We start from the raw sequence: 72,089 nt of genomic DNA, 5'->3' as shown, positions 1-72,089 counted from the left end.
AATCTATCCATTTAATGAGATACTGTTTAATTATGTATATTACTATAAGATAGAATTGGGAGGAGGGGTATCTTTACCACCACCCTCATTTCAGAGCTTACTACTTCTCCTGACAATTCGTATTCATTAGGTCTTAGAGAAAGGTTGGTATTAAATGATAATGGCAATTATAATCCTTAAACCCATGGCTCTCTTTTCCTAGGATTTATCTATTCAATCCAAGAAAAGAATAAGGAATGAGGTAAATAAATATACTCACATAAATTCAAATTTATAAACTTTTTTTGAGTGTTTACTATCAGCACTGAATTAGGGCCTGGATATGAAGAGGTGAATAAATCATCTTTTCTGTTCTTATGGATCTCAGAGTTTAATAGGAGGAAAAGACCATTTGTCACAGAAATCACTGCGCACTGTCTCAGGTCAGATTTCCTAAAAGCATAGTCTGACATGGGGATTTTTGTGTGAGTGATTAGCTGATGAGGTGTTTCCAGGAGAAGCCTGGAAGGAAATGAAGGAAGCAGATCTGAAAGGGGAGAAAGCTAGGCAGGCATGTGGGTTCAGCAGTCTCTAGCCCTGATCTCCACGGGAACTGCAGGGCATGAAAAATACCACAGACTCCTCCCACCTTGAATCAAGAGGTTGGCCCGTGTATCCTTCAATCATCCAGTCCTTTGATGAGGGCTCTCCTCTTGGGCATTTCTGGGCTCCTATTGGCCAAAGAGAACCGTCTGGAGAAAGATTGCTATGGGCTATCAGCAGCTGAGACTGCCAGCAGCTGAGAGATAGGTGCATTGGCTCAGTAATGGCAGCCTGGTTCAGGCAGTATCTGCCACTGGATACAAAAATGAGTAGAATGTGGCTTTATGCCCAGGTAAGTCAGAGTCCCACTGTGTAGACTGGCATTAAATAAACAACTACAGTGCAATGTGACAAGTGTAATCATAAGAATTTGTACAAGATGGCTGGCGCAAGACTGCAATTATCTGTATGTTCATTGGCATTTTACTTCGTTGTGCAAAATATTGGTGGAATTTTTTAAAGTAGCTCTATCTTTCTGGTGGTAAGAGTATGGGCATGGAAGTGTCTTCAGAGAAGATGATAACTGAGGTAGATTTATAAGCAATAGGCTTTGTGAATGAGATACTGGTGATTGGGGAATTACTAAAACTGCGATGTCTTAATCCATGACCCCACTGAATTACATCTCAGTGGGAACTCTTTTTCAACCCTATTTCCAGTCCATCCCATAATGGTATAATTAAGCATGTATATATAGATACTTATATAATATATGTTTTAATATATTATAACTACATATTAGGTAAGTAATATAGATTATATTATGTTATATATTTCATAAATTATATTATTATAAGATATAAGTATTATCTGTTAAATAAATATATAAATAACAGTAAACATAATCTAAATAATATAAATATAAACATGTTACATTGTATTATGTAATAGGTACATATTATATTATATTATATTATATTCATTATATTACATTCTATTACATTATTATATTAAGTTAGACTTTAAGAAAGGAATAAGATCAAATTTTAAGGAAGCAGGCCACTTATAATACAATGATAAGAGCCTTTCTACTATAGTAAACACATGGTGATAGTATTCTCTTTTGGAACTAGGAAGGAAGCTACCGATATGAATCAAGATTTGTTGAAAGATAGATACACTTTTAATAATGGAGTTGCCCTGTCAAGTAAAATGATTGAGATATGTTTTCATAAGACCCTTTTCCAAAGGTAGTCTACAATATTCAGTGATCTTTTCATTTTGTGAAACCATTGTTTTATTTGATAAAAGTAATGTTGGCTGTAGGCTTGTAGAACCTCCAGGGAAAACAGGCTCGACCCAGAACTGGGAACATCTCTAATTGGTTCCAGGTTTTCATTTCTTGTGCTGTACTCCTCCAAAATTGGTGGTACTAAATAAAAGTGATGTTTCAGTGTATGCACTACCCACACAAATATCCATGTTTTAAGAACACAATAGAATTCAGTGAGATTTCTTTGTATGTGTGGCTCAGTATCATTTTCTATGACCTCTTTATTCATTTTAGATCCCAGACTATAATGCTTGGCTTCGAGGTTGACAAACTGGCAGACTATCTATTTGTGTTCGTTATTTATTACTTGAGATTTTCATATTTCGTATCCTGTTTTAATGGTCATCCCAATATATTCCCAGAATTTTCTTGTACTTTGTAACCAGAAAATGAACGTTTCATTTAAAAACAAAAGGAGAAAAGAAACTTTCTATGACCTCCATAATTACCTTCTACATTTACTTATTTCTCTTTTCACGTGAACATATTAAAAAATTGCTTGTATGTCTGATATTCTATTCAAGAAACAAAGTTACATTTTCTAAGTATTGTGTTCATTCCACCATGATTGATGGCTTGAGTGGTATAGGATCATAGAGAGAAGAAATTTCTTGTAAGGAGAAATGTGAGGGGAGAGAATAAGGGAAACACAAATACAGGTGCACTGACACACTTACACAACACCACCACCACTACCACTCATGGGTAAATGACTCTCAGACTGTTAAATGGCCTGATTTAAGTACTATGGAGCTTGGCATCAATATGACTTTTACTTTTGTAACAACTTCTAGAACAAAGCTACATTAGGATGTATTGGCAATTTATGTCTCTCTGAATTTTGTTACTTATTCTTTACTCCAACAAGGGAATACATGTGGTCATATTGAAATATAATAAGAACAGACACATAGAGAAGGAAATTGATCCTTTTATTTGCATACTTCCTGTAGGGGCAAGTGATTAGCGTGAATTTGGGGAGCGATGCCTTTCAAGGCTGTGTGACTCTATAGGCAAAGTGGAAATTTGAAGTAAGCATCTAGGTAGTTTATGGGAGATGGTAGAAAGAGTCCTTACAAGGAAATTCTTTCTTAGCTAAATTGGCAATTAAAGAAAAGCCTTATTAACCTACTTGGATATCTGGATATGTCCGTTGCAGTAACAGTGCTTAGACCCAACTCTGTAACCTCTACGGCAATAATTCCTTTGTGGGGCCATTAAATTAAATCAGAACAGGCCTTGAATTGGATTGTCTCTCTTTTTTATCTTAATATTTTGGTTTTAAATATGAGAAAACAGGTATTTGAAGGTTTCATCATCTTGTGTTGGTTGTTCCTGGTTAGCTTAGTCCTGTAGGGGTGCAGAGCAGCTTTTAAGGCTCTTTCTGGTCTGGTTTTCCCTTAGTGAGTGCCTCCATGTGGTTTGGGTAAGACAGCACTCCCCTCTCCACCCTCTTACCCACCCCAGACCCTTGAGGAGGTCCCAACACCTACATCACCAACCAAAGCACTCAGCCTCAGTGTCAGGATGGGCACAGGATTTAAAGGTGGGCCAAACCATAGGTATTCCTGTCCTTGCAACCAGACTACACAATTAATACTTTTTTTTGGAAGATAAAGGGGATTTCTCTTTTCTCTTGGTTTTAATTCCTAAGTACCTATAAACCAGACAGCCAAAGAAAAAAGACACTTTCGTATTCTCATTCTGTTTATTAAAACATTAATATGTCAGGAGCCATGCTCACTGCATTTGGTTCATCATCTCATATAATTTCTACAGTAATCCTTGGAGGTAGGTACTCGTATTATCCCCCTCTACTCATGAGAAGCGGAAACTTAGATATACTGCTTTTTGAAGGTCACATGCTAATAAATAAATGATAGTTAGTCTTGAACCTGTTTAGTCTGACCTGACATGCTCTTAACCTCTACCCCATTTCCTGTAGGCATTGTATTAAGCAAAAGGAAAGCCTACGTTTAACATTTTTGCAAACATCAAAACAAAATTATGTATTTGGAATAGAGGAATGAGGAGAAGTTGGAGAAGTATGCCCTAGAGAACCATAGAGTCAGAGGGACTATAGTCTCTCAGCGACTGAGAACGGAGCATCTTGAATGGTGCTGGGACAGAGGTGGGTACTACTCAAGTAAGCTGAATCCTGCCTAAGTACTTGCCAGGCTAAATCTACAACTTGAAGCAGCCTGGAGGTATCACATCACCTGCAATGGGAGTGCCATATTGTAGACTATTCCAAAGCTTAGTAGAGCTACGTAATGAGTTTGGCTTGGTATCCTGTTGTTTCTTGTTTGTTTATTAATTAATTCATCTGTTTATTCAGTCATTGCTAGTATTAGATGTCTAAGATATACCAAGGTACCTGACTCCAAGGATCTCTTAATCTAGAGCAGGAGATGGGTGAGTTAAAAACAAATTATAATGAAGGAATAAATGTTCAACAATTTTAGTAGGAAGAAAAAAGAAGGCAAAGAAATTATAATAGAGTAGATTTGGGGACTGTACCTGTACTGGAATGTACAATTGAGCCAAGAAAGATGCTTCTAATATTTACTCTTATTAATTTTATTTATTTAATTATGGATGAATTTAATTCTGGAAATGTTCCCAGATGCCTTTCCCTGGTGGGAAACACAACAGTTTTATAAATAGCAACCTTTCCCTCATAAGCTAGGAGGAAGCCATCTAAATTTTTCAGTGCCTCTGCTAGCGGCTACATTTAAAGGATTTTATGCTGGAGTATTTTGATATAATTGGGAAAAATATGAGGAATCAGATCCACTCAAGTTCTAGTTCAACTTAATTGCTTACTATGTGTATGATATTGTGTAAATTATTAAACAACTCTGAGCCCAGGTTTTCTTAACCATAACATGGGTATGCATATGGAAAATTTAAATGAGTGTATAAATATAGAGTGCACCTCATGGTAGTATTCACTTGCTCAACAAATGTTCATTTTCTTCCTTCTGTGTCTTCTCAGCTTCTGTTTTCTCATTTATCGTGTTGGGATAACAGTACTTCCTCGTAGGACTGATCATTCAATGAAAGGATATACATCAAAAAATGGTTGGCACATACTAGGTGCTCAATAAATGTCAAATCCCCTTGCCTTTTACATTTTTGAAAATGTAAATGGTTTCTTATCTTCATTGGCAAAGATAACTTCTCTGATAAATTCTAAGAAGAAAAGAAATCTTACGTATATGAATAATTACATTCTGGATTCAGGGTCACTTTTAGCTCTCCACTTTGCCTGGAAGGACACAATAAAAACATAAAGACAAAGTTGGAGACAGGTCACAAAGACATATAATATACAATGGTACTAGTTAAAACTTTCAGTAAGATGATCTGTCTCTATAGATATACATATACATATAGATGTATACTCAATGGCTTGATAATTTTTATTCTTTTTTCTCTTTTTTAGTGTTTATTTAATTTTGAGAGAGAGAGCAAGCCAGGGAGGGGCAGAGAGAGAGAGAGAGGGAGACACAGAATCTGAAGTGGGCTCCAGGCTCTGAGCTGTCAGCATAGAGACTGATGTGGGGCTCAAACTCAGGTCAGATCATGACCTGAGCTGAAGTCGACACTTAACTGACTGAACCACCCAAGCACTCCTGACAATTTTTATTCCAAACTTATAAAAATAAAAGGAGGGGTGCCTGAGTGGCTCAATCAGTTAAGCATCAGACTCTTGGTTTCAGCTCAGGTCATGATCTCACTGTCATGAGATTCAGCCCCATTTTGGGCTCTGAGCTGAGCATGGAACCTGCTTAGGATTCTCTCCCTCTTTCCCTCTGTCCCTCCCCAACTTGTGTTTGCACATGTGCTCACTCTCTCTTTCTAAAGAAATTAAAAAATAAAAAGATAAAAGCAATGTTTTGGAATCATAGATAGTACAAAGAAAAAGCAGTTGCCTTATTTGTGCTATGGAAAAAGTGATTTAGAAATAACATTTTTAGGGAAGCCTGTGTGGCTCAGTTGGTTGAGCATCAGGCTTCCATTTGAGTCATGATCTCAGGATTTGTGAGTTTGAACCCTGTATTGGGCTCTGCACTGATGGTGCAGAGCCTGCTTGAGATTCTCTCTCTCTCCCTCTCTCTCTGCCCCTCCCACGCTCTCTCTCTCTCTCTCACACACAATAAATAAATAAACTTAAAAAAAAAAAGTCAACAACTCCTCAAAAAGCCTACAGATATCTGAGTGCAGTTGTTAGAAAAACAGAAAAGAAATAACATTTTTATTCATTTGTCACATATATTTTTGTAATATTGGGCCCAATCCTTGTAGTTGATAGTCTGGTTACTTAGAAGCCCTCTCCTTGCTGAAAAGTAGTTTTTTACTCTAAATCCATTCTATTTTCATTTATGCTGGAAAGATGAATAATGCAGCATTCAATTGTTTTTTTTCCTGATTTAATACTAGCATAGGAATTCTTCTCTAGAATAATATCAATTAAAATTCTCTGTGGCAAATGTGGGCTGTGGACCTGGTCAAAAGGCATAAACTCCCAACCCACCTTGTGATTGTTTTAGTAGAGATTTCCAGGCGTTACTTCAAATGATTTCAGCCATGCATTGCAGGTAATGAGGGAGACACAATCTCATACCCAGCTTCTTAACTCCTTGGCTGCTGTTGAAGGTAGCTTTATTTTTCATTTGGTGGGCTGGAACATCCCCTCAGATTAGAGAGAAGGCAGCCCTTTGTACTCTGTAAGCACACCTCTGTCAGGAGTGAGTAATAATAGCATGGACTCTGATTTTTATAGTCATTTTTATTTCTACTTTAAGGAACAAGTTCTTCTTCATCACATTTGTAAGCAGAAGCATAATGGCTCTTGCTAAAAGTGAAAGCATGAACAATATCAGCAAAGATGACTGAAATATATACATTTAAGTCTAATTCTATTTGATTTCTTTCCGAATACATTTCAAGTTTCTACTTTTGTATACAAAAGAGTATGTTCAATGCAGATATGTTGATTTAAGTTTGTCAACATCCAGTATCCATATTGGTCCACCAATATTGAATGTACTCTCCCAGTTTTCTGCAATTCAGCTATTCATGAATAACTTTGATTTCCTTCTGGCTTCTTATTGTTACCCATAACATGTTAGAATGTTAGAGCTATATCACATTCTTGGAATATATTTGCTTAAGTAAAAGCTAATTTCATGAGGGAAATCTCCTGTTAAGATTGCAAGAATACCTCAAAGAAACAGAAAAAGAATGTTTTGTGAAAGAGCTAGGCTCTTTCCTTCCTATCAGAATGATCTAAAATTGACTGGTGTGACAGGTATATTGCAGTATGTCTTCCAATGGTCCCTGCCCCCTGGCAGTCACACCCTCTTTCTATCCCTTCCCATTGAATGTAGGCTTGCCTAGTGACTTCTAACCATTAGAATAAGAAAAAAAAATTATAGGATGTCACTTCTTTAATTGGGTGACATAAAATTTTGACTTCCATCTTGCTAGCAGATTCTCTCTATTGCCTTCTCAATTTGCATACTGCCAAGTAGGAAGGCGCATGTGGCAAGGAATTCAGGAATGTTTCTAGCCAATAGCCAGCTGTAAACAGGCCCTCAGTCCAATAAGTGCTGGAAAATTGAATTTTTCCAAGACTGTGAGTGTGGAAGTGGATCTTTCCCAGTCAAGTCTTCAGATGAGACCACAGTGCTGATCAAACCTTGATTGAAGTCATGTTCACTGCAGCACTAGTCAGAATAGTCAAGATGTGGAAACAACCCAAATGTCCACTGACAGATGAATAAAGAATATGTGGTATAATGTACAATGGAATATTATTCAGCCTTAACTTAAAAAAGAAGAAAATCCTGAAATATGCTATAACACAGATGTTACCTACAGGTTGTTATGCTAAGTGAAATGAGCCAGTCCTAGAAGGACAAATACTTTATCATTCTACTTATATGAGATATCTAAAATAGCCAAGCCCATGGAAAACAGAGAGTAGAATGGTGATTGCTAAGGCTTTAGAGAAGGGGGAAATGGGGAGTTGTTTAATGGGTATAAAGTTTCAGTTATGGAAGGTGAATAAATTCTAGAAATCTGCTGTACAACATCATGCCTATAGTTAATAATACTGTACTGTACAGTCAAACACTTGTTAAAAGGGTAGATCTCATGTTAAATATTCTTTCTACAAGAAAGAGAAAGAAAGAAAGAAAGAAAGAAAGAAAGAAAGAAAGAAAGAAAGAAAGAAAGAAAAGGGAAGAAAAGGGAAGAAAGGGGAAAGAAAGAAAGAAAGAAAGAAAGAAAGAAAGAAAGAAAGAAAGAAAGAAAGAAAGAGAAAGAAAGAAAGAAAAAGTATATTGTCAAGGGATTACTCTGGGGGTAAGTAGAACAATGGGAAATTGAATAGAACAAGCACTTCAGTCATTTTGCCCAGGGGCTGAGGTAGCTCAGGGACTATGTATGCACTCCACAGTTATTCGTTGATTAAGAGCTGTTGGAGGAAGGTAGAAGGCTTCTAGACTTTCCCACATGGGAATAGAAGGGGTTTCCTGGTCAGAGGAAAACCTCAGGTAAAAAGTTATAGGTGCTGCCAGTTGGAAGCTAACTAAGCATGCATGGGTGTGGTTAAGTGCTGAGAGGATACAGGCAGGGTATTAATGGTATCTGGCTCATTTTAGTTACGACTCTTATGACTCTTGCTCCATTTTATAAAGGAGGAAACTGAGCGAGGAGGGGTGGAATCCTTGCCAAGTCCCTCAGTTTTTCTGGAGCAGAGCTGCAATTAAAAACCCAGTGACACTATGAAATAATACTTATCGTATAGGATTGTCATGAGGGTTAACTGCACATAAACGTACCTAGCAAGTAGTGAGCACACAGGAAATAACAGGCATTCCATAATTGTCATAGTCCCGTATGCCTGGAGTTTTCCAGCAAGAGACCGGACAACATAGCACATGAGGACCCAGAGTTGGGGACCTATGTCCTAATCTCAGCAATACCAGCAAATAGCAATGATCTGGTACACTGCAATAAATCTACTCTTTTTTGTGTGTGCAGTGGTAAAAACAGACTGAAAAAGTTACTGTTCTTCCTTTTAAATACAATTTTAATGATAGAAGAAAATAATAACCTTACTTAAAAATCTCAAAAATAATGATAAATTAAGTGACACAAATTCTTTTGTGTGACTATTAACATTTTTGTACACTCCCTTTTATTTCTCTTTCACACACACACACACACACCTATTTTTACCTGGTTGTTATCATAGTTTATGTATATTTCTGTATACAATATTTTAATACAAGTTAGAATAATGTAAGAAAGCAATGGTCTCCATATACCATTTCCAATTGAATGTGTTACCAAATTTTTAAAACTTTTTGTCTGACTGATAAAAAGTGTACTTCAGTGTAATTTCTCTTACTAGTAAGATTGAATATCTTTGCATATGTTTAAGACTCATCGTTCTTTTCTTTCTTTAATAATAATGCATTTTCCATTGAGGTAGGCAGAGTTCTAGGATGAGAATTCAGCTCACCTGACAACTCGATTTGAACCTTGTGAAGCCTTGAGCAGAGAACCCAGCTTTATCGGGAGAGACTTCTGATCTCTACAACTATGAGAGAATAAATGATGTCTCATGCCACTTAGTTTGTGTTCATCTATCACACAGCAGTAGAAAAGTAGTGTATCCAGGCTTCTCCATAACTTCCCTATTTATTTTTAATATCATCACAGAAGATGCCATCAGTGGCACCCGACATAACTATTTTCTTACAGTTGAACGTTTAGTTTGCCTTAATTTTTTGCTATTGTAAGTACTGTGGTGATAAACAGGTTCTGCACATAGCTTTACCCATTTTTTATCATTTAATGTTTATTTTATCTTTTATATCAAACAGATAATATATTACCGGTGTCAAAATTCAAATGTAGGGGCGCCTGGGTGGCGCAGTCGGTTAAGCGTCTAACTTCAGCCAGGTCACGATCTCGCGGTCCGGGAGTTCGAGCCCCGCGTCAGGCTCTGGGCTGATGGCTCAGAGCCTGGAGCCTGTTTCCGATTCTGTGTCTCCCTCTCTCTCTGCCCCTCCCCCATTCATGCTCTGTCTCTCTCTGTCCCAAAAATAAATAAACGTTGAAAAAAAAAATTCAAATGTATAAAATGATAAAAACAATGAAGAATTTTCTTCTCACTTCCATGCCTTGGCTATACATTTTTCTAGGCCCCAAAAATCTAAGTATTCAATTATTTTGACTCCTTCTAGAGGTATAGCATACCTCTAGCATATGATGTGGTATGATAGCATACCACATCCACTGCTCTGTACCTTGCTTTTTCACTAAGCAATGTATTTTGAAGATTCGTCTATATCAGCACCTAAAAGTCTCTGTAGCCAAATAGCATTGTATTTGTGTAAATGTACCGTAATTGACTTAACATTTTTGTTATTTAACCATAATGTTATTTACCCATAAATATGCAATAATTTATTCTGTTGTATAAATGTACCATAATTTATTGATTGATGAACACCTATGGGTTTTTTTTGGAATTTTGTCCCTGGTCATCATGAAAGATAATGTGGAATAAATAACCATTAGGACAACCAGAAAAGCTAGCTAAATGTTAAAAAAAAAAAAAAAAAAATGTCTACCTGAAGATAGTAGAGAGTTAAAAAGAGAGTAAGGAATTACTTGGTTAGGAGCTGAGGGGAATGGAAATCCAGGACTGTGAGTGAGCCCAGCCTCTGAGGGTGCTTTCTACCTGAATGAAAAAAATGCTGAGGACTTCATGACAACCTCATGGGACGAGAAGGAGTTATGGACACTCCAAGGTGACCTCTCAACTTTGGGCTGAGACTGCAAAGGGATGAACCTGAGGAATGAATGAACCCCAAGTGACAAGCCCTCATGGGGACTGATCACATCTTCCTAATTCTGAAATTGGATTGAGATGATTCAAGATTGCTAATAGCTCTTGGCGGAAGCAAAGGTAAATGTTCTCTGTTGGAATAGAACCGCAGATGGCTTCCCATTATTTTTAGAAACAGTTTTACAAATAGAAAGTCCCAGCCACCCAAACCAACCAAGAAAGCCAAAGAAAGCCAAAGAAAAATTAATAGAAACAATAGGAAATAAACACAGATCCAGAGGGGTCCCAGAAATTTAGAGACTAACTTGAAAATCAACATTGTTATCATGCCAAAGGCAATAAAGAGAAAAAATTTTCAGTGGAGTATTGGAAAAAACATTGTTTTCAATCTTTTGCTCTTATAAATACGGCAACAGTGAATATACTTGTGCAAGTATATTTGTAGAGGAATATGTAGATGTGGTATTTCTGTGTCAAAAATACTTGGCAGTTGTAATTTTGATAGCTACTGATGAATTGTCCTCCCTAGAGGTGCCACCAGTTTACATTCCCGCCATCAGTGTAGGAAAGTGGCTGTTCCCACATTCTTCACAACCCATGTAGTAACACATTTTTAATGTATTTCCTAATATGATGAGTGGGAACGGTATCTCACTGTAATTTGTATTTGTCTTTATCGTCTTAAAAGTTTGAACATAATTACATATGTTTAAGGGCTATTATTTTTTCTTGAAACATCCCTTTAATTTTTCTATTGGATTGTTGATCTTTTTCTTAATGTTTATGGGAGTTTGTTTTTTTTTTTTACTATATATTAGGGAAGTGGGTCCTCATTTCCTAAGATATAAATTGCAAATATTTTCTCACTTTGCCCTTGAGAATTCTGATTTTGGCTACTGTGGGCTTTGCTATGCCAAAATTTTTCATTGTCAATTTTTCACATTTTTTTTTGTTTCATTACATCTGGTGTGGGTTTTTTTGGTTTGTTTTTTTGTTTGTTTGTTTGGTTTTTTGGTCATATTTAGGAAGACCTTTTCCACTTAGAGACTATTTATCAAAAATCACTACAATGTTTTCTTGTACTCTTAAATTTCATTTTTAAATTATACTGTTGATCCAACTAGTCTTTTCTTTCAGACAGCCATCTGGTTATTCTGTACCATTTGTTGAATAATCTTTCTATTCCTTACTGATTTGAAGCCACTTTTATCTTATACTTAATCCCTGTGTACATCTGGGACCATTTATTTGAGTTGTTTTCTGTTTCCCGGGTGTGTCTATTCATGTAGCTATGATCTATGATCTATGATCTTTCCAAATCATTTTGCTTTATACAGTATTTTAACATTAAGGGTTGTCCCTTCTCAATATTCTTCCTTTTTAGAATTTACTTGGATGTTATTATTTATTCATTTGTATTGGCTTTGAAATCAGCTCTTTGTTTCTCAAATAAATCTGTTGGTGTATTCAGTAAAATGACACTACACATATAGATTGATTTAGAAAGAATTGACACAGGTTTTCTCCATCCAGGATCATGGCATGCCTTGTCATTTGAACACGTTTTCTCTTTGTCTCTCAGAAGAATGTTACTGTTTTCTTTATCTAGATCTTAAACACTAATGGTAAGTTTGTTTTTGTCATTCCATTGTGGATGGAGTCTTTTTTCTTTAGACCACAAACTAGTGTTGATTCTAACTGAAGGGCTACTAATTTATAGATTTGAAATGTGCACCCTGTTTTCTTGGCAGATTTGTTTGTTCTTTGTAATAAAAAAAATTACTGGGGCACCTGGGTGGCTCAGTCTGTTGAGTGTCCCAACTCTTGATTTCAGCTCAAGTCATCCCAGGGTCATGGGACTGAGCCCCATGTTTGGCTCTGGGCTGAGCATGGAGTCTACTTAAAATTCTCTCTCTCTCTCTCTCTCTCTCTCTCTCTCTCTCTCTCTCTCTCTCTCCCTCCCTCCCTCTGCCCCTCTCCTCTGTTCATGCTCTTGTGCTCTCTAAAATAAATATATTTTTTTTAATTATCCCCAAAAAAACCTACAAAAAATGAAAAAAACTTTTTCAGTTTCTCTTTGGTTTTTCAAATATACAATAAAATAATAAATACTACATTTTTAATTTTTACACCTTTAATTTTTCTTTTGCTTAATTATATTGGATTATACTTACAGAATTAAAGTTAAATAGCTGTGCTTATCATTATTTATCCTGAATAATGACAGAAATGGAGCTGCTGGTTCAAGTGAAATACATCTTTTATTATTTTGGTTTTAATTTACCTTAATTTTATTACTAGCAAGTTCTAACATTTTCTTTTCATTTGATTTTTTCTGTTGGACCTCCTGTATTGGGCTTGAGTTGATCACATTGCTTAGTTCATGGAACTTAGTCATCTATGGGCCATGTGGGCTCCCTCTTATTTTAAATTTATTTGTTCCCAGTTATCACTATTGTTATTCCATATTCCTAACCCCTTCCCATGATAGGTTGCCATCATCATGTATTTAAAGTGGGTTGCTTTGTTTTTTATTGTGTATGTTATTGAAAAAGATCATTTGTTTCAGGTACATATATGATTCATTTACATAAGTGGTTTTGTATCATGTGTCTCAATAAGTACTGTTGCTGTGTGAACATCTGATTTGTAGCTTGTACTGCAATACGAAATTTCCTAGGGTCTGTGTATCATATTTTACCTATTCATGCTCCAACAGATGGATGTTCAGATTGCCTCTGACTCGCTGCTAAATTCTCTTCGTTTCTCCTATGTTATGGAAGAACTTCTTTGGGGTATTCATTCAGGATCTTGGGTTATATGCCTATAAAGCCATTAATGCCATTTGGGTCTTTAGAGTGGCAGCACCAGCCTGTCCTCCTATGAACAGGGCCTGAAAGCTCTTTTACCCCTCGTCCACTCCCTACCAACACCCATACGAAAGGTTTTCTATATGCTTATCCCTTGTGTGTTCATTTCTCCTGTGTAATGATTGTTCATATGTTTTTGTAAGTATTCATTTTTAATGTATCTCACATATTCTTTCTAAAAAAGCTATACCAATTTCACCTTATTGCTAGGGAAGTTTCTTGATATTTATGTTTGAAAGATTTGTTGTTTTTTTAAAAATTTTTTAACGTGTATTTATTTTTGAGAGGGAGAGACAGTGCAAGCTGGAGAAGGGCAGAGAGAGAGGGAGACACAGAATCTGAAGCAGCCTCCAGGCTCTAAGCCGTCAGCACAGAGCCCAATGTGGGACTCAAACTCACAAATGGTGAGATCGTCAGCTGAGCTGAAGTCAGCCACTTAACTGACTGAGCCACCCAGGCACCCCTATGTTTGAAAGATTTGTGATATTCCTTCAAGCCTTACAATTTTGTGATTTAAAAAAGGCATTTAAAAATTATTTCTATCAGGAGTTTCTACTTTTTGTAAGAGGGGTTTAATTTTCCCACAAGCTGCTTGTCTAAATATAACAGAGAAGTAGCTGAGAATTCTAAAAAAAAAAATACTAGAACAGGGATGAGGAGGGGCCAGGAAGTCACTGGAGGCACAGCAATCATTTTAGAAATATATTTACTCACTCATTTAACAAACAATTACTAAACTTATTATGAGCTGGGCACTGTAATAAATGTTGATGATACAGAGATGAGTAAGACAGTCACCTCCCTTAAAAAACACATGTCCAGTGGAGGAGAGAGCTGTGTAAAAACAGATTAATTGCAAGAATTACTACAGAAACATTAGCAAAGCCCTGGGGACACAGGTTTCTTCCATTATGTGACTCAGGTTTTCCAGTATTAAATTAATGTGTTTATTATATTGATGACACATTTTCAGAGTCATATTAGGGGAGAGAAAATAAAAGAAATAGAGATGAATCCATTGATTGTTGTATTTAGTCAACAAATATTTACTGAATGACTCGTTTTGTCATTGGGCCATGTATCAGGGATATAGAAGTAAGCAAATGTTAAATGATAACAAAAAATTATTGTCTGATTTTAAAGTTCTCAGGAGCTTTGTGCACTATGATTCATATAGCACGTTGAGCCAGAATATTTAACATATTACTTAGTCATCTATGTTGAATGTCAGAGATCATAATACACGTGTGTACATGGGAGTAAGCACTTCAGTTTTGTTGGTTGTAGGTACGTAATGCTACGTCCATCTTGTTTTACTGAGAATGAACAAAGGGGCATTAAAAGGAAGAAATGTTTCCATAAGGCAGGCGATTCTGCTTGCACGGATAGTGACCTGACCTCTTCAGGACGTCCTCAGGCAGAGATGTAATGCATGAAGTCAGTCTTCTTCAGGAATTTTCCACCACTACCCCAGGCAGAGGGATGCCTTCCATGTAAGGAAGCCAGGTGCGTGCAAGTTCAATGGTATGTGACGACAGAGGTTGGTTGTGAAAAGTCCGTGAAGAATTCTAAAAGCTACAGGTGATATAAATTTTAAAAGTAGATATAGTCATTTTATTTCTAAGGCAATAGTGGGGTTCTTTGAAGCCCAGAGAGTCTAGAGAAGAATAATTTTCAACTATTCTTTCTTTAAATCCCCTTGAGGAAATATATCGGACCCTGAGGTAGCCTCCCATCATCGTTCCCTGACTGTGGAATAGCCCAAGGTTTAGATGTGACTGACTCCATCCCCAGATTAACTGTGATAATCCCATCCTCCTTTCCATGTTGATTGGTTCATTGGCAGCCAGAGAGGCCTTGGTGGAGGAGGAGAATCGAGCTAGACTTTGAAGACAGAGTAGCATTTTGATAAGTGGACAGCAAATTACAAGCAAAAGTGAAGAAACAGGAATATGCAAAGTTTGCTTAGGGATGGTGAGTAAACCTTTTTTTAACTAGAGCAAAATGTTATACTGTCTTTATCTCTCAGAGCTGCCCAGGTGATTAAACTCAATTCTTGCATTCAGTAAACAATTATTGAATGGTACATAGGGTAGTACTAAGTAATAGACAGGCTTCAAAGGAAGTTGCCTCAAAGTTGAGAAACCCCACAATAAGGTAAACCCATTGGTTTTAGAACTAAAAAGGCCTAAGACATCATGTAACACAATCCATTCATTTTCAAGTACAGACTGAGGCCCAGATAGCTTAAGTGAGTGGAAGCAGCAAAGTACACAGGGAAAAGAACAAGTTGTCAGAGTCATTTAAACTCTTTTACTTTAATTTCCATCACCAGACAAGTGGCAGTAATAGCACAAGAAGCTGTCCTCGCTATCCAGGGAAACAACATAAGCAAAGCGTCAGAGGCAAAATAGATACTAAGTAAATATTCTCTTTCATTTTCTTTCTTCCCTTTATTGATAGCAACACAGAAATCCTATAGCAGAGTTAGGAATAACTCTGCTTGACTCCCAGGACACCTCCCTCCTGCACAGGACAACAGTCCATTATTAGAAATCCCATGGGAAGGAACAACAGAGGCCTCCGACTTTCTCCAAAGAGGAGGAGCTATCTTCAAAAACTCTTATCTAGTTGTCTTACGTACCAAGCTCATTCTCTTCTCCAGACCTGTGAACACCTTGATTCTGAATCCTCACTTCTGTGGGAATGCTTTTCTTCCTCCTTTCCATCAATCCAAATCCTCTCATTCATTCATTTATTCATTCAGACATTCAGTCTTCATGGAATCAGGGAGTCATTAGACCTCTACTGAGCACTTATTTTGTGGCAGGCACTGGGATAGGAGCTGAGGTAACAGCCCCAGAGAGAAGAGCCTGCCTTCAAGGAGTCTAGCTGGGGCACAGTCTACTTCAAGCACAGATATGCTCATTCTAGGGAAGTTAAGGGATGATGTTATAGAAGTATGGGCATGATATCTTGAGAACATTGGACAGGGAAAACTAGGTGTGCCTGAAAGGTCTCTGCCATTATTCTACTGCAATTACATATCCATCATTTTCTTGTCTGCCTCCAATTACACATAAAGATGGCCACACACAATTGAGCTCATAGGTACATATACTGCTCAGTACATATCAGTGTAGTGATATCAGGATATGAATAGGTATAAGGTGTGTATCTAGCCAGGAAGGACCAAGGCAATCCAATCAAGGGACCTCAGGTTTATCTAGAAAAGCAAGGAGTCATGCCCAGGGGTAGAGGATGGATAATTCCGTCATTAACAAACTTTAGTAAGGGCCTACTGCAGTGTTTCTAAATCTTGGTGGCACATAGAATTATCGGGGGGTGGGGGGACATTTGAAAAATACAGATACCCGAACCATATCCTAGACTTGTGGAAGCAGGATCTTTTGGGATGAAGCACAAGCATATGGGTGTGACATGTGGTTGATTCTGATGATTAATTAGCAGGGGTTGGGAAGCACTGTTCTATCTGGTGCCAGACATTTGCAGAACACTGAGAATGCACAAGCAGTCCTATTCATGCCTTAGAAGACAAGTCTCTGTCCTAGAAAAACTAAGTCAGGTGGGAGAGACAGGCAAGCAAAGGTACACAATCAAGCAGATAAGCTCTTCGATAGAGACAGGTACGAAGTGATGTTGGAACTGAGATGAGAAGGACCAGTATGCTTCTGGGAAGTGGGGGAAGCTCAGTAATGTTGCATTTGAGATGAGATACAAAGGATGTGCAGGAGTCTCCCAAAGAAGAAGGTGTGGGAGGCTATCCCAGGCTTGGACTGAGCTTCTAGTTCCCACTGGGCTTAGCCACCAGTCAGATGATGTGGAGGGACTGACTTAGCCACCAGTCAGATGATGTGGAGGGACGTCTGAGGGAGAAGGATCAGGGCGCATACATCCTGGGACTGGGCTCTTAGGTGTGTCTGAGGTGAAGATGGTGATGTGATGGATTGCATTAATGATTTATAGCTGTTTCATATACCATTTTTATTTCTTTCAATCAGACCTTTATACCTAGGAAACAGTCATAAACAGAACTTGCAGTGGGAATACTCAAGAAGGGCAACAATTCCCTCAAATTTGAAAACAAAGAAAAGCTTTTTGTGTTAAGTCTAAAAAATTCAATGATGAGATCATAAGAAAGGGGGAAGGGCAGAAAGGGGTGGGTCATTCTGCAAGGGCAAGGCATGGACATAGGAGCAAGGTTTTCACCTTCTAAGAATTTCAAGTTCAGTGTGGCTGGGGCAAAGCACGGGGGGGGGGGGGGGAAGGCTGTGGCCGTGGATAAGGTGGGGGAGGAAGGTGTGCTCTGAGCTCTTGAAGGCTTCTGATGCTCTGCTGTAGGGTAGACTTCACCCAGTTCGCACTGGGGAATCCTGGTTATTTTATGAAGGATGGTGCTAGTGTCATTATTCCTTTTCTGAAAGGTCATTCTGAGCGTGTGTATATTTTCTTTCTCCGACAGAATTGTAAGCATGCAGTCAACAGGAATCATATCTTGACTTTTTTTTTTTTTTTTTTTTGGTATCACCAACAGTGTTTAGCAGAGCAGAGGACACATGTTGAGATGTCAGTAGTTAATGGATTCATTAATTATTTGAACAGCACAATCCCATACGCAAGTGAATGTTGTAATATGGCTATTAGAACCCATGTGGTGCTTGCTCTTTAGAGATCTCGAGCAATCTTAAGCTGGGATTCTTAATTTTAACATGCACACAAATCACCTGGGGATCTTGTTAAATGTGATTCTGATTTATTATGTCTTTGGTGGGGCCTGAGATCTTGCATTTCTAACAAGCTTCCAGATGCTTCTGCTGATGACAATTTGGATTTCTATATTTTGAGTGGTAGGGATCTTGAGATTCCACTGCCTTATTTGAAAAAGTTCCAGTAGTGGGGTCATCTGTGAACTGTGGAACATTCTACAGGGATTGTGGAAGTGAAGAGGCTTCCCCTTGAGAGGCTAAGACTCCAGACAGCTCCCTTGGGCCTGGTTCTGAAGGCAACCACATGTCTCTGAGGCCCCTGGGGTAGACATTGATATTGTTTGCCTTTAAAGAAGTATCTGGACGGGGCGCCTGGGTGGCTCAGTCGGTTGAGCATCTGACTTGGGCTCAGGTCATGACCTCACAGCTCGTGGGTTCGAGCCCCGTGTCGGGCTCTGTGCTGACAGCTCAGAGCCTGGAGCCTGCTTCTGCTTCTGTGTCTCCCTCTCTCTCTGCCCCTAACCCACTCACATTCTGTCTCTGTCTCTCTCAAAAATAAACATTAAAAAAAATTTTTTTTTAATAAAATAAAGAAGCATCTGGTGCTGCTGCTAGTTTCTTCCTTGCCCTGCGAGTATTGAGTTCCAAAGAAAATCCATTAGTAACAGTGGAGTTGATAATAGAACAGCACATTAAGTCAGAGGACTCTAAAAACAGCATGCTGTCAGCGTGTAATTTGTTTAGGCCCAAGTAGAATGGAGCGTTTTCTCAGGAATTTTCAAGTTTGAAATTGGATTATGGGCCACTTTGTAACTTCTTGATGTTTTCCTCTGTGAAAATGGTCTCATGGCCATACAATGGCAAGCTGGAAGTCCCTCAGGGCTCACCAGCGAGTAGGCATGAAGACGACCACGTTCGTTAGGCTAAAGTCTGGCAGCTTGGTACCACTCATCACCGTGACCAGGGGCTTAGTTTTCATTCTGAGATTTCCTGACCTTTTTTCTGGCTGTCAAAGAAGCACCAGGCCACATCTGCCTCTGTCCCCAGTGTTAATGCGTGTTATTGCCTGTACTGGCATCTTTCAGCCATGGACCCATGATGGCTGCTTCATCTCAGACAGCTCCCCATGACACTACCAGTCTCCTTCATATCCACTCCATGCACGGGTATGGCCATTGGTCACTTGGGCCATAGCTGGGAGGTAGTCTAGGGTAGCAGCAAATGGAATTATCTCTGGACAGAATGCCTCATATCAGCTGTGGGACTTGGGCATGTTCTCTAACCGCTCTACACCTTAGATTTCTTACCTGTAAAATGAGGTTAACTGGAGTTCTATAATCTCAAGATTGTTGAGAAAATAAGGTCATCCACTTAAGCTCCTAACTCTATTCCTGGCACATAGAAAATATTCAGTGAACAATATTATTCTCACAGAATAATGGTTCTGGCCTGGGCAAGCTTCAGGCTTCAGCACAGCTGAGACCAGTTAGTTAACAAGTTTTCATGACATGGTTGATGGCTCCGGGATAAGAGAAAGGGGGAAATGCAACTGCTATTTGATATGGAGATGCTCAGGTATGATAGACCCAAGTGCTTTCTCCTGGGGTCCCTCTCAGGGGCTTCCTGGCATGCCTTCAGGGCTGTCTTTCTATGACAAAAGATGTTTTTGCTGCAAAAGGATGTCCTTGAACTTATCTAGACTCCTTTGAGACCAGGCTCAGAGGTAAGTTTTGTCATCCCAGGCTCCATTTCATTTTCCAGCATCAACTCCTCCTTGAGGTTACTGATAGTAGAAATCTCCACTCCCTAGAAAGGGAGCCTTTATCCTATTCCAGGGTGTCACCTGGCCTTGGAACGAAGGCCAATCCTCTTTCCCCCCGAGTCTTGCCCCAGGGCTCACTCTCTTTCCTTCCTGCAGAGACTAGATAACTGAACTCTTGACTCAATTCATACTTAATTTCTATTCAGGCTCATGTGAGAGATAATCTCATAATAATAATAATGATAATAATAATAACAACAACAAAAACTAATTTTCTCATGTTTTCCTTGTCCCATGGCCTCTAAAATCATCTTCCTAAAACATGCTTCTTCTTATTCTACTATCTACTTGAAGCCATTGTGCCCTCCCTGGCACTTAGGAGATGAAATTGACGTTAGCATAAGCAGCTCTTTATATGTGCTGGTCTTTTGTCCTGAGATGCTCTTTGGGCCTTTGTTTTCACCCACTCAGCCATCATGGCCGAGCTCATATCTGAGTTCCTCTGGGGATAGTTCCTGGCACCTGGCTGCATCCCCAAACCCCGTACATCGGCCAAGATCCCTCCTCCAGGCCCCCTTGACGCTCTGAACCTTATTCCATCACATGGCAACACACAATAATCCTCTTCCGGTTCTGCCTCCCCTCTGTCAAAGAGATAGCCTCAAGTCACAGGAGTGGCAGTGAATGAACTATTGCTTACCTCACATTTTCCGAGTTCTTTTTTGTCCACTCTGTCCTCCGATCCTTAGTATAGGTCTGTGAGATAAGTAAGACGCATATGACTGTGACCTCTGCTTTCTATATGAGAACAGGAGTTTCTGACTAGTCCGTGGTCGCCTGTCAGCTATGTGAGGGCAGAGGCAAGTAAACTCAGACCGAGTTCTTAGGGCTGTAATCCCAGTGCCCCTTTTCACTACTTTTTATTGCTTCCATTTGACAGAAACTAAACCCTGGTAGGAAAAGGGTCCCAAGGGAGACAAGGCATGGGGCCAAGGAAGACTGAGGGAGACAGCAACCTGCCGAGGCACTGGAGCTGCAGAATCACTGGGGCTCACAGGTAAGGCCGTTGGGTGCAATGAGAACCCTGGGGTGTACTGTTGGCTGACTTTATGACTTGAGGGAACATGCTGTTTGATTAAGATGAGGTAGATAGGAATGGAGACAGAGAGAAACACCTTGAAAATGACTTTTATGCGAGACCAGACCACACTCAAAATCCGGTCTCAGGCACCACCTCGCAGAGTGCCATTCCTTTCCAGCAGCCCTCTGGATTGCTCTAAGTGACAAGGGATTAATTTTATAAAAGTCTTGAACTGCTGCTAAGAGTCCTTTTTAAACCTGAAAGCAAAACAAACAAACATGAAGTCCTACGGAGCCGAGAATAAGCTCCGAGAGGGAGTGAGAGCGTCGGAAATAGTTACTAGGATGGAGGAGGGGACCACGATGTACCTTGTTTCAAACCCCCGCCGGCACTGTCCGCTCACCCACCCGCAGGTTCCGTGGGCAGTCTGAGCTTGGCCGGGGGCACCGGGGGGTGTCGCAGGGAAGATGCCAGGATGGGAGGGCTCAGAGCTATTTCAGACTCAAGGCTGACATTCACGGAGACCTTGAGTTACGTCATGAAAACCGTCTGGACTTTAGGCCCCCTTATGCCAAATGCGGTTTCCAGAAAAAGGATCCGCCGCATATTTGGAAGCCCATCAACCAAACGAGTCGTCTCGTCACTTTCGTGCATGAGATCTTTTCATTTGTGAAGAGCATATTATTTTGCTTAATTATGGGCTTTGAGGAGATGGCGTAGAGCAGCGGAAAAAGCATGAGCCGGGAGTCAGAGCGACCTGGGTCTGAATCATGGCCCTGCCGTCCACCAGCTGTGGGGCCCTGGCCTGGTGGGTCTCAGTCTCCTTGTACATGAATAGAGAATAATTTAATAAAGACCCATATCGTAGGGCAGTTGTTCGAGTTGGACTGTTAGTGCATGTCAAGAATTTTGTCCTATTCTGCTACTCAGATATTTAGTAATCAGTCACTAGTATTAATAAAGTGACTGACTTTTAACATGGTAACATTTGGTAAGTGAGATTTCATGTTCACTCCAGAAATATATATGTAGTGGTATCTTATATATAATCTTTTGCTGGCTAAATATACTGTCTATATTAAGTTTCCATTTCCCAGTGGAACTTGCTGTATCAAAACCCCTCCCCAGGCTCACCTTTCCTTAGGGAGTTTTCTTAGATGGACCCTCACCGGTGCCCTCCTGGTGCTGAATTCTTACTGTTTATTTTATAATCATCTATACCATGATTAATTATGCTTTTCTTAAGGAAGGGTGCATTCTGAAAAGAGAGAGGATTATCTCTATCATTCAGTCACTCATTGCCTAAGACTTGAGTCTTCATCGCCAGTATGGGGATAATATTTAACCCATGTGTCTTACAAAGGTTATTTTGCCCCTGAAAAAAAAAAATCAGGTAAGATCATAAGCGGGAAAAGATTTTCTAAATCATAACAGGTAAGTAAATTCAAGTGGTGACATGATTTTTGGTATAGATCCTTTTGCAGCCGATAGGAAATGTCTTTGTGCTGTGGCCACCTGCCTGGGAGTCACCTTGAGGTTACTCAAAGCCTCTCTCCACCACCGGATGTTAGGAGATTGGGTAACTTTCTTGAGTAATTGTCTCCTCTGACTCACATTCCTTGCGATCCCCAGAGTGACCTGTGTGCTACTCAGGATGAGCAAGGAATTTCTTCTCTGGAATTAAGGGATAGCCCCAAACTTTCAGCTTAGTCTTTTTTTAACACAACTTCTAGAACTACTTACCTGAATAGCCACAGAACAAATCTGTGCTGCTGTTGGATTCATGTTTGCTGAAATATATTTTGAGTACATACTCTGGAAGGGCATAGAATTTCCACTTCTCTAATGAGATTCTGTTCATGGATACCCATCTCTCCTTAAGACCCAGTTGGGATGGAAGAACATAGTTAACACATAGCATGAGTATGAAGAAGTCATCAAGACATACCTTTTAGGTGTACTTGACCATCTTTCTTTCCTTACTTTCTCTGTTTCTGGTCTCTCTCTCTCTCTCTCTCTCTCTCTCTCTCTCTCTCTCTCTGTGTGTGTGTGTCTCCGTGTGTCTCCCTCTCTCTCTCTCCCCTCTATTTCTCCCTTTCCCTCTTTCCCTTCCTTTTTCTCTTTTTAAATCCTTTCCCTTTCCTACTTCCCTTTTATTACACTCTTTCCTAGTCATTCCCAGACATAAGTCATTACCTTTGTTACATGTACTCAGAGTACAACAGTTGTGGGCATCTAGTCCGGGTCTGAGATTCTAATCCTTTGCTCTGTATTGTAATTACCTAGAGAGCTAAAAGATACTGATGCCTGGGCTCCAGTTGAGTTAATATCTCAGGGAGGAGGGGGATCCTGGGCCTACTGCTTTTAAAAAGCTTCCAAAAAGATTCTAATGTGCATTCAGCTTGCACTGGTTGAAGATATTTGGAGAGCACAGATATGACAGAACTATTCTAAAAATAAACTAAAATAAGATTTATGGCTCAAAGAACTGCAATCATGTGGTTTGGCCACACTTGCTTGTTTTCTATCCATCAAATAACAAGTATTTTTTGAGAACCACAGAAAGAGTGGCTGGTTATGCCCAGGCAAAGCTTTTAGGTGAGTTTCAAAGATAAGGCTACTAAACACTTTTATATACATTGAATTATTCAACCTTCTCAACAACTCTAAGGGGCCTTATTTTTCCTTCCAGTTTACAAGTGAAGAAGCACAGGCACTGAGGGATTGCTTAAACAGATCAAGGTCTGACCACTAGTTAGAAGTGGAGCCAAGAGATATGAATGCAGGCATTGTGCAGTCTTCCTTTTAATTATCATGTGATACCTCCTCTCTGCATTGACAGATAAGATGAAAACACAGACATTTACTGGAGCAGTGGTTCTCAATCTTGGCTGCAAATTAGAATGATTAAGGGAGTTTTGTAAAAATGTCCTTTGCTCAGGTCACACCTTGGACCAATTTAATCCCCCAGACTCAAGAACGGAACCCAAACATCAATATTTTTTAAAGTGTCACAGCTGACAAAATTGGAAACTACTGAATTAGAGGGAAGAGAGCAATATAAATGAGAGTCATCAGGATAAGCTTCATAGGTAATATTTCACCTGAACTTGGCATGAGACAGAGTAATGCCCTCCCCTTCCAAAGATGTCCATTTCCTAATCTCTGGGAATAATTTCTGTTACCTTATATGGCAAAGGGGAAGTAAGGGTGCAGAGATGTTAAGGTTGTTAACTAGCTGATGTTAAAATGGGGAGTTAGCTTGGATTATTCAGGTGGACCCAATGTAATCACATGGGCCCTTAACTGTGGAAGAAACAGGCAGAGGAGGGAGAACCAGAGAGATGGTAGCATGAGAAGGACTTGGCCCAATTCAGCTGGCTTTGAAGATGGAGAAAAGACTCAAGAAATGCAGGTGGCCTCTAGCTGGAAAAGACAAGGAAACAGGTGCTACCCCAGAGCATCCAGGATGAACACAGCCTTGCCAACACCTTCAGTCTAGCCTAGTGAAACTCATTTTGGACTTCTGACCTCTAAAACTATAAGAAAATTAATTCATATTGTTTAAACCCCTGTTCATGCTAATTTGTTTCAGCAGTAATAAGAAATTAATACAGTGCCTTAAAAAGGATGGGTTTAGAGAAATGTGTGGTGAGTGTGAAAAATACCCATTTAACTGCACATCTGACTTTCTGTGTATAAGTATCTATGTGCTGCACCCTTCACATCTCTGCCCTATGCAGTGACTCTACAATGTATCTGTAGCCTGCAGTTGAGCTCAACTTCACACTCAAGACTCTAGAATCAGCACTCCTTCCAATTACCATACTGTGTACTTTTCCTCAGGAAGTTCCACAACAACTTAGGATCCTGACGGTTTGGATCCTAAATGTCAGTGGTAATGGTGGTAGTAGAAGTGGAGAGGAGAGGATGAATCCAGGAAACCTAGAGATGAAAATCAGCCCAGGGGAAATTAGGCTACTTGAGAAGGACAAAGGAAAGACAGAGCCAAAGAAATCTACAGATTTTCAGCTGTGGCAGGCTTAAAGGGTGGTGGGCAGTATCTCTGATAGAATTGAAGGTGCTAGAAAACAGAACAAATCTGGGGACTGGAATGGCACAGGGTGATGGCATTACAATAAAGAATTTGACTGGGAAGGAGACTCTAATCTATGGACTATCCCAAGTGATGAAGAGTATCATTTTTATGTTAATGAAATGGCTCCCAGTAGGCCCCTACTTAATTGTAGCATAGGGGCTGGTCACAAGAAAGACCCACCATGTTGATTAGTGAGTTGGGACTTTTGAGCTTCCTTGACATCTGTGGCATGGAGGAGGGCTAGAAATTGAGCCCAATCAATCATGCTTATGGAATGAAACCCCAGTAAAAACTAGACAGTGGAGCTTCTTGGTTAGTATACACATTATTGCTGTGATGTGTGTGTGTGTGTTTGGGGAAGAGGAGGGGGGTGATTCCTGTGATTCCCCTGGGAAAGGGCACAGAAGCTCCATGTCTAGGACCTTCCCAGATCTTAACCTCTAGGGGGATCCCTTATAAAAAGTATAATCATAAGTATAGTGCTTTCCTGAGTTCTGAGAGTCATTCTAGCAAATCATTGAATCTGGGGGCATGGGGCACCCCTTTCTTTTGTAGCCAGTCTGTCTGAAGTTTCTGTGGCCTGAAGATCCCTGAGACTTGCGGCTGGTGGCTAACCTCTGAAATGGAGGTAGTCTGGTGGAGGACTTTGCCCTTAACCTGCGAGGTCTGTGCTGTCTCCGGCTAGTTAGTGTCAGAATTGAATTCCTCCTCACCTTCTTGGGAGATACTACATGACATAAATATCCATGGGCAAAACTCAGAAGTATGTGAAACTAGTTTCCCCTCAACACTAAGGCCAAAAGAAAATGCACAGAACATTAAATACAACATTAAAATACTCAACATCGTACTTCTTAATTGTCCATTCTGACTTCCCCAATGTTCTTGAGCCAGCGTGATGGAATGAGATATCATGGTGTCTTAAAGACAAAATGCAGTGCAAATGGAGTTTCTGTTACTCACTTGCTGTGAAATGGTGGGCATGTAACTTATTCTCTTTGGGCCATAGCCCTTTATCTTTAAAATGGGAATATTAAGCCCTAATTTGGAAAACTGTTAAGAGAATGAACATAAAACGGTAAGATCTTGGCACATGAGAGATGTTCAGTGATTGTTATTTTCAGCTGTCCTTTAAGATTATTTCCAATTGGAATGGTTCTTTCTGAGCGAGATTTCCTTCTGTCCAGTTTATCAAAAGGAAGTCAAAGTGATGGATGTGGCTTCACTGAACACTCAGCGAACTATCAGACTTTGGGGGATATGCTGACTCAACCTCTCAAATGTCAGTGGCTGTTAGAGAGTTTTGTCTTTAAGAGGGTCTTACTGTAATTGAAAAATTCACCATCTCTGCTACGCGTTGGAAGGGAGAAAGAACATCCCTACAGCGCCTGTATCTGCGGTCTCTGCGATGCTTGCAACGGCCTGGTGCCACATTTGTCCAAACTCATCCCGGCTGCAGGTGCGCTGTGTGGATGCTCTGAACAGCACCATTGCCATCGGCACACCATAAGTTTCGGTGACTTGCCCAGGGAGGACCAGCATGTCTGGGGCCCAGAATGAAAGCCAGGCCTGTGGATGCCTCCATGTCCCTTCAGCTGCCTCCTCCGATCTCGCCTCTCTTCCATTTTATGGTAAAGTGGTTTCAGCTCTGAACCAAATAACCAGCATCGTTTCCTGGAGGAACGCCCGTGTTTCATTTCCCTCAAATGATCACACAAAATGGTTGGGTGCCATCCCTCATGTGAATTTCTCTCTTGCGAAGGAATAGGTTTTAAAAAACACTTGCCTGCTATGCCAAGTGCTGTGATAGTAACTTCCGTGGGGTGACCGGATAAGCTTCTGTGGTTTTATTCTATCAGTTTTGCAGACAGGGAGGCTGAGCCCCAAAGCAATTACACTATTTAGGAGAAGAGACAGGATTTAAAATTAGGTGCGTCTCACTTCCAAACCCTTTTTCCTTTACTGAAGGTTCATTAACCCACGTGGGCCTGCTTCTGAGAAAGACAACTACTCATCTGGAGGTAGAATTTGCTCTTATTTTTCTTTTATTCCAAGACCTGATCAGATTTTATTTTTTCTAGAACCTTTATGATGACATTCCCTATTCTTTAAGTGTGGCTTAGTCAACAGAGCATATTTTCAAATAATTAGGAGAACATACAGTGCCAGCTACACCCAGGTGCCAGTCTGTTGGCTTTAAGTTTTTTTATACCCAGTCTCAAATCCATGGCTTGGATTTAAACAGAAATTTATTCTGGAGGCTTTAGCACAGCTTACTTCTTTTGCCATCGCCTCTTAGTAAGCAAATCCTGGATGCTTTCCTTGCCACGAGTGCTTAATGGCAGAGTACATCTTGTCACCATCCAAGGCAGATCCTTTTGAGTGGCATATTCCCGTGGCTGGAGGGAAAAATACGATCCAGATCCCACAAAAAACAGATGGAGTTTTCCATGCAAAACCATTACTCTTGGATTCCTGGCTAGTGGATTTCTGTTTTTCAAAATTGTGGGTTTTGTTTTTTTTTTTTTCCTTCTTGACTCTTGCTGTCCCTCTGTCTCAGGAGTAATGTTTGGTATCTCAAGTTTAAATCCAAAGATGTAATCGAGATAGACCATTGGAAGGATGTATAAGACTTGAGATAGCTATGACTAGGTCAGGCAAATATTACATCCAGCCCAAGAAGTAGACAATAATAGAGGTCCCAGTAAAAGAATGGTGGATGTCAGGGGAATTCAGCTGAAGTAGGCTTTTAGGAAAATGATGATGATATGATAACTGGGTTATTGGGATTTAATGAGATGATGTCTGTAATGGTCTTAAGTGTAGGGCTCTGTTCCTCACAAGTACCAGAGTCAATGTAGAAACAAGGGCAAATCAGATGAATCAGTGACTTCCTAGCTTTTGTCTTTATAGAACATTGTTTCTCAGAACCTAAATGGATTCAGATCTAACAGGAAAGCATTTCGTAAATTGTAGAGAGTATTATTATTGCTGTTGATATTATTGCCATGACATCAGCATCAAGGGAGGCAGTTAAACTGTCAGGTGTGAAGTGCAATGATAGTTACATGCACAGTGGGATTAAACCCACTCCAAGAGAGAAAACTGGTGGTTCCCCATTTTTGTTATGAGAAGCACAAAGTTAAACAAGAATCTTGATAGGACTGAGGAGCTCTGAGTTCTGACAGCAGCTGTGCAATTTAATTTCTTGCAGCCTCATTTGGATCCTCAAGGATTAGATACAGTATTCCCCAAAATTTCCCAATAAGAGCTCTAGCACTCCAGTCCTGACCCGTGACTCAAAATTCATCCTGGGTGGATGCTAGGGAATGTACATTTTGAACAAACATCCCAAGTGATGCCTTTGATTAGGTCAGGTTGATAAACACTAGGATGGAACAATCTATAAAGGCCACCTACTCTAAAATCCCAAGAAAGTGGGAGTTTCTATTAAAGACACCATTTTTTACCCAATCTCAACGTCAGAATGAGAGCTGTTAAGTCCTGAAATTAGGTTCCATTGGCTGTGTGTGTGTGTGTGTGTGTGTGTGCTTGTGTATGTGTGTGGACATGTGTGTATGTGTGTGTGTGCACATGCATGTGTGGTGTGCATGTGTGTACATGTGTGCATGTGTGTTGGGGGGAATCACTATAGCAATAAGATGCTTTAAAAATGCTTAAATCAGAGGTCATCACTCTCCAGGAGGGTTTAGGAATGGCTGGACAAGGCAGGAGGGATAAACAGATGACCTCGTGTTGTCTTTCAGAAACCTGTGATTCCATGAGAATGACACAGGTTTTATGCATGATCTGTCCTGTTTACCTCCTCTTGTCTGAAGTCAGTGAGTCATGAAAAACCAAAATTGCTATTGAAATGTCAATTTGGAAGAACGTCTTTGTTTTACTTAGAAGGATTTTTGTGGAAATATGACTTAAGCTTTTGTGTCTCAGAAGATGAGGTGGATTTCCCTGGGAAAAGACTCAAGAAAACCCAAGGAAATGGGAGACTTATTTTGTATTAAATATTTGGAAAAAGACAGGAATCTCAATCCGTTAGTCATAACCAAATGCCCAGTGATGGTGCTTCGCCTCTGATGACTATCCTGGAAAGATTAATGATTCTTTACTGTGACCTTTCCTTTCCACTCTGGGCTCCCACCTGCAGTCTGAGTTGCCTATTTACCTCATGGCTGAACTGTTCGAATGGTCAGCTCTTCTGGCTTAATAGTCTCTAGCCTATCCCCACTCCAATCCATTCTATACACTCCTGCCACAATAATCTTGAAATTCTGCTTTGCAGACATCAATACCTTTCTTAAAACTTCAATGGTTCCTACTGTGTTTATAAGTAAATATTATGAAATTGAAGATTATCAGAAGGATAGAATCTCACAGTCATTGCAGTTAGCTCCCCAAATCCAAATACCTTTGTCTGGCAATCAAGGACAGCTTATTTACTCTATATATTAATCAGGACTCTTGTTTATGAATTACAGAATCTGGCTTGGGTGAGAAGGGAAGGTCAATGGTTCATGAAACTAACAGGAAGAAAAGATGTGGCTGGAACCAGGGGCTTGAACATCATCAGGCTTCTTTGCTTGTCTCTTTTTCCTAGTTCTCTCTGATAGCTCCCTTTCTCTGTGGCCTCTGGCCACTTTAGGCTCACACTTTTATAGATTTTCATCGTACAGAAAAAAAAATTGCCTTTAATTCCAAATGCAGACATCCTAAGGAAGGTCTCTCACTGAATGCCCTGGTGTAACAATGAGAAGAGTTGGGTGCACAGAAACAGAGGCTGTTATTGTCAGACCCCATTGGAACTATGTGGTTGAGTTGGGGGTGGGGGTGGGAGAGAGCAATTCCCTAAAAGAAGGTGGTGCTGACCAGACTAAACCAAAGAGTTCTGGGTAGATAAAGCAGTTAGTTTTACAACCCACAGTGTGCTATAATAAACTTCTTTGAGCTTATTTTATTCTACTCTTTGAATTTTTATATAAACTACATGAGTCTAGACAATGTTTCCTCAACATGTTATGTACATTTTAGCCACTATGGCTTTTCCAGTACAATTCCTTATGTCTACATCCCACTTCCTTCTCTCTGCCTAGATGTGACCACAAGACCTAGCTGAAGTTACTGCTTCTTGGCCTGCCCTGGGCTTCAGAGATGACATTTGATGAATGTGCCATGTTTATGCAATTCAATTGGTACTAAGTATATATCATCTGGTATTAGAAATTACTCTGCCACGTGTATATCCTGTCTCTCCAACTCTCTTAGAACCATCTTCAGGACAGATGTGTTTAAACTCAGCTGCAGAAATAATTGCTTCTGGTTATTATTACTATTAAATTCCTGTTTTATAGTTTCCTAGGTTTGAGGAAAGAGAAATTTGGAAAATAACAGCAAGAAAGTCAAAGAATTAGAAAGTATAGTTGTATTCAATATCAACAATCATACAGTAATTGAACTGGTGTCAGCCTCTGTTTTGAGCTTTGATCAAGGGAAGATAATAATAAAAGTTTATCCCTTAGATTGAGTTTGGGTATCAGTTAGGAAACATCTCCAAAGGCACAAAGTATTTTGAAAAGAAGCTACTTCCAGGGCTATCAGTCTCCCCATTGGCAAAGAAAAGCATAGAGTTTTCTGTTCTCAAAGTTCTCCCTTTCATACACCGATTTCTACACCCAAGCATAAACACTTTTGTGTTTGACAGGGATGGTTTCACCAATAGCAAATTAAAACAACCCAAAACTATGCTCCTGGGAGTAATGATGGCTTGCCACTTTATCTCTTGCTTAGAACTAGGTATAAAATTGGCACACCTGGGTAGCTCAGTTGGGTAAGCATCCGACTTCAGTCCAATTTCCTGGGTAAGCTCAGGTCATGATCTCGCGGTTTGTGAGTTCGAGCCCCCTGTCGGGCTCTGTGCTGACAGCTCAGAGCCTGGATCCTGCTTTGGATTCTGTGTCTCCTCCTCTCTCTGCCCCTCCCATGCTCATGCTCTCTCTCTGTCTCTCAATAATAAATAAATGTTAAAAAAAAAAAGAACTGGGTATAAAGTGCACTGTATTGAGTACTATAATTTGGCACTCAAAAATATTATTTTCAATGAATTAACAAATTAGATTTTCAACATATGAATAAAATACTGGATAGTCTATTGAATAAGATACTTAATAAAATAAGTAGAATAGAAAATCCTGGTTCATAAGTAAAAACTTTATAGAATACTTTACATGACCAGTCTAGAATAAGGATTTCAAAATTATTTCTCAGTCTGTATTCTTTAGTCCACAATACTAATCCATCAAAAATACTTCACAACTGGTGTAGGTTTCTGGATGAACAAGGGGACACAGTGTGTTTGTACTCATGAGGATAGTTTAAACTCCCACCCAAACTGTCATATCAAATTTTTAAACAACAGAATTGACCAGTTCTAGCTTCTTCCTGGGAAGAATGTAGAGACATGGAATTAGTGTTGTTCTCAAATTTATGACAAAAAAACAAACTAAGTTCACTTTCATGACTTAAAAAAAAACCATTGGCTCTACAACACCAAGAGTGAACCCTAATGTAAACTGTGGACTTCGGGTGATAATGATGTGTTAGTGTAGGTTCATCAGTTGCAACAAACGCATGAGTGTGGTGGAGCATGTTGATAGTAAGGGAGGCTGTGCATGTGCAGGCCCAGGAAGGATGTGGGAAATCTCTGTACCTTCCTCTCAATTCTTCTGTGAACCCAAAACTTCTCTTAAAAAATAGTCTTAACTTAAAACAAACAAACAAGCCAACCACTCATGAGAGACCTGAGGTCACAGAACAAATATGGCCCCAAATCTAAAAAGAGATAGTGATTCCAGGGAGAGAGGGCACACAAATATGTGCTTCTCTCGGGGGTAGATGCAACTGAACATGAATCAGAAGAGCTCAGCTAGGATAGCTCAGAAGTTGGTTAAGGCTATGTGTGGGCTGGTGGACTAGAGTGGAACTGGGTGCTGCAGAAACTGAAGGGGTCTGCACCCTTTTTGTTGCTTTGCAACCTTGGGAGCTTTTCAGGTGAAATCAGAAATTGGTCCCCGTACATGGAGAGCAAGGGGAGACTGAAGAAAGACACAGACCACTCTAGGTGGTAGGTGTCAGTCTTAATTAGTAAGAGAATTACTTACAAGGCTTGTCTTGGGTAGTTGTAAGATGAGTAGATCTCTGCACCTGCCCGCCAGATTCTTAACGTTTATATAGAGGCCTTAATGGGGGATCTGTTGTGCATTCAGTCCAGATGGTCCCAATAACCCTTTGCTCTCCTGGGCTACCCTAGAAATGGCTCCTAGTGTGGGAATGGTGGGAAGAACGTATGTTCCAAGGACAGGGGACTAGGTGAGGAGTCTCCAGTTGCCTTCTGTTCAGCTCTCAGGTCAACCAGTGATCACAGCCACTTGATGACCTCCTTCAGCACTTTTGCAGGCTCTTTCTCCATGAACTCCATTGAGCACTCACAGAATAGATCAGAATGAACCAAAGATCTTGAAGGGAGGGGCAGTAGCCCTGTAGGGAGAAGTAAGACCCCCCAGACAGACGAATGAAAACATCAATGTAGCAGGGGAAAGGGAAAACTGGCTGGTTCTGGTATGTTGGTCCTGCCCACTCATTATAGCTGAGGAAAGGGAGCAGGATGTGAGGAAAGTCTATCCTTGGGACAAGGGGCAGAATTAAGTACAGCCCACAATCAGTGAACGTCAAACGACAAGTAACAGCAAAATGCTGCTGGGCAAGGGATGGGAAAGGAATAAGAATGTGCAGACAGAGCATTTTTTTTTAATGTTTATTTTTGAGAGAGATAGTGTGAGTGGGGGAGGGGCAAAGAGAATGGGACAGAAGATCCAAAGCGGGCTCCAAACTGACAGCAGCAGGCCCATCGTGGGGCTGGAACCCACACACCATGAGATTATGACCTGAGCCGAAGTCCATGCTCAACTGACTGAGCCACCCAAGCGCCGTGTTTTGTTTGTTTGTTTGTTTGTTTGTTTGTTTGTTTTCAGACAGAAGATTTTTGAAGAGCAGCTCAAGAGGAAGATCTAAAACTCAAACAAGCATTGCCCTGATACACATCCACCACCTTAGAAACAAACTATCTATAGGAATTTGAAACCTCTGATGCACTGAGTATCACCATTGCAAAAAGAAAAAAAGAAAGAGAAGGAAAGGGCAGGGAAGGGAAGGGAAGGAAGAGAAAGAAAAAGAATTGGACAAAATTGGTGAATTACTAACTCGATTAATGCAAAGCCTTCCATTACAATTCTAGAAGAAGGAAAGGCATGCCCATATCCAGGTATATAAACTATTTACCCTGATTTCCACTGACCTACTCAACACATTTGGCTTTTAATAAAAAAAAAAAAAAAAAAGAGACATACAAAAAGGCAAGAAAAAGCCAATATACTACCACGTGACAGAGTAATCATCAGAAATAATTTTCAGCTTTACTATAAATTGCAAGTAATTAAGACAGAGTGGTATTGGTGAAAGGACAGATTTATAGATAAATGGAACAGAATAGAGAATCCAGAAATAGACCCACACAAATATAATCAACTTACTTTTAGCAAAGATGCAAAGGTAATTAAATGCAGAAACACTCATCTTTTCAACAAATCATGTTGAAACAACCCAAACTGTATGTAAAAAAGGTGGGTGGGAGGGCTTCAATACATATCTCACATCATGTATAGAAGCTAACTCAGTTATAAAGGTAAATGTTAATAGTAATTAGTCATGCTAATATCACTGGCCCCGATACGATGCGAAAAGGGCCATTAACTACGCGATATTCTTCCCCCAGATCCGTAACATTGATCTATTCATGAGAAAACATCAGAAAGACCGATATTGAGACAGAGTTTACAAAACAGCTCACTAGGGATACTCTACATCATCTTTTCAGTGGTTCTGTAACTCTAAAGTTGTTTTAAAATTGAAAGTTAAGAAATAAAGAGAAACAGACGTGAAGTCATACACCATATCTCCCTTTGAGGATAAGGCTGAGGTAGAGTGGACCCAAAGTAGCAACCAGGGAAGCCCATCAAATTAGCATTTCAGTGATTTATACTTGATGCCATTAACTTTCCAATGTTTCCTAAACCTAGCTGGTGCCAGTGGGCCATTTCATTTTCTGTAAATAGGAACTCTGATGGAAGAACTGGAGCTTCTGAAGGGGAAATGCAAGCTCCTTGCTAACTCATGTTCTGCTGCTTAAACCTTCAGCACTTAATTCCCACGATTTTTTTCCACTTCAAGTATTGCAGTGATGGCGTTCTGATTCTCCAGGTTTTGAGTCTCTTGACTTTGCCTCTGCTTTTCATTTCCCCAGATTTATGAGTTTGTGTGGCATTCACATGGATCTGCCCTTCTGTCAAAGTGGCCATAACGGATGTGATCTCACAAAGGTAGGGCCGATCAGCGCCAATGTCATGCTCTAAGTCATAGTCATACGTTTGCAGCCTGCAAAATGATGGAATGGAATAGACCCTGTTCACAGCGATGTTCCCTTCTTGGGAATTGCAACTGAGAAGACAGACCCTCACTGGCCATGTCTCTACACCAGTGCCAATCTAGGACAACCAGAGTGTCTATTCCAAAGAGTTTGAAATTTTGAGCTGAAAGATACAGAAATGAAAGACTAGTAGAAAGTGTAGGAACTTCTGCCCCTAAAGTTGCCAGAGTTATTTTAATTCTGTTATTTCTCTGTGGTTTGGATACAGCCTATATTAGTTTTCTGTAGCTGTTGTGGCAAATTAGTACACACTGAGTGGCTAAAAAACATGAATTCGTTCCTTAATAGACATTAATAATACTTCTCTCATAGTTCTGGAGGCCAGAAGTCCAAAATCAAGTTGTCAGCAGTATTATACTCCCTATGGAGGCTGTAGGGGAGAATTTCTTCCTTGCCTTCCCTAGGCAAGGTTTATGGCTCCATTACTCCCATCTCTGCCTCTGTCTGCACATCATCTTCTTCCGTGTCTTTCCCCCTTTATGTGTGTCTTATAGAGATACTTGCCATTGGATTTAGGGCCCACCGGGATTATTTCCTCATCTCAAGATCCTTAACTTAATTACCTCAACAAAGACCCTTTTTCTAAATAAAGTCACATTCACAGGTTCTGGGGGTTCTGATGTGAATGTATTTTGGGGGGGTTACCATCATTGAATCCAATACCCCACCCTTCCAATTACTTCCTCAAACTAAGCAGTGCCCATTTCCATCACTTGCAACCAAAAAAAAAATTAGTTTAGGGTCTCTCGATGCTAGCCATGACAGTTGTAAGTGGTTTGTACCACCTGTATACTAAGCTTGACTTCAGAAATTCTGCAATTTCAATGTAGTGTTACCTTGGAACTTACTGAAAGTGCAAGTTTCTGCCTTCCACCCCAGTTTCTCAATAAATTGGTCCAGGAATCTGCATTTTAACAATTCTCAGGTGGTCCAATGAGAAAAGAACAGGAAAAATTACAAAGGCTCAGACCCTTTAACGTCCAATTCAAATAAAAGCAAAAGGAAAAGCAATGAAAAATAACTTGAAAACTTTAATGATATTGTTTATATAGTAAAAACATAAAATCTTTTAAATAAGGTACATTCAATTTCTCAGAGCATCTAATATTCAGATAATTTATATTTCATATACTTTCCAACATTAAACAATTGACTAAGTAATGCATTTTCTAAAAAATGATATTACAACTTATATAAGTAAAAGTACATTACAAAAATACTCCACACAGGAAGGATGGCAGTACTTATTAAGAAATGCTATAAACTTTCCATTAAAAAATATATTTTATCTCTCATTTGTCATAATTATAAACAGAATATATATTTTCCTTTCTAAAATTGTCTTACACAGTTTCCCTTTAGGATGATAGTATGTACAAACCTTATATCTGAATGAATATAAATAGAAATACTGTAATAGTGTTACAGATATATTAGTAACTTTTACAGAAAAAAAATATGGCTTTCTAATAAAAGCCTCTAGCACAGCTGAAATCTCAAAGCTATTTAAGTTAGACATTCCCATATTTAGTAAGGCACAATGGAATCTAGTTTCTTATTTCCAGTTGAATTACTGCGAGCAGTAATAAGGGAAAATATAGTCAGTAGATAGTGGACCAGATCTATCAGTTGGATAAACCATTTGGGGTTTACTGAACTTTTGGGCGAGATGTTAGTTCTTTCTCCACACCATTGTTTCTTTTTGTGCCCTGTGGCCAAATCTAGTCCTTGGTGATGAGAAAGAAATCATTGCACCCCCGTCAAGTGCCTGAGAAACAGTTTACTCATTCCTTGGATCTGGTCTATTGTGAGGAAATAGCCCAGTGACCATTTCCGGTTATAAGCAGCTTATTTTTACTGATTGGACCTGGTTCCCTATCATTTCTAAAAATAGCTTCTGATATAATCTGTACATGGTGAAGCTGTGAAGGAACCTGATGGTCTTCTTCAGGCTCTGAGTGACCGTTTTGGGGAAGTGGTACGTTTTCAAGTGCTTCAGGGCGTGCATCAGGGCCTTCAGGGTGTCTTGGTCGCCATTTTTTATTCTCCACAGGCTGAGCAGCTTTAGAATCTGCTCACTTGATTTGCATGTCTTCACTGTCTTCTCAATGTCTTCTGTGGTGACTTTCTTCCCCGGCAAGCTTTCCATCAAGCTGCGAAGCTGCTCGAAGGTGAGGTTTGTGTGTCCGAGGTGCCGCTGGACGCTGTTTTCACATAGGTCAATATCTGTAGAAAGCCAAAGCCCAAAGAGACGTTCACATAATGCATACTCCAAGGCCACCACCACAAAACTACTGTGAGGCAAAAGAAGGTTCTCCCAGAATTTCATGAATTTACTTTAAGGATAACCTTCTCCTTCCTTTTTATGGTGGCAAAGGAAGGTTAAGTAATGCTAGTTATTGGTGAGAAATGAGTTAAATATTATTTCTTGTTATAAATGATAATATGCTTTATGTATTCTAGGCATCCGACAAAGCTTTGTGAAAAGCCCTAATTTTGGAAATGAACAGTAAAATACTATAAATGCATCACTCTCTGTTTTCTAAGAAAAATTAAAACCATAACATTTCAGAAAAGTAGAAATATAAGTATTCAAGTTAGCAATTTTGTAATATAAACTTTCACTAGTTGATATTTGATATATACCCCATTTGAAGAGTTAGGTGTGACGAATGGTCTTTAAAATAAATAGCACCTGAGGATTACTACAGAGAAGATCTGAAAACCCACTAATATGAGGACAAAGAATGGTAGGATCCATATGGCCTAGAGAATAATTTGGTAACGAGCTAGGACATAAACGTAAGAGGGAGTATCTAACATTTCCATTAATGACATGAGTCATTTACTGTCTGTAAGCCCTAAGGCAAGTCAGTTCATCTTTTGGGGATGAAATGTCCTTATTTATGAAACAGAGAATGTGGCCCCTTCCAATTCTAACAGTCTCTGATTCTGTATCCCACCCGCTCACCGCCCCCCCCCCCTTTTTTCCTGCTTCGGGGCTAATTATACTTTCAAAGAATACATTTTGTTTGCCAAAAACAGAAGAAAACTTTACTCTTTGCTCAAGTGAAAGCATTCAGCTGTCAAAGATCTCAGTGTCCTAAAATCTGCTGCCTCAGTTTCAGATGGTGGAAGCTTTTCAGGAAGTGTAGGACTCCACGGTCATCTAACTAGTGACAGGTAAAGAGCAGATGGGTTTCTCACTGACATCGTCTGCATCATGAAAACCTTCTTCCTTCTTTCAGGCATGCCTTCCCAATGCTAACTGAAGTCAGAACTCTTTCCACTGTGTATCCTAAAGCTTATAGTCCACACTGCATGCAGCTTCCTTTTCCCCTTTGGATTCTGTCCACACAAACACACACACACACACAAACACCTCATGCAATTTCTCTTATTTTCTTTCTTTCTTTTTTTTTTATTCATTTATTTTGAAAGAGAGAGTGTGTGTGCGGAAGGGGCGGAGAGAGGGAGAAAGAGAATCCCAAGCAGGCTTTGCACCATCAGCGCAGAGCCTGACGCGGGGCTCAAACACATGAACTGTGAGATCATGACCCAAGCCGAAGTTGGACGCTTAACTGACGGAGCCACCCAGGTGCCCACACGCAGTTTCTAAAGAAGATTCTTTATAAAACTTTAAAACATGAGAGCACTTGGTTTTCACCAGCCCTTTTCTCTAAGAAGCCCGAACATTTTACAGACCTCATCTCATTAATCCTCACAACATATGCTATTAAAATGGTAATTTTAAAATAGGCTATGTTGTGAGGATTAATGAGAGGACATCTGTAAGACACTTGGAGGCTCTCTGGAGAGAATTAACAAATAAATACAGCATAGCTTCTTGGTGGAAATGAAAGAGAAAATCCAACGTGTCTAAAGGACATCCAGGTAGGACAGAGGGGATGCTAATAAGACTGCTAAGGGATGTGGAGGTGCGATTCCTGAGGTCCAGTATTTGACATGAACTGTCTCTCACTTTAGAGTGTTCATACACTTAAAAAAGAAGTTGGGGTATGAAAAAAAGAGGGGTGCCTGGGTGGATCAGTCGGATAAGCATCCGAGTCTTGATTCGGGTTCAGGTCACCATCTCGCAGTTTGTGAGTTTGAGCCCCACGTGGGGCTCTGCGCTGCCAGTGAGAAAACATCCTCTTGGGATTCTCTCTCTCTTCCTCTCTTTCTACCCCTTCCCTGTTCTCACTCGCTCTGGCTCTCTCAAAATAAAGAAGCTTAAAAACAAAAAAAGTTGGGGTGTTGAGGAGGTGAGAATGCAGGACTGTTTTAGGGATAGCTTCTACATGATCACTTAGTGAAAACATCTTTAATCCAAGCATAATTCCGAAAGGCAAACACCATCCACACGACTAAACATGTACATTGTCGTCTTCTTGTTTATGATAAATGAGTGTCTTTGATTTCTGATCAATCTGCTTATTTCAGGCTACCCTACCTTGGAAGATCTTCTTGACCATATCTTGATCTTTGTTTTGATGTTTCCATAACTTCAGTAGCTGGAAAGTTTGTTCTTGTGAACTGTATTGCCGCTTTATCTTTTCCACACTCTCCGCATTTACCCTGGTGCCAGGCAAATTGTCTACCAGGATGCTAAGCCAGTTAGGGGTGAATTTTGTAGGAACAGCAAACCTGAAGAATGCCTCCTCGCACAGGGTGACATCTAAAGGTGGGAAAACCAAGATTTACTTAACAACTGGATTCTTGGAAGTCTAGTGGACAATAAATAAATAAGCCAGCACCATAAGGTTTTTCAAAATACAGTATGTTAAAATGTGAAATTTGAATAAAATCAACCCTGTGTTGGCTGGTCTTGGTAGCTGAATGTCAACCCAAATGGGCTTATGTCCTTAGGGCATTTGTGGGGGATAGTTTAAACAAATGTCTAATAAAAATATTGCTATGAATGAATTGTAGCAAACATTCTAATGTACACATTAACATTTAAAAAAAATTTTTTTAGTGTTTTTTATTTATTCTGGAGAGAAAGAGAGAGACAGAACACAAGCAGGGAAGGGGCAGAGAGAGAGGGAGACACAGAATCTGAAGCAGGCTCCAGGCTCTGAGCTGTCAGCACAGAGCCCGACAAGGGCTAGAACTCAGGAACCGTGAGACCGTGACCTGAGCTGAAGTCAGACGCTTAACTGACTGAGCCACCCAGGTGCCCCACATTAACATATTTTAATGTAGATCTTAAATATCCTATTAAAGGTTTAGTTGGCATCCACAGGTTACTTCAAGATCAATGTCAAAACAAATATAATTACTGTCTTTACGGGACCTGGAAAAGCAATCTGGAGTAGTATTTTGTTTTCTACACACACATAAACACATACCTTTAAGAATAAGGAGGGATATAGATGTATAAGCATATATTCCGTGGGAAAATAAGAAAACAAAAAAAATATGTCGTTTAGAAAAGAGGTACAATGGGGGCACCTGGGTGGCTCAGTCGGTTAAGCATCCGACTTCTGCTCGGGTCATGATCTCACAGTTTGTGAGTTTGAGCCCCGCATCGGGCTCTCTGCTGATGGCCCAGAGCCTGGAGCCTGCTTTGGATTCTGTGTCTCCCTCTTTCTCTGCCCCTCTCCCGTTCACTGTCTCTATCAAAAATGAATAAATGTTAAAAAAATTTTTTTTTAAATTTTTTTTAAAGAAAAGAGGTACAATGGCCTGAGGGGGGTAGAATCTGTTTATCCCAGGGATTAAGCGTTTGTCTTTGGATTCGTCAGACGTGGGTCTGAATTCTGACTTTGTCTCTTCACCACCAATATTGAACCTGAGCAAACTTCACCATGTTTTCGTAAAGTTTAAAGCTCATGTAGCACAGGTACCCGGCACATACTAAGTGCTCAATGAATGATAAAACTAAAAATTAGGGGCGCCTGGGTGGCTCAGTCAGTTAAGTGTCCGACTTTTTATTTCAGCTTGGATGTTGATTTCATGGTCATGGAATTAAGCCCCACATCAGGCTCTGCACGGAGCATGGAGTCTGCTTGAGATTCTCTCTCTCTCCCCCCCCGCCCCTCCCCTGCTCATGTGTGCACACGTGTGCACACTCTCTCTCTCAAAAAAAAAAAAAAAAAGATTTAAAACAATAAAATTAGAAATGAATGAAATAAAGAAAAGAGAATGTAAAAGTTAGAAGTCACTCCTCTTGTCCCCCCTTCCCTCGTTCCACTGTTTAAGAAAGCAGAACGGCCGAATGATCTGTCTAAGGTTCTGACTCCATGGGGAAAAAATGCTGGAACGGGGTTGGAATCTTAAATGTCTCAGCCCCATTCCCATGTTCCGTATTCTTCTGTGTCAGATAAAAAGATGCTGGGGGAGAGTCGAGCTGGTTAAATGCCGAAAGGCAGGTCATCGTCAGTGTGCCGCACCCTCCATGGAAGGTCTGACATTAGTCTAGTGGTAAGAATGACAAGGTGAGGACACCATCCTGATGAGCGTCCTCACCAACATGGGATGCATTCACATGAGCTTGGAGTTAGTGGCCTTTCATGAATACAGAGTTTAGGACAACCAGAGGAACTTAGAACCTCTCTGTGCCATATGGCAGTAGGCCATAACACCATACATGACAAAACCGATTTTGCATTTTCTGATTTGTTACCGATTTATGTCATGGTGCCTCTTAGCTGTCACTTTTTATTCTTAAAAGTGATATGGGGCGCCTGGGTGGCGCAGTCGGTTAAGCGTCCGACTTCAGCCAGGTCACGATCTCGCGGTCCGTGAGTTCGAGCCCCGCGTCAGGCTCTGGGCTGATGGCTCAGAGTCTGGAGCCTGCTTCCGATTCTGTGTCTCCCTCTCTCTCTGCCCCTCCCCCGTTCATGCTCCGTCTCTCTCTGTCCCAAAAATAAATAAACGTTGAAAAAAAAAAAATTAAAAAAAAAAAAAAGTGATAAAAATGCATGGGGCGCTTGGGTGGCTCAGTCGGTTAAGCATCCAACATCGGCTCAGGTCATGGTCTCACGGTTCCTGAGTTCAAGCCCCTCATCGGGCTTTGTGCTGACAGCTCGGAGCCTGGAGCCTGCTTGGGATTCTGTGTCTCCCTCTCTCTGCCCCTCCCCTGCTCACTCTCTCTGTCTCTGAAAAATAAACGCTAAAAAAATTTTTTTTTTAAAGTGATGAAAATGCAGAACTTACCAAAAACCTCTACAATTTGGACTGCTAGTTTGGCCTTGGACATAATCTTTACACCACCCCTTTCTCCATGGGTAAGGTTTGATTCAAGTGTGAAAGGCAGAAAGTCAAGTTTGGGAGTGCGATCATGACATGGGGAAACCTCTGGAGAGATTTTGACTTAGGGTGTTAGCAGCCACGCATAGAGAACAGAGAACAATCTTCTCTGGTTAACATTCAAGAATGGGAAAACAGTAGTTTCGCTAAGAAGGGAGCCAGAGGGTCTTGTATTCAATTCAGAAGCGGTACAAGGCTGACATTTTGAAATATAATTACCTATTCCACATTTTTGAGGCGATTCACTGTTTCCAGAACACACGTTGTCGTGAGTTGCATTTCCTTTTTGAGTTAGAAGCAGACCAAATGCACTGCAGTTTGTGTGTTTTCTACAGGGTGCTTTAGATGACGTCTCATTCGAGAAGAACCCATCTGGACATCTCTTGCAAACTGTATTTCGCTCCGGGGTTCCTACAGAAAATACCAAACAATTTAGCACCCTCTTCCCAAACACTTTTGCAGCAGACATTCTCTAAATAAAGACAGTCTTGGAAAGACTTTTCACTTGGTTTTTACTGCTACTATTATGTTGCACAGACTTGAGGCATTTTGATTTTTCCCTTCATTAGACAGAGAGAACAAAACTTCTGCAGTTAGTAGCCCCTCAGGCTACAGCCTCTCCCATCCCTGTCATCCAAACACAAATGTGTTTTGCTGTTACCTACAAAACAGGAAACAAGAGGAAAGGAAAGAATAGGGGTGTTCATCTGTCCTGCCTGTGCGAAGCATTGGTAAAGTCTTGTTGTCAACCATAATTCTTCACCCATTTCTGCTGGAAAATCATGAAGATAACTGCTGTGTACCTGCGGTAATGTCATTCTTTGAGATCAGTACCCACTGAATGCCATGTCGTTAAATTCCAAGCGGTGCCCACTGAAGTTGTCTTTCCTGAATCCTAATTGTGAAGCAACGCATAAGTATGCTAACCTTGAGAAGTAAAAATTTACAACATTATAATAAACTTTTGAAGGTGGCAATAAAGTTGGTCAGTGACTCCAAAGCTTAAGACTGCAGTTAAGCTACACAGTAAATGGGAGATGATATACCGTTTGCTTAAACTATTGAGTTTTAAAAGAGCACAGTCGTTAAAATTTCTGGGAAGGGTGACTGCAAGGGCATTTTATTTCATGGTGGAAAGATACTTCATAAGTTTGGAGAACTCACTGATTAGAAAAATTTCAACCAGTCAACAACTAAAGATAAATACCTTCAAAGCCTTGGCTCTATTATGCGTGGCTAGATTATACATTATAGGGTATTTGCATATGAAAATACCTCCATCTAGTGTAAGCTAGTTGAACAGATTCAGACTTCAATATTCAAATGTAGCTTTTCCAGGCCAATTCTGGCTCAGGGGAGATAACAAATACAAAAGAGACACCATGAAAGCTACAGAAAGTTAATAAACTTCATTTATTAAAGATGCAAACCTCCCACTTCATTGTATCAAAACCAGAAGAGAGAAAGAGAAAGGAAGGGAGGGAAGGAGAGAGAGAGAGAGAGAGAGAGAGAGAGAGAGAGAGAGAAAGAGAAGGAAGGAGGAAGGAAGGAAGGAAGGAAGGAAGGAAGGAAGGAAGGAAGGGAAAGAAAAAGAAAGAAGGAAGGAAGGAAGGAAGGAAGGAAGGAAGGAAGGAAGGAAGGAAGGAAAAGAGCAAAATGATTTGGCTCTAGTTTTAGCTCCTGCCTCTTCTAACGGGATTGATGATGATGCATTGACCAGTAAAAACGACAAAGGGCTGGCAGGAAAAAAAGAGGAAGGGTCAAACTACAAGCCCAAAACTTTCACATGCCATTCCCATCTTTGCAGTGACATCGTGTTAGGAAAAAAACTTACACAGAGGTCTAATTTTTTAAGTACTTTCTTACTACACCTCTCCCCTTAAGTGGGATCCAGCTCCACACCAGTTCCTACAAAATCATAAGCAGAGGTGTTTGGGCGAGAATTCCATAGTATTCTTTCATTGCTAACACACTGGGAATCAGTGGACTTGGCCATCTGGATCCAAGTCTCCCTCCGCCAACTGCCACATGTTCTGGAAAGCAAACTGCACAACGAAGAATCTTGTCATTCTTCAGATGCGTGTTGAGGGCTTGGGTCTTGCCATGCATCCCGATGAGAAAGTCAAAGATATAAGACATTCTTTCAGGTGATGTCGCCTGTAAAGTTCTTTAACAAACAGAATCCAAGACTAATGGAAGTAAATGTTTCTTAATACATTTGGAGGCCTTATGTAATGGCCTTCCTGAGCAGGACTTCCTTCTTCTACCATTGTTAGAGCTTTATGGAAAAATAAAGATTTATCTATCTAAGTAAATGATTTTGCCTTATTAATATCAGTGGAAATATAAAAGGTATAATCTGACAGGCAAAATATGAGATACCACAATGGGGAGAGGAGCTCTGCTTTCCAGTTAAGGATGTCACCATTCCAGCATAAGGAACGGCACAGGAATTACAGGACTCACAGACAGAATAAAGTCAGTAAAACGTGGAGAGGAGATGATCTGACTTCAAAGCAACAACAGCACGGAATGGCTAATACTCTTTGGAATAACACCACATAGTCCTTCCTTCGGGCTGGAAACCTCTTATATTCCCTGAGGAACTGCTCCGTGGGTTTTCAGGGAGGGACAGGTAAATAAACCCCATGGTGGTGCCACAAAATAAAATGTGTATCTGTGCCTAACTCTTCTGCCTGAGTGCTGACTTCATTCCACAAACACATTTTCACACTTATGTGAGAAAATTTCCTTATATTGCCATTATTTCCCAAACTTTTCTAGTTTCCAAGCTGCATGGTCCCTGCTTAATTAATTTTCCTGCATATGCATGCAACTTACTGAATTGAATTAAATGGATTTGTTTTTGTTGGGTGAGTTTTACCCCCTACAATTTGGCTTAGCTTTTGAATCCGAAAGAATCATCTGATAAAAGCTAGGAAGTGTCACCAATTTCTCCCTCAAATAGTCACGCTGGAGACATTTTAAGGGACACTCATTCAGTGTGCACCTCCTACAATTGTTTGTCTACGATTCACAACTTAGGAAACGAAATAGATTTCAATTTATGCATGTTTCCTATGTATGCCTTTAAACCGAAAGTATCTGCCATCCAGTAATTTAGGCTGTGTGTATCACAACTTCTGAACGTTAAAATAATTACAAATAATTAGCATCCTCTAAACCAGTGGTCCTCAACCTCGGGCAGTTTTGGCATCCAGGAGACAACTGGCAATGTCTGGAGACATTTTTGGTCATCACAACTGGGGGAAGAGTGCTATTGGCACCTGGTGGGTAGAGACCAGGGATACTGCTAAAGTAAGGGAATATTCTTAATTTTCCCAAGTCACTCGAGAATACACACTACATCGGAAGCTTCATGAATGTGATAGGGAAAAATGTAGGTTGCAGCTTTAAAAGATTCAATGCACGCTGGTCTTAACCTACGCTGTTCAAAATGCAAAACGAGAAAGTACTTTGTAGACAAGCACTTACTCTTGGCTTGACAATCTGTTTTGTCTCAGATAAAGAATAAGCTCATTTTAGAGTTGCTGCTGGTCTTTACCCTCGCAGACACTCGACTCCCACACCAAGGGAAGAACTAGCTTCATTTTTAATGATGAAATGCATTTCCCCTAACCATTCTCATTTTTTACATAATTAATTGTAACTGCTCATTGTTAGCACTCCAGAGCCTCATTAATATCAGTCTAATTACTCTCTTGGTATCAATTATCATTTCTGATGTTTGTCAAAAAGCACAGCAGTCTGAAGCTGTCCATGCTGAAGGGAAACATAGGGGTATCATATATCAGCTATAAACAGTGCAACTCACAGTGTGTCCCCTTTAAAAAAGAGCAATCCATCACGCATCTCATTAGAGGGCAGTTTGCCACACTTGAGATTTGTCACCACATTGCCCCAGCGTGGCAAAGTGTTCCTCCGAGAAATGGTCCTCTGGCAGCAATCCAGACACATAGCACGTACCCAGCAGGTTCCGTTACCTTTGCAATTTGCTATCCTATAATATCATCGGGGCCGAAGTGTTCCCTTAAACCTTCGCTACTACCTGACTTTGTGCTATCTCGTTAATTTTGCCGCGCGCTGAAAGCCAATGCGTACCAGCGTGGAGCACTCCAAACCCGGGGGGGCAGCTTCTGTGCTTCAGGCAGAACTCAACCTCGAGGTAGCGCCCTTCCTCGCACTCGCACACGCGGTTGTGGGTGCGACTGCACTCCTGCTTGACGTACTGCAGCTCCTTGCACACCGTTGTGCAGTACAGACACTCGTCACTGGTGTGCCACTTGTCTGTGTAGTAGTGGTTGGGACAAGGCGCACACACGGTCTTCTGCCTGGCCGTACAGTGCTGTTTTAGGAAGGTGCCGGGAGGACATTTGTCACACATCAGCTGACGCGAGGTTTCTGGGTCATAGTGAAGGTACTTTGGAGGAAAGGTTTCCTGGGTGGTCCATTTAATGGAGATGTCCAGGAACTAGGAGAGAGGGAAACGGCGGCACATTAGCACGGAGACAGGGTGGCTCTTCGGGGCAAAGGTGCCGTCAGACTCCAAAAGTCCTTTACTACATGAAGCCTCATTATCTTCCTGCCTGCAGGGCTGCACCACACAAAGTAAGTTCAGAAGCCATGATTTTTGCCTCCAGTAGCTTACTCTCAAAGGCCAAGACGGGGCTGGCAACACACATTATAGTAAGCAAACCCAGGCTCATGGGTGACAGGAGGCTTTATCTCCCTGGGCTTCAGGATTATGTCTCGATTAGTGAGTTGGATGGATTAGTGGTTCTCAAAACAGCTATGCCAGAATCTCCTAGACTCCCCAATAAAATGCAGACTCTTGGCACTCATACTTCTACTGCCCATTCAGATTCCACGGGTGTGAAGGTGAGATCAGGGGGTTTAAAAATATTCCTGCAGTGACTCCGATGCGTGGAGTCCATCCTCAGTAATGATCTTTCATTTATCCACTTCATAAATAGTTACAGAGCCATTAATATGTGCCAAGCTCTGTGCTGGGCAATCAGAATGCAGCAGTAAGTAAAACATTCAGGAATCCCTGCTCTTGGGGGTGGGCAAGAGAATAAATAACAAATTACGGATAAATTATGTGCTAGAAGGTAAGTGTTGTTAAAAAAAAAAACACAAAAAACAAGCAAGGCAAAGAGACTGGAAACATGGAAGGGAAGGTGGGTGATTAATGACATTTAAATGGGAGGTCACAGTAGCTGTATTTAGGACTAGATGCTATCTCTCTTTCAGTTTTCCCATTCCGAGACTTGATTCTGAATGTATAGTGAAATAGAGTTGGTGATGTGTGAAGACTGCATGATTACATCAACAGTCATCCTGATCATTCATTCATTCATTCATGCAGCAGCTAGGCTCTGAATGCCTATCAGGAATATACCAGGAATGTGCTGATAAGACCTAACTCTTGTCCTCATGGAGCCTGCAATTCGCTGGAAAGATTCCTAGAATTTTAAGATTCATATTTCCTCCAGAACATCATATGGCCTACTCTGGACTCTCCTAGGTAAATAATGTCTCGAAAATTAAATGACCACTTCTCTTCATGTTGACTGGGAAAAACCTCAGGGTTTTCCAGCCAGGGTTCTGGAAGTTTCCATACATAATGTCAGGAAGAGGTCTAGTGCAGCAGGAGAGAGACAATTTTGTGGGGGAGAGTGCCCACGGGTGTTCTGTCTTGTATTCTAGATCTGAAAATGTCTTCAAGGGAACATTGGAGTAGTTCTTCGCACTAACTACAGAAAGTACATGCTCAGAAGAAACAGTGTTGTCTGTGTGTAGGGGGTGGTTTATTTGGTTTTTATTGTTTGTTTACGGTACAGGGATCGACACTGACTATTTTCAGGCTTTGGGGAGGTGGCAGACCAAACACAATAATTTTTTCCAAACTCCTCTTCTTTGCAGAACACAGAAAATCTCACAGAAGTGAGCCCCTTGACCTGGGAAAAGCATGCCAAGCTAGGGAAACAGCACTCCCTTTTGAAGTAGGAGTGACAAAGGTGAAGAATGGCCCTTTTCATAAGCATTTGGGCATTTTAATCTAATTAACATCATTCACTTCTTACTGGAACATGACAGGCGTCAGGGCTGACTGAACCCAACGTGAGCTAATAAACCAGAAGAAAAGAACAAAATATCTCACCTTGGGCCATGGACCTTTGAACCAAGAGTAATTTTCAGAGTTCTGTGACCTAAAGGACTCCTAACCAACAAAAAGTAGAATACAGGGCAAAATCAGGGCTGCTCCAGGGGCCTTCTCAAGATACCCTCATGACCTGAGGGTTTCTGGGGAAAATACTTCTTGAATTTCCCTGGGGCTTTCTATTGGCACAAACGAAATACACTGACATTAGGAGACAGAAAAAATGAGCCAGTAGTGGGTGGAAATTCTGGTTTGCTCTGAGACTTTCAGAAATACGGAATCCATTTCTTCATTCAACACACATTTGTTGAGCACCGGCTGTGTACCAGGCATAACTCAGCATACTCAGCATATAATGGTGCACAAAACAAAGATGGTCCTTGCCTTTAAGGAGTTTACAGTCTAGTGAGGGGGCAGATGGCAAGAAGCGAAGACATAAATAATTACAAATAGCGCTCAACGTTTTGAAGGAAACAAGGCAAGAAGAAAAAGCTTTGTGGCTACCTGGTCATTTGAATGTATTATGCTACCGTGTGTAGATTTGGCTTAAATATTTCTAAAATCTTCAATGCTAGGGAATGAAGTTTTCCTGATTCGATTTGCAGACACACGGAAGCAAGAAGAAATGCTTTTCTCTCTTGCTGTTCACGTTTGATTTCCTGAAAGACCATCCTCCAGCCTGACTCCCCAGCATTCCCCCTTTCTCACTTCAACATGGTTGACTTGCGCCCATTTACTCACGAGCTGACTCTTTTCTCCCTGACCAAGATGTGACGAGTATGGGATGGGAAACCCCCCACATGCTGCCTGTGTTCCTCACTAGAAGGAGCCACACAAATAGAAGATCTGACCAAGAACACTGATGCAATTTATATTTTTCTAGGCAACTGGATGTGACACTGTTGGTTTCCTGAAACCATGCTTTGGAAATTGGTTGCCATTTCTTCAAAATACAGGGAAGTTGAGGTAAAAGGAATCCACAGAGAAATGAATAAATAAGGTTGACTTAAGGATTAGAAGGCAATTATATTAGTGAAGGTCATTTCTCCAAGGCTACCACATGGGATTATCATATATATTTTTAAAAATCAGAAAGCCTTGAGGAACTACAAAATAACTTGTTTTTAGCAACTTTCTATTGGGCCTCTGTGTTTTATTTGAAGCTTTTCCACTTTGGTAAAAAGACAGAACTGTGTGGCCAAAACTGGATGGTTAAGTCTCAATCTCTGGTTAGCCCCAATTCCCGCACAGAATTTCTGGAACTAGTTACTGGACAGAGGATGGGCAAGATCAATAGGGCTCTTCATCTCAGTCCTGTCTCTTAGTTTCTTCAGCACTTCCTGGAAAAGCAATGAAAAACATGCCAGAGGAGAACACATCATCTTAACATTGGTTCCATCTCCTTTGTCAGTTGGTGGCACTTAAATATAGGAGTTTAAAAATAAATTTCTGTGTAAAATGCATAACCATTGATGAACATCTGCAAAAGTTAGGAAAGGTGCATAGGTGTGTCTGCAGAAGCACAAAGTGCTTTCTGTAGAAGGGTTTTCTGTTTTCTGGTTTTGGTGTTTTATGTTTGACTTTTAAAGAAAAGGTAAATGGGATTTTTCTCTATTTTTTCTTTCTTCCTCCTCCCATTCTCTATCCATCCATCCTTTGGTGTAGAGCACCTGTGCTTGAAGGGAATCTGAGAGGCCTCCAATCTCGTGCTTCCTCCCCTACCCCGCCCTGATCTGAAGCCACTGGTGGACAGTGGTTAAAAGAATTTTCTATCTCAACCCAAACATCTTTCCTCATTTATCAAATGTTAGTGGAGGATGGTGGAGAGTGGTTTGAATTAGTTGCTCTCCAAAGCCTTTTTGAGCTCTACCATTGTAAGATTCTGTGCTTTGATAGCACTTAATTAGCTAATGGACTTAGCAGCAAGTGTCTTGCTTTAACTCCCTTCCTACTTCTTGCACCAGTTTATTTGTGAAACCACTTTTTTACAGGAGAATCCTCTTTTCCACTCTGCACTTCTTACACTCACGCATGCCTTCTACTCCCTCTGTAGAACCAACTGATGCCCCAGTACCCTGAATTCTCAGGTACTTCTCTAACACACCGTCTTTCATCTGCTTTTACCATGGAGTTGGTACTTCACCAAAGTCAGTTGTACGTTTGTTGCTGAATCTGTTTATGCCAGTTGTACATATATATCTGTATATGCTCTAGTTGTAATTATCCTTAGGTAATTCAACGAAACGTTATGTAAATCAACAAACATGGGTGTGAAAAAATTACTTTTCTATGAAAAAGATTTGGGAATAACTTGATAAAGAGGAACCACAAAGAAGCAAAAACAAAAATCTACTATAGACTTTGGAGTAGCTGAGACAATTATAATAACAAAATGGGGGGAATATCTAGAGTAATCAGTTTGTTTCATAAACTGGTCTTTAAGTACCAGAGTTGAAATGGATGGGCAATACATCATAGATCAGGGTTCTATAAGAAAGACAACATAGGATTTCAGTTAGCAAACAGATTCCAGGAAAAGCCTTGGCCAAATCTCAAAACACAGGTGGATAAATGTTTATTTAAATGTTTTAGTTTAGGATATATGTGCACAATTTTAATTATTAAAGGTTTTAATTGATTTATCTATTAATCATCTAACTCTTAGTCCCAAATATACAAAATTTCTAATTAGAATTCCCAGTATTTAGGAAGTGAGTAGTATAGTAATGGTATGTGCAGGCAACAAAAAACGGACAAAATGAAGATGGAATTCTGGTTTGTCTATTCCATTCTAACATGTATGCATGAAATCTCTACTCTGTGATAGGCAGTAGAACAAAAAACAATCTTTAGGATATTTGGTTTGTATCTACATTAGGATGTTTTATTATTATTATTAAGTTTCTACCAGCTACAAGAATGAGTCTTAGAATGAATAAGTAACTGTCCTACGTCACGCTAACTAGTGGAAGCACAATTCAAACCCAGAGCATGTTCCATAGAATACTGGGGTTTTTTGTCAAACCTTTTAACATTTACCAAATGTTCTCATTTATGCTATAGTCTAAAATTGAGACCTAACACACTAATATTTCATTTAGACTCAAGGGCATAGAGTTAGGAGAACACAAAACATCAACGAAGCCTTTCTGAAGTCCAGATTCATCTGTGCTCACTTTTTTTTTTTTTTTTTTTTTTTTTTTTTTTTTTTTTGTACAGAGACTAGCTCTTACTCATCCAAAGCTACCAAGATAGAAATTTCTCAGATGGTGATTTGACTAGAGCACTTTACTGGTATATGCTTCGTCCTAAAGGACGAAAGAAGAATATACTTCCTCCAGCAAATTTATTTTTGCATTATGCAGTACAGCCAATTCCATACTACTGGGCTTGCTCCCTGGTATACAGAACCATGAGTGACCTAGTGGGTTTCCGTTTATGGAAAATTCATTAAAAGGAGCCCACGCACAGCTTGAAATAACTACTTGGTTTGGGAGTTCCTTTTGTGATCTCTTGTCATGATCTTTGCCACAGAGAAATATTTGAGGACTATGCAGAGTTAGCTAAACCTCTGGTAGTTTGGAAAGCATGCCATTTTACAGTCCAACTTAGCCAAGAAGGGACACAGTCATTCAGTTTCCGAAAGATCTCTCGTAGTATAAACTATAAAGCTTATTTTTAAAAAAACTATTTTCCCATGAAGTTTAGTGTATTGGATTCTCTATAGTTTTATAGTGTAGTAGTCCATTCCCTTTTTCCTCTATTCCTTAAATAATTCATTTGTATATTCATTCAGCAAACACAAAACAATTACTATGCTCTGGAAATACTGCTAAATGAAGTTGAGTAAGTTAATGTTCCTGTTTCATGGGAACATTCAACTAAAAGCCCAGCCTGATGTAAAATACTCATAAATCAGTGAAAAACAATTAGAAACAGAAGAGAGGAGATAGGGGATCAAGAAAAGACTCAGCAGAGCAACAGGTCAGAAATTATGAGGGGCTTAAGTTAGACACTGGTGATAGAGGAGAGGAAAGGATAGATATGATCTGTTGGCTGACTGCATAGGGGGATGTCCTAGAGAAAGCAATTGACGAACGTGCCCATGAATTTTAACTATTAGGTACGTAGTATTGTCGTTAATTGCTGACAGCAATAGGAGGAGACAGTTATGGAGAAAGAAAATGAATTTGGTTTGGAACATCTTCCATCTATGAGACTCAAGTGATGTCTACTAGATAAGTGGATATATGTATTGGGAACTTAGGACAGAAAGGCAGCTAAAGACATAGGTTTCAATGTTAAGAGCACACAAATGGCTCTAGAAGCAGAGAGATCAGATGGCATTACCCAGGGATATTACATATAAGCATAAAAGAACAAAAAGTTAACCCTTGAACTTATAAACATATGCAAGATGAGATGAAAACAGAAGATGAAAAAGATAGGGATATCACAGTGTTTCAAAAAGAATGCCAAATGGATAATTAATAAGTTCTAAAAAGTATACAGCTTGGCCATTAGATCAATGTTAATTACGAAGAGCACTTTCAGCTGGGGATTTGCATTTAGAATATAAATACTGGGGTTCCAAGCTCAGTTCGACCACCAGGTTTAGTAACCTTGAGCCACTATCTTACATCTAAGATGAGGATACTCCTTATTTTAACTATCCCTGTACAACTGTTGTATTTCAAATGAATAAAAGGAGGGACACAAATACACTTGGTAAATAAGCTTCCAGACACGTAGGAGGCATTATTACATATACTAATTACATAGGAGGGGGGAAATGGGAGACATATTGAACCAGACTTCTTTCTGAAGACATGTTGAAGTTTTTTGTTCAGTAGGAAGTAACACACCTATGATGTGCCATAAGTTGATTCTCTACCTTATTCTTGTCTCTAGAAAAAGTGTCTCTGATTTTTAAAAAAATTTTTTTAATGTTTATTTATTTTTGAGAGAGAGAGAGAGACAGAGCATGAGCAGGGGAGGGGCAGAGAGAGAGGGAGACACAGAATCTGAAGCAGGCTCCAGGCTCTGAGCTGTCAGCACAGAGCCCGAAGCAGGGCTCAAATTCACGAGCCATGAGATCATGACCTGAGCCAAAGCTGGACGCTCAACCGACTGAGCCACCCAGGTGCCCCTGACTTTTTTTTAAATTAGCTTCAGTATCTGCCCATCTGATATCATTTTCTTGTTCCATATCAAATATTTCAAGGCAGTTTCATGGGTTTGCTTAGAGGGACCAGATAGAAAAGTATTTGTCTCCATACTCCTCACAAGCTTAACATGGTATCTTACACATATCAGGTATTCAATATATCTAATTTAATTTTATGCAATTCAATAGATACATTGAATGCTTACTATGTGTAATTAGGATTACTGGTGATGATACATGCATGCAGACAAATATCCAATATATAAAGAGTAAATTTGCAAGAACAAGTAAAAAATCTGCAATTTTCTCATCTGTAAAATAATACTGATGACAGAATTTGCCTAAAGGAAAATTTTTTTTTTTGTATTTTAATTTTAGAAAGTAAGAGAGAGCGTGCATTCGGGGTAAAGGGGCAGAGGGAGAGAGAGAGAGAGAGAGAGAGAGACTCTTAAGCAGGCTCCACGCTCAGCATGGAGTCTGACCTGGGGCTCGAGCCCACGATCCTTGGATCACCACCTGATCTACAATCAAGAGTTGGATGCTCAACCGACTGAGCCACCTAGGCACCCTTGAAGGAAAAAAATGTTTAAAGCACCTTTCATCTTATATGGCGTTTTGTAGGTACTGTTCTATTTGCATTTAGCTTCCATTTTAAAGGCGAATGTAGAAAAAAAGCAGGTAGTTCATCAGAGACATTTATCTGCTGCTGCCAGGTCCACACCTAAGGGTCTCTCTCCCACTGCATAATAATTTTCACAATAGCCAGTTGTTTGGTTGAGAGTTAGGTCTCTAAGAAGTAAGCGCGAATGAATTAAATCTGTTCATCTCTACAGAACTCATTTGCTGCCAACAGCTAACGCCAGGCAATCGGGAAAGGAAACACAGCAATTATGATTTATTAGATGAATCGCTGAGCCAGTTTCTACACTATTTTGCTTCCCTTGGGGCTGAAGAACTGTCTCAAGTAAACTTTAACTTTAAATGTGATTTTGCGTTCCCTTCAGAGCTTTCCTTTAGCTGTTTGAAGCCTTTAAAGTTAATTAGCAGTACCTTGTTTATGTTTGGAATCAACTAGAATTGTCAGGACAGATTTGCTGAGGAGGCTTTTGGTGCTTCAGAGGAGTTTTACAGACAATTGAGTTTGATGGATTAAAAAATAAAAAGGAGAAAAAAATCTCCGAGAAAAAAAGTAATACAGGTACACTTAAAACTTTCCAAGAAAGCTATGTAGAGATCTCACATATTTTGGCCCCCAGGATCTTAACATTTCTTCTCTCGGGCTTCTGTTAATCACCAGATTTGAGATTGAACCTTAATTCTGAAAACTTCAGCTCAACAGCAGGGCTGGCTGCAGTTTTCTCTATAATTATGTCCATTCAGGCCCACTTGATAAGCATTACTTCAGAGTATTCCAGCGATGGTTCCTGGCATTGGGGCTCAGAATTGGCAATACATTTGGTACGCTGATATTTTTGAACATCAATTTTTAAATTCCATTTTATTTTTACAGTGCTTTTCTTTGACGATAATATATCACTCCCATCATTTTATTAGTCTCTTTTGGTTGTTAATGATATGGATTGGGGTCCAATCACCATATGGTTAAAGGCAGCTGGTGAGAAAAAGAGATGAAAAGCCATGGTGGTTATCAAATGGAACAGAAACTACAAATCAAAATGGAACCAAATAGGATGTGAGTTAAACCTGGAGGCATTTACTGTGTGCCTACAACATGTGAAATTCTAGAAGTCGGGGACATGGAAATGATAACAGCACAGTACATTATATTATTATATACTGGGCTCTTTGTTTCCATGCTGTTATCACCCATCCCCTCCACCAGCATTGAGGAGTCAGGATTACCCCCATTTCATAGATGAAGACACAGAGTGTCAGAGAAGTTTAGTGACTTGTCAAAAGTCACAGAGCCACACACGTTTGAGCCGGGATTCAAGCCAATCCTCTCTGAATCTCAGCCTTTAACAAATGATTCTTCCCTCTAGGAACTTGCAGTCTGATGAAAGAGACAGGCATATAAATAATCAACTACAACACAATATAAAGTTGGATAAGGTCTGTCTTTTATCTATCCATCTTATCTATCTGTCCGTCTTGTTTATCTGTCCATCCAGACATCTATCTATCCTGTTGAATAATTTCTTCTCCCTCTCTTATCATGAAATGCAGTAACTCACGCAGCCTCTCTGCAGGATGGTTCTGTGACACTCAGCAGTACTTTAAGTAGTAGCTTCTTGGTAATGCACCCTCTTGAATTTGCTCTCCTTCCTTTTCTGCCTTAGTCTTCTTTCATGCATTCTCTTTCCCTAAGATTGCACTTTCTAGTAAGGTACTAAAACATAAGTGTTTGCCTCATGCTGTGTTTCCTGAAGCATCTGGACTTAGAACTCATGTCCAATAAGGAGATGAGGACATTTAATTTCAAAAGAAGACAAGCGTGGTGACCCCCAGGAGCTGAGGGAGGAGCTGAAAAAGGATGAAAAGTAAATACATCAGAATCACTTTGTCCAAAGATTTGACCCTCCTGAGCCCCATGCGGGGCTTTCTTAACCTCAGCAGAGAAGAGATCTCTGGGTTTGAAGGCACCCACAGAAACTTGGCTCTGACTCAATGGATATTTCTCCCCCACTGGACTCAGCTACTAGATATAAATTCCTACAGGGCAAAAAAACTCAGCTAGGTAACTTTAAGGAAATTTATTTAAACTCTCTGAACCTCAGTTTCTTCATCTGTAAAATAGACACTAATCTCCACATTATTGCATTTTTATGAAAATTAAGTGAAATATTATGTGTGACTTCCATATACCAACACGTTCTAAGAATCATTAGTGTCTTTCTAGTTTATGATTTCCTTCTTTGGCTCAGCTTAAATGGGTGGAAGTTACCCTGATGAAAGATGACTGGGAACTTCTATGAAGGAAGGATCCGTTGGAAGTGATAAAGAGGAAAAAACATGATCCCTGCTCACTTAGTCTTGCATAATAGGGTGTCTCATTTAGAGTCTATTGTTAAGTATCTGTTCACCTTTCCCTTTTGCAGCCTGGCTAAGCTTTTGTGTAATTTTAGTTGACTAAATTTTGAATGCGCAGCATCAGAAGAAAGAAGAGGTCCTTCCTCATAAACACTTCTAATATCTTTGACGAAGAAGGAATTTAAGCATTTAAATCATAAGTTTAAGCATTTGTGATTTTACATGCTCCATAAAGTTCCTGCCTGTCAGTGATCAGACAGACCTGGGGTTTGGCTAATGTGTCAGTTAGGACTGGCTGGGTTTTATGCTGTGCTAATAAACAACTTCAAATTTTCAGTGGCTTAAAAATAACAAAGGTTTGGGGTGCCTGAGTGGCTGAGTTGGTGGAGTGCCCAACTTCGACTCAGGTCATGACCTTGAGGTTCACAAGTTCGAGCCCCAGAGTGGGCTCTGTGCTGACAGCTCAGAGCCTGTAGCCTGCTTCCCATTCTGTGTCTCCTTTTCTCTCTGCCCCTCCCCTGCTTGCTCTCAAAAATAAATAAAAACATTTAAATTTCTTTTTAAAAAATAACAAAGGTTGATTTCTCATTCATGCTATATTCCTAGTGAGTCCACGGAAGCCAACTGACATTGTCCTTTGTCCAGGACCTAGGATGATAAAGCAACTAATGTGTAGAACATGGCTGGTTAGCTGTGGAGGAGAGAAAGAGAAGAAAAAAAAGCTGAGGGAAGGGGTCATATGTCCACAGTTAAGTATTCTAATTTGGAAGTGGCATACCCTTTTAATTCACAAGTCATTGGCCAGAACTATTCGTGTCCTCTCCCAACCCCCAACCCTCACCAGGAGGCTGGAAAGCACAGTCTTAACAAGTTCCGGAAGGGAGGACTGAGAACAATTTACAAATAGCACTAACAACTACATCATTGCTCAATAAACATCACTCATACTTTCTCATGGACCTTTATTTTAGCACAATCTAGGTAATTTTCTCTTCTTTTTACTGAATATTAAAAGAAGGGACAGAAAACAGAAAATGTGGGAGCAGGATTTCTATCAGCCTGGTGTAGTTCTCAAGGGTAGTATTTAGCCCATTATCATGCTTATTCTGCCCGCAGGTTTGACATTTATTCCAAAAAGCCATGTGCAGTTGACAAGTACTTCCTTGTGAAGACAATTGCAAAGAAAATTCTTCCCAGTGAGTCTAAGGAGATTGCTAGCAACCAAAATTATACCTCTTTAGTAAGTCCTCTGGGATCTCATGGACTTCAACAGAATTTCTTATATGTGAAACCAGCTGGGTGGAAGAAACAGACAACGGCAACAAAATAGATTAAAAAAAAAAAAAGCCCATGCCTTAAAGGTAATTTTTTTATAGATAAATAAGTCCTTTTGACTTTTGCGTGTTTGGAGTGTCGAGTAGTATACCATCAATTTGTTACTATTATTTTTTAATGACAAAAGCTTAAAACTAAAGCAGTCCTCCCACATATCACCTGGTCCAATACCCCTATTTTATTTTATTTATTTATGTATATTACTATGATTTTTTTATCCAAGTATAATTAACACACAGGGTTGTATTAGTTTCGGGCATACAGTATAATGATGCAACAATTTTTAGAGATGGGTAAAGCCAAGACTCACAGCGCTGGAATCACCAACCGGACCTCAGACTAAGGCACAACTGAGAAATTAGAGCCTTTGCCTCCTGTCTGCCACTGCAGCGATCTTACTGTCACTATGTCCAAATGAGTTCCTAAATTACATTGTTGTTGTTGTTGGTGGTGCTGTTACTGCAAATTGATGGTGGGGGGGGGAACTTTTTTAAAGAATAGGTTCCTGATATCCGTATCTTCAAAGAATTAAAAAAAAAAAATCACTTTTTTGAACAAGAAAGCAACATTACATGGGGAAGGGAATTGAGGTTTCTGAATCAAAGACCAGAGAAGAAAATTGAATTGACTAAAGGCAGTCAGAAAGTTTAGATGAATTACTGTCTTGTTTTAAATCTAAATTCATCCTGACACCCATTTCCCTATTTTATAGTTGATTATTTAAGAAACTCTTACAGAAAATGCTTCCAAGGTACAGACTAAATTGAAGTAAAAATCCTAAGGCTGTTCTTTTTATTTTTATACAAGATGCTTCAAGGAAATTAAACAATGTCTTCATAGTATTAAAACATAATTTTAGAGAGGCAATTTTTTTAAAAAAATCAAAATAAGAAAGTAATAAATCAAGGCCATTAGGAGCACATTACTTTTTTAGGAAAGAGACTTCATTTCCTCCTGCATCCTCTACCTATAATGGTCTGGCTGATTCAGGTGCTTCTCAGAAATTGGGGTGAAAACAATCTACCCAGGCAGGGAAGTCATGTCACCTTGTAGTTGGGAGGAACCATTTTAGTGTGTCTGAAGACTGTTCTGGACCTCGGAAGGTTAATTTAGAGAAGCCAGGTAAATGTGAGAGGGAGTGGGTACCACACAGCTTCGTACCTAATGTGTTGTCACACTATTCTTATCCCTTACAACCGTTTAAAAGAATTCTTTTTTTAGACTTTCTATGCTAGTCACCCCAAAATATTCTGTGGTAGTGAGTTCCAAAAACTAATTACATGTCACATAAAAATACCGTCCTTGTATCTATTTCAAGTTGGCCATACCTCAGTCTTTCTTCTTGCACAGATAGTTTACAGATGTTGCTAGGATTTCCGATTCACTAGTTCCTGCTATTGTGGGTTGCTCAGTTTTATTTTGATTTTTGTTTTCTTTTCTAAACATGGCTGCTATTATTGTTCATATTTGCATTTTGTTTACTGGACTATCAGTATCAGAAACGCATGCTGAGGCTGCTTCCCCCACTCCTCTCTCGCCGTGTGACATCACCCTTCCCACATCTACAGCTTTAGACACCCGCTGTATGCCGATGACCAGATTTTTTTTACCTTCGGCCCAGGCTTCTCCTGTGCTCTGACATTTTGAATCCAAATGTCTACTTGACATCTCCATTGGCACATTTTACAAACATGTAAAACTGATCAACCAAAAAACAAATACTTGATGTCCAAACCAACCATATGGGTAGGTCAGAAAGTGGGTTCGACTGAGTTTAGGTAGCACCTCCAGGGGTCACTACATGGATCTAGTTCATTTCCGTTGCTTACTTAAGGATGGGTCTTCGGGGCGCCTGGGTGGCTCAGCTGGTTAAGCGTCCACCTTTGGCTCAGGTCACGATCTTGCAGTTTGTGAGTTCCAGCCTCACATCAGGCTCTCTGCTGTCATCACAGAACCCGCTTCATTTGGGATCCTCTGTCTCCCTCTCTCTCTGCCCTCCCCCTGCTCTCTGTCTTTCTCTCTCAAAAATAAGCATTAAAAATAAAAAAGAAGAATGGGTCTTCACTAAGGTATTTTCATAGTAGAAATGTACAAAAGAATATCTAAAATATTGGTCAAGTGGATAGGATGTCATGTTTATATTCTGAAAGAGATCAAAGCCAACATTAGAATGTTAAATCTCTGGCAGTAAGCTAAATTCTGTTGGGACAGTCATGGAAACTGTCGGTAGATTATATAACACCCCACCAAATCTCACTATAGTTCCTTTGATTCCACAAACACACATTTAGTATAATACCCTGTGGAGACCTGGGGAGGGTACAGTTATGAAGAAAATGGAAATCTGTGTTTGCAAAGAGCTTATACTTTGTTTCTCAGAAAGTGGTGATGTTATTCCCTTTCAGTTCTGGAAAAATTTCTAGGGGATTTCGTTGTCACAATCACTATAGACTGCTAAGTGTCCTGGACAATCAAGAATAATCTCACGTCTCACACACTTTAAAATGTCCTATTGACAACTGATATAAGTGATCTAAGGGCACCTGGGTGGCTCAATAGGTTAAGCGTCCCACTCGGTTCAGCTCAGATCATGATCTTATAGTTCGTGAGTTCAAGCCTCGCATAGGGCTCCGTGTTGATGGTGCAGAGTGTGCTTGGGATTCTCTCTCTCCCTCTCTCTCTGCCCTTCCTCCACTTGCACTCACTCACTCTCTCTGCTTTTCTCTCTCTCAAAATAAATAAGTAAACTTAAAAAAAATTTTTTTTAAGGGATCTAAACAAAAAACCTATTTATCATTATCCTGACCTAGATTCCGATTACATTTTATATATACACAAAGTGGTGTTTGCATGATTTTTACACATACTAAATTTTATAGGATTTAACAACATAAAATTGGTTTGAAGGTTGTACTTTGCTTTGTTTAAAATTTTAGCAAGGTTTGGTCACCATTTCAGAAAAGCACAGCACCAAAGCCAATATTGATCCTGGTTTCAAACCCCAGTGTATCACATGGGCTTCAGCCTTTGCTCCTAGTGGCCTGTTCATGGCATCACATCAACATGCTAACATATCACCGCTTCATTATCTCTTACAGTGAAGCTTATTTTATTATTAGCTACTTTCCTTTTATTTCTCCTTTATAGTTATGCCAGTATATTGACTTTAAAAATTATGGATGTAGGTAAAATATATGTACTCTAAATTTCATTTCAGGAGAGCAAGAGAGTTGTTACAAAGGATTTATTTTCAAAGTGCATGGAAGAAGTGATAGCATGGAGAATTACTGCCCTACAGGGCAAAACATACAAATACACTGATAATGTGGGCATTTTTGCTCCTTCATAGCTCCATCATAGGCAGCCAGGCATCATTAGTCAAGGCCGTGAGTAACGCGAACATAAATTTTTATACACTTACTCTTTCTCTGCAATCTATTTCCCAGTCCACTTTTTTCAGCTGCAAAGGAGAAACTCAGGCTAAAGAAAATGCTATTGGTTAATGAGATGCTGAAGGAAATAATGCTTTTCACAAGAAGCTTTCAGAACAGGGAACATGCAGGCAGGGGGGCTGAGGGTTGCTTAGGGCAAAACCCAGCAGGCAAGTTAGTGGATAGGAGAGCAAGAATAGTTGGGTGTGTGCTTAGTGCCCCTTTGATAGACACGGCCATAGCTCTCCTTCTAGAACTAAGTGGATAAAACATCTGGCACGGAATGCTTTCTTCCCCAACCATTGGAATCTGACAACTGTGGTTTAAGCCTCAGAAGTAAAATTAGGGGCGCCTGGGTGGCGCAGTCGGTTAAGCGTCCGACTTCAGCGAGGTCACGATCTCGCGGTCCGTGAGTTCGAGCCCCGCGTCAGGCTCTGGGCTGATGGCTCGGAGCCTGGAGCCTGTTTCCGATGCTGTGTCTCCCTCTCTCTCTGCCCCTCCCCCGTTCATGCTCTGTCTCTCTCTGTCCCAAAAATAAATAAAAAACGTTGAAAAAAAAATTTAAAAAAGAAGTAAAATTAAAGATTTACTTTAATAAATTAGGGAATTGTGTTGAAGGTTGCTAGGTGACAAAGGTCAGGAAGGTTGCTAGGGGCAGGGATCAGAACTGTTTTGGACTGAATATATGTCAGATTCTCCTAGAAACTTCAGAGTGATCATTTTCTTAAAATAAGTAGATAAGCCAACAAATAAAGGCTAGACAAATACACACCCTCAATCACCGGGCGAGGGGAAGGAAACCAAAATAAACAACAACAAAACAAACCGGAAAAGGCATTATCCTAAAGTATAGGCCAACCAGGAGGTAGTCCCGAGAAGCCATCATCTGCTTTCCCCCAAACCCATCATCCGCACACTCCACCCCAAGTCTTATCACCAAGACATTAATTAGGAGCTTAGCTTTGAGAAGGCCAGTGGATGGTCGGGCACTACACAATGGGAAGCTTCAGCCACCAGTTAAAATCTAGGCCTAGGCCAGGATGTTCCCAGGGTCTCAGACGGCCCTTGAGCAACCATGAACGGAACGGCCTAGTGATATGCTTACCTCACTTTGCAGTGCAGGCCCCTGCTTGACACATTGGTGAGCATCCCGGAGAGCCTATGAGGGGACTTTGGCATTGGCCTTCATGGCCACACCCCCACATTGCTTGCCTACCAGTATATCCTCTGCTATCCCCAAAAGAATCTAGAATTCCAGCTTGCTACACGATTTTCCTTTCTCTCACTTCTTCGGTTCAGGACATGTGGATTTTATCTGCAACAATGAAAACATTCCACTCCTTCTCCAAGCCTTCTCTCTCCACTGAGCATCCTCAGCATTTCTTTTCCATGATTCACTTGGGTCTAGATTTAGCTACAGTTGTCTGTGAGCAAAATGCTAGAAGCTAGAAGCTTCATGCTAACATGAAGCAGGAAATGTATGTGGTATCTTGCATGTGTACATATCATTGGCTCTATTTTACTGAGGAGAAAACTAAAACTCAGGAAAGATGTAACTTGCCCACAGTCATTGATCAAGTAGTGATGCTATGGGATTTGAAGTTTGGTTCAACTGATAACTGCTGTGTACTGCAGCTTCCTTTAGAAAAACGTGGAGAGCAGAATCTTTTATACTCCCAGGTCACCGAGCACTTCCCCTTTCGGTACTCTCATTAGACACAGAATTAATAGTCCAGTGTCTGCCTTCTCCATTAGACTGGGAGGTTCACGGGGACAGGAATGGTGTCCGTCTTCCTTTCCATTCTGTCCCTGGTGCCTAGGGGCACGCCTGCTACAAAGGACAAATTCCTATAACCCTTCTACTTCTTACAGCTGCTCCTCGGTGCCTGCAAAAGGGCATCTGGACCCTTTGTGTGTAAGTTCCAAGTGTTCGTTTCCGATCATTTAGCAAATAAAGTCAATCTCAGAAACTACAGAAAGGGAAACAAGAATGTTTCCCATTGAAAGTGTGTACTATGTTCCAACAACATATGAAGTCTTCTCTTTTGATAATTCTGCATCATCTACAATTAGTATTAGCTAGGCACACATCTATCTCCCTAGATAGACTACATATCAAAACTTTCACCTAAATATTGTTTAGGAACACTTATTATTAGGTACATACATTATTATCTAGTGGAAATTCTGAAATTTAAAAGTCATTGGTAAAATGTTTGTTATTAATTAAATCTCTGACAGAATACAAAGGGCAAGGAAGAATAAAATGTCCCCATATTAAGAGCAGAATTATGTAAACTAGCCAAACACTAGAATGATTACATTAATTGTGGTACATCCATACAATGGAATACCATCCAATGAAAATAAATTATTATACATCCAACAGTCAAATGATCTCATAATGGAACTTAAGTAAAAGTGGCCAGAAACAGAAAAGTAATAAAGTCCATTTATATAAAGTCCAAATTTGATGTTAGAAGTCAGAATATTGATTACTCTGGCATTAGACATAGTAGTGATAGGGAGGGAGCCCAGGGAACTTCTGGGTTGCTGGTAATGCCGTATTTCTTGATCTGGGTGCTAGATCACAAGTGTTCACTTTGAGAAACTTTATTAGGCACTTATGAGTTGTGCAATTCCCTACGTGTGTTATGTTTTAATGAAGTCTATTTTTTCAAAAGTTCTCCATGGTACCAATATTGGTGGATCAATTTTTATATTGCATCTTACACATGTAGTGGTAGATAAGATACTTCTTGGTGCACTCCTGTCTCACCTACATTTTCTTTAGTGACTTTGCTGTTTATCTGCTTATTTATGCTTGTGTATCCTGGGAACTAACTGGAAGACTTCCTAGCCTACTACTCACTATTCATGGGTTAGATGTTGAAATTCAAGCATTTACTCGAACACACTCAAAACACACATGTGACTTAAATATGGGTTTTCCTATCCCTTTGTGAATGTCCAATTCATATCTTAATGTATTCTACACCTTAGTAACATAAAGGAAATGAGTCAATAGTGTAGAATGATCTACATACAAATCTTATTAACTTGATTGGTCAAAAATCTAAATTAAAAAAAAAAAAAAGCCAAGTGAAGTCACAAAGACTCTTTCCAAACACTACATTAAAAATAACTTGTTTGGGCGCCTGGGTGGCTCAGTCAGTTGAGCGACCGACTTCAGCTCAGGTCATGATCTCATGGTTTGTGAGTTCGAGCCTTGCGTCAGGCTCTGTGCTGACAGCCCGGAGCCTGGAGCCTGCTTCTGATTCTGTGTCTCCCTCTCTCTCTGCCCCTCCCCTGCTCATGCTCTGTCTCTCTCTGTCTCAGAAATAAACATTAAAAAAATTAAAAAAAAAAAAAAACTTGTCGCTGTATTTAGTGCTGACCTTCAATTATTTAAATCTATTTTAGAACATAATTAACATTAGCCCACCACATTATATTGAACTGAGAACTGAAGTGAACCATTTTAAAAATAAAATTTTATTGGAATGTTAGATCGCATAGTTATGAAATGTGTGTGTGTATGTGTGCATACATATGTATGTATGATCTTTTCTCTGGTGCCACTTATGCAAAATTTCCCATAACATTTGCTTAAGTAGGGAATGAGCCTGATCATGTACCCTATTGTGTTCACTGCATCCAAATATTATTTTAGTTATAATAGTTTTAAAAGGACTGCCATCTCCTTACTCTGCTTCTAAGGGGCTACTTTAATACTAACGATAATGATGATAATATCCAACTAACTAAGCAAAGATGGTGTGAACGCCTTGAGGGCGTCAAATAAGCTGCAATGAAGAAAGTAAATATAATGATACAGATCATTCAAACGAAAGAGGTCTAGAACTCTTCTCTCCCTTCCATAAACCCAGCAGGAACTTTCCAGGGCAAAGGGACACCCTAGGAGCCACGCGATGAGCTCTCCAGGAAGGACCCCCTTTCCAACCTGAGCCCAGATCTTTCCTGGGACCGGGAGGCGTTGAGCTGGGGGGGCCCGTCGGGCCGCGGGGAGGTCGGAGAGCAGCGGGCGGGCGGGCTCCCAGGCGCCCATGTCCCGGGCGGGAACTTACCACGAGGGCGCAGCACAGCAGCCGGTTCATTGCGGTCCCCGGGAAACCTCAGGCTCTGGGCGGCGGCGGCGGCGGCGGCTGGGCGAGCGCTCCTGTGCGTCTCTGAAGCCCGTGCACTCATCACGTTATATATAGCGTCCGGGCGACAGGAAGTACCGGCTTGGCTTTGATCATCCATTCTCTATCTGGACCCAACTCTGCACCTTTCTTTTTTAGGAACTTGGGCGGGAGCCGTGGGGTGTGCGCAGAGCTCCGGGGTTAACGCTTTCAGAGCCAGGGCGGAGAACCGCCGGGAGGGGTGGGGGCTGGGGGTGGGGCGGGGATGTCTGGCCCTCCCAGGGGAAAAAAAAAAAAAAAAAGAAGAAGCCACCAGGCTGCGAAACAAGGAGGCCGCTGTCTCCGCGCGGCCCTGAGGTTTCCTGGCCGCTTCCCGCCAGCGGGCGGCCTCCTGGCAGCAGCCACCGGCGGCGGGAGGGCCGGGCGCACGCCGGGGGCCGCGGTACCCTTCTCGTCCGCCCTGCACGGCCGCCCCAGCCGAGATCGGGGCGCAGCCAGGCGTGCGTCCCCCACACTTGATCCCCTCCCGTCCGGGCCCTCTCTCTGCGGGTTCTGAGAGCTCCGGTAACAAGGCCTCTCCTCTACGCACCGCACTCCCAGGGCCCTGTTGGGAGGGGTCCTGAATCTCCAAGGTTGCACAGACCATGCGGAAGGACCGTCTCTAACTTCTGCCTGGTTCTAGAGCTGGGGCCTTCCTCCCATGCACTTCTTGCTGTCTGGGGTAGTTCAGGCCAGAGAGAATCAGCAGAGGAAAAACTTCCCGCCTAAGACAGGAAAAAGCTTGGCAGGCTGTGGGATACCTTGGCCACTGTTTTCCTCATCAACACCGTCATCATCAAAGGGCTCTTGCTGCCTTACTATCCTAAGTACTGGAATTCCGGAATTACCTCTCCAAGGTCGTTCCACTACCCCCAAGCTGTTGAAAGAAGTTTGGTGCTTGCGTAAAGGGCTCTTGTCTTCCTCACTGACTCCCACAAGCTGTCTGAAAGTTAGTCCGGTCCTGAGGGGTCCTGCAGTTCACGGATTCCCAGGGTTTCACCAGGTGCTGAAAACATCACTTCAGAGCCGGCTTCCCCATCAGGACCAAGTGTTCCCTGATAGCTTTCGTGAAATGGGCAAATTCTACTCTCTGCCAGAGTTCCAGGATGGAAAGGGATGACTCACAAAAGGAGCCCCCTAGGGGTAAATACTGCCCACAGGGATCAGAGCATCTGCCCCTTCAAATGGAGGCCCTTCTACCAGAAGTTCAAAGAGGATCCACAGAGTAGAACATACAGGATGAAAATGGCAACTCTTCTGGTCTGTGAATCAAAAGACAGAGGGCAGAGGGTCTTGTCTTGTTCAGCTTTGTCTCCCCAGTGCTGGAGCATAACATCATGATGGTTTCTTAAGTGAACTATGAATAAATGAAGGTCAGTGAGTGAGGACAAAGTCCTGTGATCTCAGATCTCAACTTTGGAACTTCGGGGTTTTTTTGTTGTTGTTTTTTTAAATTTTTTTTCAACATTTATTTATTTTTGGGACAGAGAGAGACAGAGCATGAACGGGGGAGGGGCAGAGAGAGAGGGGGAGACACAGAATCGGAAACAGGCTCCGGGCTCTGAGCCATCAGCCCAGAGCCTGACGCGGGGCTCGAACTCCCGGACCGCGAGATCGTGACCTGGCTGAAGTCGGACGCTTAACCGACTGCGCCACCCAGGCGCCCCTGGAACTTCGGTTTTGACGTCTACAGCCTGTGCAACTAACACAGACTTACCGTGGGACTCAAATACATTCAAATGTCAGTAGGAAGCCACTCTATAAACGACAATATTATTGTTTTTATTAAGGTGATGTTTGTCTAGGATATTATTTGAAGGCATTTTTTTAAGTTGATTTATTTTTTGAGAGAGAGAGAGAGAGAGACCTCGAGCTGGGGAGGGGCAGAGACAGAAGATTCGAGGTTGGTTCTGCACACTGACAGCACAGAAAGAGCCTGATGTGCGGCTCGATCTCAGAACCAGGAGATCATGACTTGAACTGAAGTCATACGTTTAACCAACTGAACCACCCAGGCGCCCCTTTAAGGCATTTTTCTTGAAATATAATGCCAATATGCAGGAGCCAAACCTTGGAGAAAACTGATCAAGGATTGAGTCCTGCAGTGTTAACTGTGGGGAAGTTCCAGGTCTCTCTAAGCTCATCTGTAGGATAAAAATAATACTGATATTACAGAAATGTAAGAGGGAACAAACGAAAGCATGCAACAGGTCTTACATAAAGGAGGTTACTCACACGTGGTGAGCATCACATAGAGTAATGCATGTAAGATAACTTAGCAAAATGCCTGACTTATAGGAAATATTTACTAAATTACAGCTATGACTTTTCTAGCAACATCTAAGAACTGATCTTTGGAGCCAGACACCTCACCTTGAACCCTAGTTCTGCTACATCCCAGTTCTGTGGTCTCAGGCAAGTTTTCCCTAACCTATTTGTGTTTCTGTTTTGTTCCTGTATCTGTATAATGAGGATAAAAATCTCACCTACTTCGGAGGATTACAAAGGTTGTTAATGAGGATTAAATTGGATAAAACATGTAAAGCATTCAAAATGGTGCCTGGCACATAGGAAGTGCTCATTACCTGCCAGCTATTATTATTCTTCTTATCTGAGGTTCTCATTGGTACATTTATATGAGCACAGGGTGAGTTAAGATTATAAACTCCTGACAGCCAAAATCATGTATCTTCTTGTGATATTCCTTGAAGCTTTAAAGCTCAGCGTCTGGCTCCCTATAACTATGGGGAATTACTATAAATAATAGTAACGGGAAGAGCAATGGTGGCAGCTGGTGTGGGGGGAGGTATAATTACCTGTAATCTTGAGAAAAGTTGGGGCACCATTTGGTTAGAATCACAAAATCGACCTTGTGTTGCCTGTTGTATGCATATTTCAGGGCCTGACTCCGGATCATTTATTAATCACTGACTGACAGGAAACAGACAGACACTCTGAGTTATTGGTCATCTCATTTGTTATATTCCCGGAGCAATCTGGCTGATCCCATGTGACCCACTGCTATGGGCAGCAGGCCCTGAACACTCTGAAGCCAGAGTTCATCTGAAGCTTGAGTTGGAATGGACCCAGGGAGTTGGGTCTGAACCCAAGGGGGGACGTTTGAACGAACAGTAACTTGGCAGACTACATTCATCTTCCTGTGATGGATCCCTCATTGGCAGAGGCCATTGGTGACATTAAATGGAGTGTCCCGTAAATTTAACCTTCTGTTTTTGGTCACGAGATTATGTCTGATGCTGACTTTCTAGGTGACATCTCTTCAGATAACTCTCATCTTCTCTTGCCTGAACCCTTTGACTTAGGCCCCATGTTGCACACATTTTCACTGCCTGTATTTTCTTTTTTTTTTTTTTAAACATTTATTTTTGAGAGACAGAGAGAGACAGAGTGTGAGGGGGGGAGGGGCAGAGAGAGAGGGAGACACAGAATCTGAGGCAGGCTCCAGGCTCTGAGCTGTCAACACAGAGCCCAACGTGGGGCCTGAACCCATGAACCGTAAGATCATGACCTGAGCCGAAGTCGAATGCTTAACCGACTGAGCCACCCAGGCGCCCCTTCACTGCCTGTATTTCTGATTGCCCCTGCCTTCATTTCTGCCACTCCTAAGAAACAGTGCCCGCATAGTGGGAGCTCCCATGAGGAAAACACTTCATCTCTCTAGCACAGCATCAAAGCACCTGCTACAGAAGGCCACTTTAACCATCATCATAATGGAAATGCCTGAACTTAGGACGGGAATTGATTTAGGTCATCTGGGAGACCAGGAATGCCGTGGGCTCTGAAGTGACTAATCAAGTGTCTAGATCATCTTGTGCCTAAGTTCCCTCATCTGAAAATTGGAAAGACTAGTTCTGAGTTATGTAAATGAAAGGTTATTAACTTGGAGAAGAGAAACATATTCCTTGTTATTTCATTGCTATTAAAATGAAGCCCTTTCTGATTTCACAGGAGAAAGAACAGAAGGAAAGGAGGAGAAATACGATGCAGCTAGCCTGCCTATTGATTTTCTTTTGTCTTATTAATGTTTGCCAATTTCTTCACTAACACACATGATTTTCAGAATGTTAATATTCTAGACAAAAGCTATTTGACTTTTAAGGTGTTATAAACTATGTACAGAAGAGAACGTGTATTTGCTTTGCAATAAATAATGTATGAAAAAGCAAGGTTGAGGATCAAAAGCACTTTCTGAGTAAGTCATCAGTTACTTAAGGGTCTGCTTGGCAGTGTCAGACCTGGTGTCAGTAGCCATTACTGTCACATCCCCTACTCAGTGGTGTGACACCAGCATTGTCACTCATTCGATTGTAATCACCCTTTCGATGAAAACTGGCAAAGAATCACACGAATGCATAAATATAAATAGGACGGTGTGCTACATGGGAAGAAATAAGTTAGAGCAGGAGCACCTGACCCAGTATGATTTTAAACAACAAAATGTGTATTAATCAGTGCTAAGAAGGTGGTGTAGGAAGGAGAGCATTTGAGCAGGGAGGCCAGGGGCCAACTGACCTGGAGACGGGAGGAAACAGGGTGCGATTTAAAAGAACCTGAAGTGGTCCAGTATGGCTGACACACAGAAGGCAAAGCATCGTGTGAACTGGGTGAGATTGGAGAGGTGAGTGGACAGTGGTCGGGCTGCAAAGTGTCATCGATTTTTGCATTTTTCCAAAGGACCGTGGGAAGCACAGAGGGCTTTTAGGCATGAAAGTGACATGATCAATACAGCTGCCATGAGGTGGAATTCTTTGAACTTCTCCCTACCAACTTCTTAGGGTTCTAGGTCCAAACATAGACACTCAAGAAAAAGTCCTCTGACACGAAAAATCACAGCACACGTGCACAAGTATTTGTATCAATTTAACTAGGTTTCAACCTTTTAAATCCCTGCAGGTGGTAAAAATTAAAATAGTATGGACACATCTAGAATGGAGGGTAAATCTCGATTTCACCTCAGACCTCCCCCACCCCTTTACAAAAGCTGCTGCCAAATTGTGTCCCAAATATGTCACTATTCTTAATATTAATCTTACCACTTTTGGGGGGGATCAGTAAAACCAGTTAATACTATTGCCTGTACCCCCTATCCCTGGCATTGGAAGGAGCCCTGCACATTTTGAGCGGGAAACTGGATCTTTCAAAATGAGAACTATGAGGAGAGCTGCCTCATTCACAATTCAGTGCTCAGCAACTGCTATCAGCACATCAAGAAGTGGAGGGTAGAAACATGTCTTAGTCCGCTCGAGCTGCCATATAAGAATGCCATAGACTGGATGGCTTAAGTAACAGGCATTTATTTTCTTATAGTTCTGGAGCCTGAAAGTCCAAGATCAAGGTGCCAGCTTCTGTTGAGTCCTCTTTCCTGGCTTGTATGTGGCCCACCATCTCACAGTGTGCTCGTATAACCTCTTCTTGGTACCTGTTCAGAGAGCTATCTCTCTTCTTCTTCTTAAAAGGCCACCAATCACATTGGACTAGAGCTCCGCTCTCAGGACCTCATTTAATCTTAATTAGCTCCTAAAAGTCCTATGTCCAAATGCAGCTACGTTGGTGGTTGGAACTCCAAACTATGAATTGGGGGAAATGCAATTCAGTCCTTAGCCACATAGGTCTACCTTCCTCTTTCTTGACACAACCCCATGCTTAAGTTTCCAGGGAAGTTAGACTTTTGCCACAAGTCTCAATTACTGTTATAGATATATAACTGTAAGGTCAATCTTTTTCTCTCTCTTACATTTCTTTTTTCCTCCTTCTCTGGACTCTCCCCCTCTTCCATCTAATGAAATAGCCTCCATAGTTATGCCTACAACATCTTATAAAACACATCACCCATTTATGGTTCTGGTTTCTCTGTATGAGGTCAGGAAGCCGCTAGCTGGGAGGAAATCTTGTGCACTCTTTGATAAAGGTTTTTAATAGAAGAACTCAATTACACTAAAGACTGTACCCTGCCCACTTGAGCAGAGGAAAACATATGTCAAGCCTTTCTGCACATACAACACAAATCACAATTTCCTCATTGAAATTTCTGTCAAAGGTTGTGCCAAATTCCTAATATCTCTGGGTGGGGAAGTTGGGAAAAAGGAACAAAAAATCTCAACAGACTATAACAGAGTATCTGTTGTCCTCGGCAGTCCAAGGAAGGGACATAACTCCTGTTTATAAATACTTTGACCTTTATCTGCCAGTTGTTCTAGTCACTTCAACTAGGGTTTCCTGAAACTCAGATATACATCCAGTGCCTACTCATTCCCAAGAAATTGGTTCCTTAATTAAACAGGGATGCATATCCCAAACAACTACTCACTGGGAGGCTGAACAAATAAATGTTTATATGAAGAGGGTTAGGGAATACTGCATACGCACTCAGAGTTCCTCTTCAAAAATTCTTCAGGAAATTTGGTCACCTGTAGTATCAATGCAAAGATTTTCCCCCTTCCCCAACCTCCCTGTAATTTGTCTGGACCTGGCTCATACAAATATGATAGATAAGAACTCTTAGAACTATTCTCTTAATAGTCAATTAGGTGCTTCTACCTGGGAAACTCCCCTCCTTTAACTAAAACAAACCTTTAGAAATAAAGCTTTTGGTGAGATAGTCTTCAGAGAAACTAGCCTGCAAGAGAGAAATGCTTCCTGAAACCAGAGTTTGCCTATGAAACGTTTAGCCTAAAGGAGTCTCTTTAGGTGAATACAATCT

At 40.7% G+C, this 72,089-nt stretch overlaps 1 protein-coding gene across 1 annotated transcript; it reads right to left on the bottom strand.

The window, feature by feature from the left end:
- Window positions 1–35,833: 35,833 nt before the first annotated feature.
- Window positions 35,834–65,505, bottom strand: TNFRSF11B (TNF receptor superfamily member 11b). Its single transcript, XM_030304292.1, has 5 exons — window positions 65,273–65,505; window positions 46,199–46,568; window positions 42,296–42,487; window positions 39,276–39,500; window positions 35,834–37,048 (listed from the first exon to the last, which is right to left on the bottom strand). The coding sequence occupies exons 1-5, from the start codon at window positions 65,300–65,302 to the stop codon at window positions 36,660–36,662; spliced, it is 1,206 nt and encodes a 401-aa protein (XP_030160152.1). The 5' UTR covers window positions 65,303–65,505; the 3' UTR covers window positions 35,834–36,659.
- Between the last annotated feature and the right edge of the window lie 6,584 nt (window positions 65,506–72,089).

The sequence above is a fragment of the Lynx canadensis genome, chromosome F2 (assembly GCF_007474595.2).
Source record: "Lynx canadensis isolate LIC74 chromosome F2, mLynCan4.pri.v2, whole genome shotgun sequence".
Taxonomy (NCBI): Eukaryota; Metazoa; Chordata; class Mammalia; order Carnivora; family Felidae; genus Lynx; species Lynx canadensis.
Note: the sequence above shows the minus strand (reverse complement) of the source record. Positions and strands in the feature narration are given on the sequence as shown.

Bases quoted from the DNA above. Each gene is read 5' to 3' on its own strand.
- TNFRSF11B (XM_030304292.1), bottom strand. From the start codon at position 65,302: ATGAACCGGCTGCTGTGCTGCGCCCTCGTG. The intron at 46,569-65,272 runs GTAAGTTCCCGC...CCTCTCTCCTAG, and splicing joins TGCTGTGCTGCGCCCTCGTG to TTCCTGGACATCTCCATTAA. The intron at 37,049-39,275 runs GTAGGGTAGCCT...GGCTTTCTACAG, and splicing joins GGTCAAGAAGATCTTCCAAG to ATATTGACCTATGTGAAAAC.